General features: G+C 39.1%; 2 protein-coding genes and 1 long non-coding RNA gene across 3 annotated transcripts; 2 read left to right on the top strand and 1 right to left on the bottom strand.

Moving 5' to 3' along the window:
• The first annotated feature begins 4,394 nt into the window (after positions 1-4,394).
• Positions 4,395-8,173, top strand: LOC110929509. The gene is made up of 3 exons (XR_002587186.2): positions 4,395-4,622; positions 5,369-5,581; positions 7,789-8,173. It is a non-coding gene; the product is annotated as an uncharacterized LOC110929509 (long non-coding RNA).
• A 19,169-nt stretch (positions 8,174-27,342) lies between these two features.
• LOC110931938 lies at positions 27,343-28,296 on the top strand. The gene has a single exon (XM_022175308.1). It carries the CDS (start codon positions 27,343-27,345, stop codon positions 28,294-28,296), a length of 954 nt encoding a protein of 317 aa, XP_022031000.1.
• A 1,325-nt stretch (positions 28,297-29,621) lies between these two features.
• Positions 29,622-29,999, bottom strand: LOC110931937 (uncharacterized mitochondrial protein AtMg00810-like). Its single transcript, XM_022175307.1, has one exon. It carries the CDS (start codon positions 29,997-29,999, stop codon positions 29,622-29,624), a length of 378 nt encoding a protein of 125 aa, XP_022030999.1.
• Between the last annotated feature and the right edge of the window lie 42,090 nt (positions 30,000-72,089).

Genomic DNA, 72,089 nt, shown 5'->3' with positions numbered 1-72,089 from the left:
CTCTTTCTGTGGTAAAGCAATGGCTAACTTGTCAACCCACTCTTCCCGATCTTTTGTAATACTGAGCATTGACATGGATCGCACTAAGTGGCAGTATCGTTCGATCAGCTTTTTCGTATCTTCTCCCGGTAGACTACTGAACAGATCAAACTCTTTCTTGAGCAACGCCTTCTTGCTCTTAATCATGTTTTCACTACCCTCAAACGTAACCCGAAGAGCATCCCAGATTGACTTCGATGTCTTGTCATGCTGAAGTAGAATGAAGATGTCTTCTTTGATGGCTTGCTGAAGCAAACTTATCATCATCTTCTCAGCTTTATACATATTCCTTTCTTGATCACTGAATTCTGATAACTCTTTGATAACTTGCAAATCTGTTCGTGGAAACACATATTTCTTCAGAATACATTCCCAAGACCTTAGACGGTTTGCCTGAACCCAGTTTTCGAATATGTCTTTCCACCCATAGTATTCTTCAATAATCATCAGTTTCGGGGGCTTTTGTATAGTTCCTGTCTCATTTTCCAAATTCATGGCTTGAGCAATAACAGCCGGAGTCGAAGAAGTTGCAAACGCATTGTAGAACTCGTTATCCATTTTTCAATGCACGTATATCAAACACTGTCACTTTGGAGCGAAATTACAAGCACACACTTAGGAGCGAAATCAGAACTCTGTTATCTGGAGCGAAATTAACAAATTCAGATTGGAGCGAAATCAGGCTTGATGTCTCCCTGAAGCGAAATCAGATCAAATTTTGGAGCGAAATCAGGGTGTTTGTAGAAGCGGAATAAGGAACTTGTAACACTGGAGCGAAATTAGACTGTTTGCAGGAGCGAAATCACACCTTTTGGCAGCTAGGAGCGAAATCACGTCTGAATTACGAGCGAAATCAGACAAGACCAGTTCGAGCGAAATCAGCTCGGAGGTCATTTTGGTCCATTTTTAATCCGATTTTAGTTATGAAACTTTCTAGGATTTGTCTGTGTCCAATTTTGTACAATCTGTGAAAATTTTATCCGGTTTTGTCCGATAAAACTTCCTGAACTGATGAAAGAAGGTGTAGAAACAAGAATTTTCAATCAAATATGGCTGTAAACTGCAGAACTCCTCCAACTGGCTCTGATACCAGTTGTAGGATCGTTATGCTAACCCGAATGAGTCGTTCAGAGGAGTTTAACTTCGTTTCAGGTGCGGAAAACAAGAAACAAAGGTAGAAATAGCTAAATCTTTATTTAATTCACTGATTGTATTGATCTGACGTTGATTACATTCAAACTTCACACCGGCAGCACTTCGGTATGGAATACAAGGTAACAGATTACTGATTTCGCCCGAGATGACACAAGTCATCAGGAGCGAAATCATATCCACATGACTCTAGGAGCGAAATTAGCCTATATACAACCTAAACTCTTCTATTTTCTCGTGTAACGTGCCCTGATCTATACAATATAATCCAAGGCTTGATACAAGACGAAGTCGACAGATGCATGCACAAACAAAAACGAAAGTACACTGCTCTAAAGTCGAAAATTCAATTAATATAGCGAGGTGCTGCTACGATACCGGGTATGAACACGATCGCTGCTACGATTCAATGTCCGATCGATTGAAACTATCCGATGAATGTTTAAGTGCTGCTCAAATTAGGGTTTATACTTTGTCATTCGTCGTAAACTCGATGGATGTTTAAGTATTGCACTTTGTCATTCGTTGTGAGGGTTTAATCTCGTGAGTTATCGTAAATCTGTATTAGTTACTGACCTGGTTCGTGTGCATTGTTATTTATATTAGGTTAACAGGCTAATCAATAGGCTAAGCTCTGCCCGTATAAATCTGCAATGTGAGTCATTTTCTTTTTATCAACTGTTTTACAAACCTACAAATTATTTTCAAAGTTATAATTACAGGGATTAAGTCTTTGTAATCACCAAGTTACAGCCGGTATGTGGGGTTTTGTATACATTACTTGATAACCGTCACCATTGGACAACGGGTTAGCCAAGGGGTGATATGACCATAGTCACAGACACCTTTGGACAACCAGGTAGCCAATAGGTGGTCGAGTGACAAATACCGTGGGTATATGGTTGATAAATAGAAACATTGTAATCGCTCTTAATACTGTAAATTATAACAATGCATCGTTTTTAACAAAAAGAATGATTCACTCAGTATTTCCCCGCTGACAAAACCTTCTTCAAACATGTTTCAGGTGATCTGTTGTGATCCAGGAAAAGTGTCGTGAAGCACTACAAGCTTAAGGAAATGACTCAATATAAATAAAGAAACATGTTTTGTAAAATAAATATTTCCCGGTGAAATCACTATATTGTAAATTACGGGGTTTTATCCTGAAATTATGAAATAAACAAAAACGGGCAGTTCAAGTTTTAAAAAGATCCTGTTAAAATCTTCCGTTGTCGCATTAATTAAATAAATAAATACCACGGGGTTCCTGTCCCGCGGCTCCTGACTGGGTCAAACCGGGGCTGGGGCCGTGACAGGAAAAAGGTGGTATCAGAGCCACTGATTTAAGCCTTTTAAGTATTTGAGAAATACTTAAAATTTCTGATTGCCATTCTGTGATTATGTGTTTTATTAACTGACTATTTGTTAGTTACAGTATGGGTAAACAAAGACTTCCGGCCATCTATCTTAAATTAGAAACTTCACCTAAAGAGAATGGAACTTCCTCAAAATACCCAGCAGATAGGAGGAAGGAATATTTGTCCGTAAGGCACAATATGAGAATCCACTTACCCCAAAGAAAAGAAATTTGATTATTATGAAAAGCCAAGAGAAAATAAAGAAGCCACAACCAAAAGAAGTAATTCCTAAGGAAACACATGAAATAAGCAATAAACCACCTTGGGAAGATGAGTTAGATGAAAAATGGACAGATCTCTATATATTAGCTACTGTAGCAGTAAATGCTAACCTTTAATACTCCCAACACCCTGACCCAGTATTAGCACTCCTATCATCTACAATCCAGAAACCCTAAAGAAAATATTACCCAGTAAATAAATAAGTTTACAAAAACCCTAGTATGTTTTAAATTTCAGTTGTCCTTTGTATAAAATTTATCACACGGTATGCAATAATACTTGAATAGTTATCTATGAAATTTTATTATAAAATTTTAACTTAGCCTTTTGTACATTTTTGCATATATACTAAACAACATGAATGAGTTATCTGATGCCCTAGAGAATCTCAATCTTTATCCGGTGAAAGTACAAGTTTCCAACGACTTTACTGGTTACTTTGCCGATATAGAGGAACCTATGGAATTTCAAGCTCCACCTCCGGAGAAATCAAAGCCTAATAAAAGTAGAAGATTTGTAGGATGGAGACGTGTGCGCAGGAGGAAACCAGCGACTAGGAAAATTCCCAAAATAGAAAATCCCATGGATAAAGGAAAAGGGATCGAGATCGAGGAAAGTTCTAGGCAAGCAGGAAGAGAAATCGGGGAAAGTTCTAGGCAAGAAGGAATAGAAATTAGGGAGAGTTCTAAGCAAATTGAGGAATTACCATTAAAAGAAGAATTAGATCGCATACTGGAAAGTTGTGATGTCATTAGACCTATCAACAACAACCTCTACCCTTATCCTGCTGAAACCCATCTTCCTATAAATTTGGAACCAGCTATTCTAGAACCTTTAATCCACACCCAACCACTAGGAGAAATGGACAAGTGGTGGACTAACGATTGGCAATTCCAAAACCTACTAAATAGTCTTATACCTTTTTCCCTCAGTTCGACCCAAAACCTATACCAAACCCACCAATGAGCAATGAGAACCTAGCTGAACTCCGCCATTTTGGCGAGGAGCTGGTGAGTGCAGGGAATAGGATTCGTGAGGTGGGAGAACAAATCTCCTGAAAGTACAACGAGAGGGAACGTCACTTCTAAAAAGCCAGTTGACAAGAGATAGTGTGGTTGGGAGGCTGTAGTTGTATAATAATAAAAATATAACTCTGTAAAATAACTTAAAAAAAACTTCTGTAAAATAAACAGTGTGTAAGGAAATGGCTCAATACAAATAAAGAAACATGTTTAGTAAAATAAAGATTTCCCAGTGAAATCACTATATTTTAAATTACGGGGTTTTATCCTGAAATCTATTATATATAATAAATAAGAAAATTTGGGCTGATGTGGCATGATATTAGGGCTTCTTGGAATGATTTTGGCGGGAAAACGAGCTCGGTCTTTTCCTTCCACGCGGACCCTGTTTTGAGCAACCCGAACCCATGTATTCGGACCCTATATAATTATCTATTATCACAAGAAACCGTACGAGTCACATGTTTCCAATCCATCCTTCTTTCATCCCCATTATCAATTGCAAAAATTCTTCTTTGCATTATCAATAATACGAATTCGGTCCAGCGATTGATGCGAAGAATAACGAAAGAAGATCAAATTGATTCAGATTGAAACCCTAGCCTCCCTCTTTCTTTGGCTTGAAGCTTCTACCATACGCTTTCCTGAAACATTAAAGTATCATACGCTTCTTCTTCTTGTACCTGCATCTCATTCTCTCTGAATCGCTTGTGCTATTTCAAAACCCTCATCTCAGATTCCTTAATGACGGTCATTCCTTTAAGAGGTATTTTATTATTGCATTCATGAATGTATGATTATTATTATTATTGACATATGGAATGTAAGAACTATTAGGATTTCTTTAAAGATATTTTTGTTGTTTGTTTATTGAAGATGGGTTTGATTAGATAGATATTTGTTGTTTGTTATTTGTTATTTGTTATTTGAATATTTTGTTCATTAAAGGTTTCTTGTGCAACGGTGACGAAAAAAGTTGAAAGGGTGTAGGTTTTCATGACTACAGTTAAAATGTGATCAAAAGTTGGGATTTTTTGTTTTCCCAAAGAAAGATGCCCTCTGTTAAAGTGACATAAGGAATATTGAAATGATTTCAATTTGAAGCCACAAAACTATTCCGAAACATTTGTTCTTCTTCTTTTTTTTTTTTTGAAAATCACACAATTTGATCTACATGCTCTCACGTTTCTTTTTAGGATATATTCATTTTGTTTAGCTTTATAACATGGTTGCATAAAACTTTTTAATGATAATGTTTTTGTAAGATGGTTTTGCTTGCTATACACAATTAGACGAGGTTTATGAGCTAGATGACACTAATTAACTTTCTCTTCCAAAAGAAGCATATGCACGCAGTTTTTGTTCTGTGCTTATGGTTTAGTTTGGTTTCAGTTTTAATGAAAATTTTGGAGCAAATTGTTAACTACGGACGGCTTTTGGGAATGACACCAAACTAACGGTTTGGTTTAATCTAATTATTAGTAGACTTTTTCTCTTTGTTCTGGTTTGCAGTGAATCAGATAACTATTGTTGGCCAATTGACAATCATAATTTCAGAGCTCGAAATGGAATACTAAAGATACCTGATAATGGTTATGAAAATCTCAAAGAAAGGAGAATAATTCTTTTAGCACTTCCCTGTTATGAAGCAAAGAGAAGTTGTAAACAAATATTTAAAAGTGATTAAAACAACCGATTAAGCTGGCCTTCACATGCCTCACTATGGTAAGCTTCATTTTTATTTACTACTTTCATTCTTATTTTTTTTTAAATTCATATGTTGTTATCTTTAATTGTCAATATTCAGCATCTATTGGAGCAAGAAGAAGTAGACATTATACTATATATATGTGTGTGTGTTTATGTACGTGTTTTGATTTTCTTGATATACAATGAATACACAGATATTCAAGTTCTCAGCGCAAGACAAGTAATTTGTTAACTATGGTGATCTCCTTTTTTGCATAACTTTGTTTGTTTCTTTGGGCTGCTACTTAATTCATTGTTGTGTAATGTTTTTTTTTTCCAACATTTACAAGGTGTTTACATGGAACTTATACGATGTTATATTCCGTTGTCAAAAGTAATTGGTTCATACTATTTTGTCAAAAATGCACTAGGCGCGCGCCTAGGCGCAGAGGCGCGGCGCAGCTAGGCTAGAGCGCCTGGTGGTGACCTAGACACCAATCTGCGTCTTTTTTGTAAAAGCCATGGTCCGGTGCTCGCCTAGAGCTGGGCGCAAGCGAGGTAGAGGCGAGGGTTTATTGGATATGAGGCGATAAACAAGAAGACAACAAACCTAAACGATGCTATAATCACCACCTGATAGTGTTTTCTTGTACGCTGCATCTTTCTCTACTGGCACTATCTTTTCATTTTTACCGATACCCTAAGGGTTTTATTGTTGGGTTTTATTATTTCTTGGGCTTTCTTTTGATTTTTTATATATTTCTAGGGCTTTTTCTTTGCTATTGCGATATTTTTTTATCCAGTGGCCTTTTAATGTTTTAAAAATAAGTTTATTTATATAAACTATATTATGATATTTAATTTTCAAAGCATAATATGTTTTTATAAATTTTTCCTTTATATGCGCTTTTCTTAAAAAATACCTCACTTTTTTTTGCGCCTTGTGCCTAGGCACCGGGTGAGGCCTATGCGCCTTGCGTCTTTGACAACCTATGTGCCTAATTTCGCTTTTCTTAAGGTAGGTGGACACTATTTCATTATTTGTTTAACAAAGTTTTGAATACGATTGTTAAATTCTGTTTTTTTAATATTATTAATTTTCTTTTTGATATAGAGAGGGGGCAGTGATTGGTGGTTTGGGCGGGCTCAATCTGTTTTGGGTGATAGTTCTCAGTGCTATTTTGAAGTAATAGTTTTTTTTTTACATATACATCCATAATTATTTCTATTTACTTATTTAACCTCTTTTATATGATTATATATGCAAGACTATTAAAATTGTTGAACCAAGCCCTTTCGTTCTGTTTGTATATAGAATAGTACCTTATCCTCAGGTATGCACAAATGATTCAAGTTGGGTTACGTTATATTGTTAACGGGTCAAATGTGTGATTTCTTTTCCATTTTAATATTCACAGCTCTATGGTGTCTATTTTTTTTGCAATTCATTCAGCCTAATGGTTTCTTATTCATAACAAAACCAATGACCTATGTGAAAAGGTATGTCGCTATCATATTATTTGTGTTAGCAAATTGGGTTTTTAATAAAATTGAATTAGTGCCAATGTGGGGCTAGCTCACTTGGTAGAGCCTCTTGCCTCTTAATGAGAGGTCTTGGGTTCAATCCCAAGCAAATAGTAGATTTTGATTTATTTGGTGTAATTTTGAAGGAGTATGTAAGCGTTGCCATTAAAAAAAATTAAATTGAATATTGGACGAACCATGTGCTTATGAATTATATATTTAACAAATAATCGAAATTATTTAGTTTGGAATAAGTAAATTTATACTTCTTACTTATGTAGTTATGTACACATTGATTCAATTTTGTCCCGTTAATTTGGAAATCGGTCGGTTTAGGTTGTGTTTAAGTGATAACAGGCCACTGGACCAGCATGCCAAATTAAAAAGAAAAATTGATGGATATAAGATTTTTTGATCTAGAAGATATAATAACTATAATGAAAGAAAAGAAAAGACACTAAAATTTATGGCCCATGTGTTAACTAATGTGTGAATTATTATTATTATTTTTAGAGTATGCTAATATCTTGAGAAAAAAACATATGTATTAATTAGCAAATCTTCTTTCAATAATGTTTTATTGATTAATAGACTCTTATTGTTGAAAGTAATTTGGTTCCCTACTCCCCTATAACTTGATTAGCTGTTAAATTTTGTGTTTGAAGTTCCTTTATATTGCTTTTGACTTTTAGTTTTGAATTCCTCTTCCAATGATGCAGGAAACAAGTCAGAACAGTCTAGGAGGTGAACCAATTTCTAATGACTTAATCTACCTTCAGGTACGTGTAACACTGGTTTAGGTACGTGTAATAGTTGGTTGATGAATGTTATTTATCATAGATCTATAGTGGGGACTTTAGTACTTAATGTGCCGGGTTGATTTAGCCCTCAAAGTAGGCATCCTAGTAGAAAATAGTCAAAGAGGTCAAAGTTCTTGCATTCCTATGGATTAAAAATTGAGCAAGAATGAATGCACTTGGTTAGGAGGAATGGAAAACGCTCAAAGTGTAATGATACGTTTAGTGGAATGTAATATGTATGATGTAAATACCTTGGTGTTTGGGTTAAGCTTTCGGCTTTCCCTATATTAATAAAGATTTTGTTTGTCGCTAAAAAAAGATATATGCCAATATTTTATGTCTAAAAGTGAGTGTTTTGAATTCATTTTGTCTAATCAACATACTTTTGAATAAATTATGTCACTTTGTTTTGAATTTATTTGATTTATACACATACAATCAATTTGTTTGTATTATTTTGTTCATATGTAAGTAATTCATAATTAATGTAAATAATTTTCTCGAGCCCGGGAAGCAATCCCGGGTGAAAACCTAGTTATGAAATAAACAAAAACGGGCAGTTCAAGTTTTAAAAAGATCCTGTTAAAATCTTCCGTTGTCGCATTAATTACATAAATAAGTACCACGGGGTTCCTGTCCCGCGGCTCCTGACCGGGTCAAACCGGGGCTGGGGCCGTGACAGGTGCCAAACCTAATAGCGCTATCCACTAATAACGTCGTTGTCTCCCCGGCAACTGTCGGTAGATGTAAGGGGTCTTATATGATAGAAACTGAGTATAATAACAAACATCCCAATAAACTAGCGTTCCTCCCCGGAACATTACCCGATACCCTCCCCGGGATGCATGCTTGGAAAAAGAGTAGTGAACTCACCTTGGTTTGCTCGGTAAGATTAGTTACTCGTTTAACAAAAGTGGTCAATTAGTCCCTATTGTGATTACTAATAACAATCAGTTTCACATGCACATAATTCACACATCCCATGCATAATTAATTCACGTTCACATTGTTTATATATCACACATTTATTGTACTTGCAGCATGTAGTTCGAGTCATCCAGTCACTCTATCAACGCATCAGTAGGTGAATCAAATTAGCAAGCCTCTTAAGCTTTTGTGTGACCTAACCTATATTATATACTGAAGGAGTTGGCTGGCCTATCTGGCCCAGCCCACTCGGTTGCATTGCTCAGTTTCCCAAGTCGGTTTCGCGGCCCACTAGCTTATTAAGTCCGATTTGTTTGTGTTTGTAGGATGTGTTTTGTTTTAACGTACGGCCCAATCATTGTAGGTCCCTTTTTGTCGGAGGATGACGAACCTCAAACCTTGTTATACTAACCCACTAGCGAGTGCGGAATCCAAGCTAGCGAGCAAACCGGGATTAAGCAAGTACAAACACAACACACTCGGGTTCACCGATTAACACAACTTGTATTAATGCAAATGAAGGTTTCGGTTACAAGCACAATGTTTACAAATATAACTTACAAACTCTCAAATGGTGTGTGTGAGTTCTGGACAGAATGCTCTCAAGAAACTCTCTATCTCTCGGTATCTTTCTGTCTGTGCATCTATATCTAACTCAACACACTGCATGGGTATATATACCCATACACAGCAGGTCTTGTCCGAAGGATCCGATAGATGGTCCGAAGGATCATCTATCGATGACATGATGTTCGAATGATCAGCAATGACCTCGAAGGATGATCCTTCGAGGTCTAACAATCGAAGCATATCTTTCGAGTACCTCGAAGGATCAACAGTATCCTTCGAGGAGCTATCCTTCGAGACAGACAACTACTTTCTAACTGTTTTACCAAGTCAATCCGGAGGATGGTTGACTTGGTCAACTTACAGACTTAGAACATCGTTTATATACGGACCGAATACAGACAAAGTACAGACACAAGTGCACCAACAAACTCCCCCTTGGCTGTAGCTTTGTCTTTATCTTCTATAGTTGTAGACTCGTCTCGAACTTCGACGGTCTTTGGTCTTCGAGTTCCCAAAACTCTGATGTCCTTTCAAGTCTTCAATGTCGGAGGATCTTCAAAGTCTTCACATCTTGAACTGAGAGTGTATCAACAAACTACCCGTATCATGTAGGAAGTGTGTTGACAAACTCCCCCTTAACATAAGCTCCCCCTTGAGTTATGCTCTTGAAAAGACTTTATCTTTATGAAGTGAGATCCTTGTGGTGTTGATGATGGTCAGCGGCAACTCGATCATCTTCATCTTTTGAGCGCCTTCTCGTCGTGTCTTCATTCCGAAGCTTGTCATTGACCATGTTCTCCTAGCCTTTAGAATCTGCACATGCAAGAAATCTAAACGCGTAATGAGAACAACTGCTTGGAATATAGTTAAACATAAACAAATGACACACTGATGACCATGTCACTATCAAACACCGTCCGACAGTTTGAAAGTTTAATAAATTTGTCAATTTTAGTCTTTAACTTTCAAACATGCAAATTTTGACCGTTTATGAAGATTTAGTCAATTCGGTTTTCGTTCAGGTTTCAGGTAACGAAGACTCGAGCTCCAACATCGTACGATCGAAAATAAAGTAGAAATAAAATCTTTTTGGCTTTTATAAAGTTTATATTAAAACACGCCTAAAATCTTTTTGGTATTTTTGAAATTAAAAGAAAACAACAATTTAAAATCCTTTGAGTGTTATCAAACGACATCACCGCTAATGTCGTGCTGATATGCACCAAACGACGAAACTGTTTAAAAGAAAACAATAAAGGTTAAGCAGTAAATAAATAAATATATACAAACATTCTTTTTGCGAGTTTCGAGGGTAAGAGAATCATATCAGTGTACGGTCATGCCAAAACACTCTTGTTGTTCAGTTAGTTAACATTAAGATAAGCATCCTATAACAATCATCGGTATTGTTGTCCACTTAAGCTCAACTTATCAGATGTAATCATGGCGAGGGGATACGTTAAGGTATGATTTATACTTACCGACCGGTGTTCATCCACATCACGACACATTCCCGTATCAAGGTATGCACGAGAGTTCATCTTACCGGTGAGTATACCGATTATCATCTGTTTGACCGTATAAAATGTGAGATACTCACTTATTTTGATTTGAAAACAAGTCCTATGTGATATAATCACTTATTGATGAGGAACTTGATTTTCATATGCATGAGGGCACAGGTGCAAGTCCGTGAACAGGTCAGTACTTCCGTACAGCAGAGAGACGAACTTGACACCCGGATAAGTGTGATATTTTATCACTTATTTGAGTGGACATGTGATTGTTTATCACTTATTGAGGTCGAATGCAGTATGTAATATGTACACGTATGTATAGTATCATGGAAGATCTAGACTTGCGTCCCCGTTATTTTTCGGTAAAAGATACAACCATGATACCCAGATGATAAGCAGCATAAAGACCGAATATCTCAGAACCTCGGCAATCTATCAAACGAAATTTCGGTACTAAGACCATATGCCAATGAATGGTTCCCACCTGGTCTTCAGTCGATTTAAGTTTATATCACCCTGCACACTTTAAAATGATTGTGAGCCTACCGATACATCTTATATAGAGCTGCTTATCGTTTTTCATTTAAGGTTTAAAGAGGTTTGGATAAACCACTGATGTACTATCATTTTCTCTTTTGCTCGCCAGAAAACTCATTTTTGTTTTTCTATTGTTTTTGTGTTTTTGAAATTTTTCGATGTTTTTGGATTTTCTGATTTTTGGATTTACTCCCCCTAAAATCAATAAACTAAGATAAATATAAAACACAAAGATATTTACAAAAATGACTTTCCGATGTTGGTTTTACTCTTGCTTGACCTTAATGCCGTTTACCAATAATAAAAAGTCAAATCTTGATTTGTCAAATGCTTTGGTAAATAAGTCGGCACGTTGGTCATCGGTGTGGACCTTAACAACATCGATTAGCCTTTTCTCAAAGCAATCACGTATGAAGTGATATTTGATTTCGATGTGTTTGGTCTTTGAGTGCTGCACAGGATTTCTAGTGATATCTAAAGCAGCAGAATTATCAACGTAAATAGGAGTAGTTAGGAATTCAAAACCGTAGTCCCGCATTTGTTGTTGGATCCAAAGAACTTGGGAGCAACAACTTGAGGCAGCAATGTATTCAGCTTCGCATGTTGATGTAGCGACACACGTCTGCTTCTTGCACTGCCATGTGACTAGGCGATTTCCTAAGAACTGACATCCAGCCGTTGTGGATTTCCCGTCGATTTTGCATCCGCCAAAATCAGAATCACTGAAAGCTACCAATTCAAAGTTATTATCCCTAGGGTACCACAGACCGGTGTCAGGGTACGCCTTCAAATAACGAAAAATCCTTTTAACAGCTGCAAGATGAGAGGCCTTCGGGTTAACTTGATATCTGGCAAGCAGGCACGTTGGGTACATTATGTCTGGCCTTGATGCTGTGAGGTACATAAGAGATCCGATCATAGCGCGATAGTTTGAAGGGCTAACAGCTTCTCCCTTCAAGTCAGGAGTAATTCCGTGATTAGTTGGCAATGGGGTACCAATGGGCGTTGCATCAGACATCTGGAACCGGCTCAAGATGTCACCAACATATTTAGTCTGATGGATGAATATCCCAGACTCTGTTTGTTGTACTTGTAGGCCCAAGAAGAAGGTCATTTCCCCCATAGCACTCATCTCGAATTTATCCTGCATAATGCGCTCGAATTCCCTACACAACACATCATTAGTAGAACCAAAAATAATATCATCAACGTATACCTGTACCAGAAGAAGATCTCCATCTTGTTCTTTGATGAAAAGAGTACAGTCGATAAGACCTCTTCGAAAACCATTCTTCAGCAGATAGTGAGATAAGGTTGCATACCAAGCTCGCGGTGCTTGATGAAGACCATAAAGAGCTTTGTTGAGCAACCAAACCCGATCGGGATGGATAGGATCTTCAAAACCTGGAGGCTGTTCGACATATACCTCTTCTTCAACCACACCATGTAAGAATGCACTTTTCACGTCCATCTGATAAACCTTGAATCCTTTGAAAGACGCATAGGCTAGAAAGATTCGAATTGCTTCGAGACGTGCCACTGGTGCATATACTTCGTTGTAGTCGATCCCTTCAATCTGACGAAAACCTTGAACGACTAAACGAGCCTTGTTTCGGATAACAACTCCGCGGTCATCCTTTTTGCATTTGAAAACCCAACGGGTACCAATCTTCTTGTATCCAGCAGGTTTCTCTACGAGTTTCCAGACACCCAGCTTCTGGAATTGTTGCAGTTCTTCCTGCATTGCTTCAACCCAAGCGTTATCCTTCAAGGCTTCTTTCCACGTTCTTGGTTCTTCCTGTGAGACATAACACGCGAAAGACCAATCGTTTTGTTGCCCGGATTCTCTAATAGCTGCATACAAGCCTGCAGTGTTGTTGTTTCGCAACATGTTTCTTGTTTGAACGCCACTCTGCACATTTCCAATGATGTTTTGTTGAGGATGGGTATTATGAATCCTTGTTTCTGGATTATCTGGAACTGGAACGTTTATACCCAGGTTGTTCAAATTAAGATCAACAACCAATTCAAGGCCCGGAATTGACGAAGAGGATGATGCAGTAGCCTCAGCTGTTCTATGGGCATCTACTGGAGGAGTACCCTCTGAAGTACCATGAACTGCTGTTGTTGGGGCTTCCTGATCTGCATCTAGAAATTCATCATCCTCTGAAGATTCGTTCAATTCGTTTGCATCATGAAAATCCTCATTGTTGAGAGTATTATTGTTCACCGAAGAAGATGGTTCTTGATTAACAAGAATTGGACGAACCACCGGTGAAACTGTTGCATTGTCACTCTCGAAAAACATCCTAGCCGCAGCATTTTCTTCAATGGCTTCAACATTGATCGAATTGAAGAAGTCATCGTACTCAAACATCCAAGGTTGACCCGGATTTTTGACTGGCAAAGTGTGCCTTTGTACTCTGACCTCAGACCATTCCTCGATCCTTTTAGTCTCTAGATTCCAGACTCGTAGGTTAGGGGTGGCATACCCAAGAAAGTATCCATCAATTGCTTTTGCCCCAAACTTTCCATTAGGATCGATGATTGTGCATGGAGCTCCAAAAGGTTCTAGATAAGACAAATCTGGTTTCCGTTTTTGAAGAAGCTCAAAGCAGGTCTTATTGTGCCTTTTGACTGTAAGGACTCTGTTCAATGTGTAACATGCAGAGGCCACAGCTTCAGTCCAGAATGGAATGGGCAACTGCGACTCTACCAACATTGTCCTAGCAGTCTCGATCAATGTGCGGTTCTTACGTTCAGCGACACCATTTTGTTGAGGAGTATAAGCTGCACTAAACTCATGAAGAATACCCTTTGAAGTGCAGAACTCCGTCATGGAATGATTTTTAAATTCAGTACCATTGTCGCTACGTATCCGCCTAACCTTCAACTTATACAAATTCTCAATCTGAATGATCAAGTTTTTGATAATACCAAAGGTTTCACTCTTGTGTGCCATGAACGCAACCCAAGAAAATCTTGAATAATCATCAGTAACCACGAGGCAGTATTGATCACCCCGAATACTCTTGTGCTTGACAGGACCGAACAAATCCATGTGCAAGCGTTCAAGAGGAACTGCCACCGTGTTGATCTTCTTTGTAAGGTGCTTCTTTTTTGTTTGCTTTCCTTTCTGGCACGAAACACAGACGTCTTGAAGACGGAAATTTTTGAGGGGAACACCATTCACCAATTCATTTGAAACCAAATGATTCATTTTGCGTAAGTGAATGTGACCCATTCGTCTGTGCCAAGAGATAGTGTCTTTTTCTGTGGCTTTGGAAACGAAACAAGTTGCTTGTGCAGACGTAGTAATAGCTTGGCTCATGTCAAGGACGTACAAGTCATTTATCCTTGGAGCCGACAAGAGAATCCATTCTTTTGGAATTTTGAAGCCGGGTTTCAGCACATAACATCCATTAGCATCAAAGTGTACTGAGAACTGCTTGTCACAGATTTGAGAAACACTAAGAAGATTGTGATCAAGTTGTTGCACAAAATTGATCTTGTCAAAACTGACAATCCCGTTAGATATCATTCCTTCACCCGTTATATATCCACCTTTATCTCCAGCAAAAGCAACATAACCTCCTCTAATAGATTTAACGTCGTAGAGAAGCTTCATGTCGCCTGTCATGTGCCTGGATGCCCCACTATCAACAATCCAATGACTACTGATAGTTCCTCCTGAAGCACCCTGCACATGAACTCAAATGAATTAGTTGGAGATGGGGACCCAAGCCATTGTGGTCTTGGGTCTTCCATTTTCATCAATGACAATAACTTCTTGTCTTTGATGGTTGGTGAATTGTGATGGTCCCCCTGATTCAGTAACCGATTTAGGTTTCCATGTCTGTTTTGTTTTACCAGTGTCTTTCTTTAAAGCTTTAACTTCTTGATTGTTTGAAGTTGTAGAATTGTCTGGTTTTACAGCAACAGATTGTTTTTGAACCACATCGATTTTAATTGCTTTTTCAATCTTCTTGACCTGTTGCCGTTTCTGTTTCTTTTCCCTTTCTTTTACAAGTCGGGGATCTTGTTTTGTGGAAACAGTTGGCTTACGGTCAGTTTTGCCACGGGGATCATCAACCTTTCCTTTTTGTTTATGAAGATATGGACAATTACGAATAATATGTCCAATGGTTCCACATTCAAAACATGATCTTCGTTCTACAAACCCCGAAGTATCATGTGATCGCTTAGCCGATGATGTTGAACTTTGTGAACCCGAGGTACTAGGCTTTGAACTGCTTGGTTCATTTCTTTTCTCGACAATAGTTTTCTTGACAAAATCTAAGTTAGATTGATTTTCAAACTTTTCAATTTTGTCTGTACCCGTCGATTTCACAAAGTTAACATTTTTCTTCTTCTTTTGGTTCGGCTTCTTTTGAACTTGAGCCGGTGATTTTCCTTTGGTCTTGGTGTGATTTTGCTGTTTTGGCACTGTTGGTAATTTCTTGTTGCCAAATTGTTTTCGAATTTCAGCCTTTGGAATAGGAGGACACTGTGTAACTGTAACACGTGGTCCTGTCTTTCCCAAAAACTTACTTGTCGAATTTTCAAAGACTTTGCAGATTAAGGATTGATTAACATTCTTAATGGGAAAATCTTTGTCTGAGTAAATTTTATCATCACCAACTAGAGTGTACAGCAAATTCACACTCTCCGACTCTTCTACTGATGAGGACTCAGTTGCAACAGTCTTAGCGGGCTGTACAGGGGGATCACATAGAATGTGATTCTCAAGAGGTATGTCCTCATTTTTGACTACCGCATCAGACTTTGCTGGGACCGTATCATCAGATTCATCATCAGACGAATCAGCATCCTCAATCACCACTGGAGGATCTTGATTCTGTTCAGCACTTACAAATGTATCTGCTGACACATCTGAATCTGAGGATACTTCCTTTTGGTATCCGAGTCCTGCAGCAAACTCCTTAACATCTAGAGGCACAGAAGGTTCAAAGAATACCCTGTCCTCTTCATCAGGCATGGCATCATAATTATGTCTCACTGGTGGTGGACACTTCTTGTAGCCTATGCATGTGACATCTCTCTTTTCCTTCTGAACATCAATGATGTGATCTAACACATAGCTAGAGCTCAAATAACTGTCTAGCTTGAGTTGGATCGCATCACTTTCGGTTTTCACACAAGCCATCTCTTTTTGCATAATCTCAAGGCGAGATATATACAAATTAATATCAGTTTGTTTTCTTGAAACCATTTTAGTCAGTTCAGTTTTATCTTTCTTTAATGTTTCAATTACTGACTTAAATTCTTTTTCATGGTTTTCATAAAACATATTGGCTTCTGTGCATTTTGAAAGATCCACAGTCAACTTCTGATTGTGGATGAATGTCACATCATATTTTTCTTGCAAAGCCTCGTGTTTGCTTTGCAATGCACACCACTCAGCATTCAAGGAACCATGTTTGTCTTGCAAGTCAAACAAACTAGCTTGTAAAGCATCATGTTTGGCTTGCAACTCAGACATGCTTGCCTCAAACTCAGCACATTTAGCCTGCAAGCTATCACAGTTATCACAGTTTACAGCAATGGGTTCATCGACACATACCTGACTTGATGAACCGTCGACATTAGCCATAAAGGCTGAATGGAGAGAAGACGAAGTATAAGCAGCTTGATCCACCAGAATAGATCTTCTTTGAGTTTCTGCTGCAGCTTCCTCCAAAAGTTCATCAAAGTCAACATCATCCGAAACATTAGATGTCTCACCCACATGATCATCACCAGAATTGGATGATTCTTCATCAACACTTCTACTGTATCCAGACGAATCTTCATCTTCAGATGATTCACCACCACTGGCAGAAGATTCTCCACCACTGGTGTGAACTAACTCCTTCACAACCTGAGCAAAACATGCTGTTCCATCGGGAGCATCACCACCCAACTGGATTGACCAGTCACAACCCTCATCCACCTGAACTGCAAGTGCCCAGTTGGTTTGATTGTTGACAGGCACCAATGTACGCTCATTGTTTCTGTTCTGCTGGTTGCCTTGATTTCTGAAGGGGTTTTGATTCCCGTGTTGAGCTGGCTTTGTGCACTCCCTTTTAAAGTGACCCCGTTCACCACAGTTGAAGCACTTAACAGCTTGTTTATCGAACCCATACTTGGTGTCTCTCTTGCTTTCCAAGCTGGTTCTTCCAGTACTTTCCATCCAATCCTTTGCTCTTCTCACAGCACTCGCAAAGGCCCACTTGATGTCCATCAAGTCCATCTCCTCTTTATCAATCTGCCGGTAATCTTCTTGTGTCAGATTAATGTTGCCAATCTGACCTTCTATCAACCCACAGTACGCGCTCACTACAGTGTTAAGCAGCTCCATGTGTTCCTTAGCTACTTCTACACTGATTTTAGAGAAACTTGACGTGTCGAGCTGTACGGTACTAGACTTTGATTGTTGACCTGCAGATGATGTTCCTCCATAACATGCACGTTGTGTTTGAGCAGGAGGAGGAGGAGGTGGTGGTTGTATTGGATTTCCATACATATCCGTGGTAGGAGGTGGCTTTACAGGAACTTGCACCGGATTGCCATACATATCCGTGCTAGTGACAAACGCTGTTTGCAAAGGAGCATGTGGACCTGTTCTTGCAGACGAAGTATTGGAAGTTCCACAATACATTTCAGGATTTTGTGGCAATGGAACTCTCTTCGCCTTTAATGTTTCCTCCTGATCCTTGTTTTCCAGAAGCTGCACGAAGTCGTTGATATTTGTAGTTTTCAACACTCCGTTATACTTCAGGATTTCCAAGAAGCTACTCCATTGGGGAGGCAAAGCATCAGCAAACTTTTTCACCACTTCTGCTTGAGTTGTCGTCACACCAAAATTATTCAACTCAGTAAGCAAATGATAAAACCGACTTGTCATGTCTCCCAATGACTCCTTATCTAAGCACGTGAAACAGTCGAATTCTTTCTTGAGCAGATCATGACGCAATTGACGTGTTGCTTCATTTCCTACTCCCCTGGTTTTCAAACCGTCCCACAGCTTCTTTGTAGTCTTGAAGCTGACAAATTGATGATAGATGTCTTTGCTTAGCGCCTGAGTGAGAATGGCGTAGGCTTTCTTTTCCAGATCATAGATTTTCTTCTGATCCTCTGGAAGATCGGCAAAACTAGCAGTTGTTGAAGCGGCGACTTCGATAGCTTGATCAAAATCTGTGGTGAAACGTATCCATAGCTCTGTATTTTGACCTAGAACATATGTACGGAATCTGTCAGCCCAACCCGGATACTCATTTAAATGCATCAGCTTCGGAGGTCGATTCAAACTTCCTGTTTCGCTTTCGCTCAGTAAGATACTTTGGATACTAGGAGTTTGATTCGAGACTAACGCCCACTGATTTCCCTGAGAAGATGTCGAAACCGGAGACTCGGCCCATGAAGGCGATAGACTTGTAGACGTGTATTTTCCACTGTCTGGCGCCGGTGTACCCCACCATGAGGGAGTGACACCTGAACTTGTATATTTACCACTATCTGGTGCTGGATTCCACCAACTCGGATTCATGATTGATAAGCAAAATAAATGCTAAGTGAATAATCCGAAAGATAACACAGCCGAAGGATCCTGTTCCGAAAGATCTGAAATCACAGAAACTTGTTAGCAATAAACTGACCACAATCGAAAGATCAACTATTGTTCGAAGGATCAACAGTACTAGAAAGATTACTGTTGAATCTCGAACAATAATTTCGAAAGATTCAAGAACTCGAAGGATTCCCTTTTGAAAGATCCTTATCTTTCGAGTTAAATCCCTATCTTTCGGACACTGTCTTTCGAATAGATTCCTTTATCGAAGGATATGTTTCAGACTTCGAAGGATGGGTCGAAGGATGACAGTCTTTCGAGCCTTCTTTGATCGAAAGATGGTCGAAAGATGATCTTTCGATGTCGAAAGATATCTTTCGAGAGAGTCTGACACACTGACACAGATGTGAAAGGTTGGTGAAAAAGGTGATGGGTTGGTAAGTCAACTTTCGGCAAAAGGGTATGGCAGGCTGACAACTTTCCCACCAACTAAGATTTTGACAGATAATTTACCCAAAAAGGAAAACCTTATCTTCAAACCAGTCACCGGAATATTGACCGGAATATGGCCGGAAATTACCAACACACTCAAAAACAAGTTTTTTAAGTTACCCAACCCAACCTTGAACACTCCCGAAGGTTTAGAACACGTTTTCCAGTTTAAAGGTATAGAAAAATCAACAAAAACGGGTGTTAAACCAAGTGTTCAAACACACACCAAGAACTTGAATAACCCGATTTTAAACAAGGTAAAGAGCCAAGCTCTGATACCACTTGTAGGTCCCTTTTTGTCGGAGGATGACGAACCTCAAACCTTGTTATACTAACCCACTAGCGAGTGCGGAATCCAAGCTAGCGAGCAAACCGGGATTAAGCAAGTACAAACACAACACACTCGGGTTCACCGATTAACACAACTTGTATTAATGCAAATGAAGGTTTCGGTTACAAGCACAATGTTTACAAATATAACTTGCAAACTCTCAAATGGTGTGTGTGAGTTCTGGACAGAATGCTCTCAAGAAACTCTCTATCTCTCGGTATCTTTCTGTCTGTGCATCTATATCTAACTCAACACACTGCATGGGTATATATACCCATACACAGCAGGTCTTGTCCGAAGGATCCGATAGATGGTCCGAAGGATCATCTATCGATGACATGATGTTCGAATGATCAGCAATGACCTCGAAGGATGATCCTTCGAGGTCTAACAATCGAAGCATATCTTTCGAGTACCTCGAAGGATCAACAGTATCCTTCGAGGAGCTATCCTTCGAGACAGACAACTACTTTCTAACTGTTTTACCAAGTCAATCCGGAGGATGGTTGACTTGGTCAACTTACAGACTTAGAACATCGTTTATATACAGACCGAATACAGACAAAGTACAGACACAAGTGCACCAACAATCATAAATTATAAATCCATCTTAATGCTAGTGTTAGCCTACACATTAGGATTATAACATAACAGTCACTCAAGCTCCGGCCCAGTAATGTTTAGCCCACAAAACAGAATATAACACATTGTTCACTATTCGGAAGTGAAGCCCATATCGATAGTAATCCTACTTGTCAATTCACAATGCAAATCAATCCATATATGAACATCATAATCGTCCATCATTCAATGTCAGATAATATTAATATCCCTGACAACACTATTAATATGTTCACATGGTATGATTTATGATTTGATAAAAGCTACAATGCACATGGGCCGCCACTTTCTAATCTACGTTATCAACCACCTATCTCAAATTCTATTGGGCCGTTGCCTACTGTTACATCAAGAGTTATTAGGAGTCCTTTATTTGTTGCATGCACAAGTTAATAACAAACACACCTAATTATCCAAGCATTGATAATTCGGTCCATATACATAACAGCCAAGATGATGATAACACTTTCAATATCATATAGCACTTTCAATATCATATAGCACTTTTGCTAATTAAAATCACATAACGACAATCAAATAAAGATTAACGTGAATATAGATAACTAACCGAAGAAACAAGATGCTAAGACTAATCCAAACGGCGTATAATGCTTGGCACGAAGAACATGAAGGGGGGGGGGGGGTCTCCTACGTCCGTCACAAATCAGGGAAGAGATAGAATTTATGAGTTTGTTGTTTTCTTTTGATATTGAGAGGAATACAAGGGGATTACGTACACTTAATGTTTAGCCGGTTACCTAAAACAAGTGGGCCGATCCACCAGATTTCTCTATTACCTCCTTGGGCCATAAATTGCTTTTAAATCACACAACAGGTCTATTGGGCAGTGGGTGATACCTATGCGCCAGTGATCACTCACTTGGACCGAAATCAGTATTAACATGCACAAAATGTGTATTGGGCCGAGATCAAATTAAAACAAGTGTGTAGCGGGCTCGGATGGCCCATGCTGTGAGCTGATACATCGTCGGGTTCTAACGTGTGAAGATGCGGCCCAGTTGATGTGCGGCCCAAATGTCAAAACATTACTTAATAAGTTATTGTACCAATCAGTTTAACAAAGTTATACGAAAGTTATACGAACAGAACGTTTCAACATATTAGAGAAAGATAACGAGAAGTAAAGATCAAAAGATGGAACGTTACCGACCTTGGAAGTTCGGGTTGTCACATCATCCCCAACTTGAAAGAAATTTCGTCCCGAAATTTGACAAGTAAGCACAGAGGAATGAAGTGATAACTCAAGATTGTTGCAGATTTTCCTCAGGTGCCACATCATCCACAACTTGAAGATGAATTTCGTCCTGAAATTCACCAGTTTTACCAGAATTAGATTGGTCATCAGGAAAAAGTTGAGGATACTTGAGTTTAATCTGATCCTCGCGCTCCCACGTGAACTCCGGTCCACGTCTTGAGTTCCAACAAACTCTCACAATCGACATATGACTTATGCTAATGAATCTTGACCTCTTGGCCCATGTTTTCGATAGATTCCCTAATAAATACAACTGATTCGATAACCTCAGACTCCGGTAAAGGTATCACAAGTGCTTCATCGGACAACCACTGCCTTATTTCGAGGTATAATTATCATCGTGAACGTTATTCCATTTCGTCAGTTAACTCAAGTTTGTGAGCCATGTTACCGATTCGTTCCAGAGATCCGGATGTCCCAATGCATAGTAAACTAAGCTTGCCACGTTGTCTATAGCGTATCGCACCCTCCCAGGATGGGACTTTCAATTATGACACGCTCGCCTGCAGTGAACTCCTAGTGTTTCCTAAGCTTATCAGCTTTCGTGACAGTCTCGCGTTGCCGTCAAACAATTTCCGATCCCAACAATCTTTAAGAGTTTTGAGTATAAGTCCTGGATCTGTGATTAGGTTGTCACCCACTCTAGTCCAACAAGGAGATCGGCATTATCGTCCATACAATGCCTCAAACAGAGCTGTCTGATTACTAGAATGGTAACTGTTGTGGTAGAACTTAACCAAATGTAAGTATCCTTCCAATTCTTACTAAAGTCGATCACACACATGCTCGCATCATTCTGAGTTAAAGCCATATTTGCCCCCCTTGCATTTAGAAAGATCAGTTACCAACCCTTGATTGTGACTATTAACTATTTCAAGCTGATGTTTTAAATCTGCACAATCATTGCATATACTAGGGGTGTCGGTTTGTACCTGACTTGTGGAAGCCGCAACATTTGCCATAAAGGCAGTTTGAACAGATTTCTGGCTTTTCAGCTCCTCAGCTTCTTTCAGCAAACTGCCAACCTCAGCATCAATTCCTTCCTTTATATCTGAATCCGAACCATAATCATCCGCACTTTAGATTTCCTCATTAGAAGTACGGCTATACCCAGAACTATCATCATCTTCGGAAAATTCCTCTCTGTGGACATGTTTTATGTGATTGATGATCATAGCATAACAAGCAGTTCCTCCATTTCCCATTTCCCAGTTGAGAGGCTGGTTGAGAAGCTTGTTGTTAGGTTTGTTGTGGAACAGCTTGTGGAAAAGGAAGATAGGCTTTCGGATCGAATGGTCGCCCATAAGGGTCTGTAAGAGGACCAAAAGATTGATCTGGCTTGGGTAATGGCAGATAGGCTTTTGGGTCAAATGGTTGTCCATAAGGGTTTGTATTTGACACAAACACGGTTTGAAGCTTCGGTTACTGATTGGTATTAACTCCGGTGTTAATACCTCCAAAGTATATCTCGGGGGTTTGGGGTACTGGAATTCGTTTTGCCTTTCGAATTTCTTCTTTATCCCTGTTCTTAAGCTTTTGAACGAATTCATAAATACTAAGTGTATCTAAAACTCCGGTATGCTTTAGCAAGTCAATGAATTGACCCCACTTAGTTGGTAAAGCATTAGCAAAACGCATAACCATCTCTTGTAGTTTAGCATTAACCCTGTATGAGTGCATCTCACTAAGCAAATGATAGAACCGAGTAGCCATGTTGTTTAGTGTTTCATTTTCCATGAATAAAAATCCTTCAAACTCCTTCTTTAAAAGATCATGACAGATCTTCCTTGTTGCAGCATTTTCTTCTCCTCTAGCTTCCAAGACGTCCGACAAACTCTTTGTAGTGGTACAATATGCAAATTGATGATAAATATCCCTATGAAGTGCTTGCGTAAGAATAACAAAGGCTTTCTTCTCAAGATCATAAGCCTTCATATCATTATCACTCATTCCCGCCAAAGTAAGTGGATTGGAACCTTCTTCTTCGAGAGCTACACTGTACGGTGTAGTAAAGCACGTCCACAATTTGGTATTTTGCCCTAGGACGTACGTATGAAAACAACCTTTCCATGTTGGATAATCGTTCATGTGAATTAGCTTGGGTGGACGATTGTTGCTTCCCGTTTCACTATCGCTTAAGAGAAGATTTTGAATGCTATGATTTTGATTTGTGACACGTGCCCATTGATTTGCGGTAATTTCTTGTTCGGGCATTAATACTTTGACCCATTGTGAAGGATCTTGTGGTGTACTTGAGTTCTCACTCCAATCCCAAGGATTTGAGCTCATTTTGAATGGTTGTTTTAAAATAGGTACTTAAAAATTTGAAATAGTTAACAATGAGAGAAATAAAAGGATAAATTACACTTTTCGTCCTTTATGTTTGTAACCGGTTGCAATGGATAGCCTTTAACTTCAATAATTACAGTCACAATCCTTTATTTAGAAAACACATTACACCTTTCGTCCTTTAGTACTAACCAAGTTAAGATTTCCAGTTATGTCTATCAACTTAAGGGTATTCTGGTCTTTTCACTCTTTTATTTAAAATGTTCATTATTAAATAACACCAAAAATATTACATACATCATCATCCCCAACCTAATCCTAAAATCTCTCAGCATCACTCCCTCCCTCTTTCTCTTTCTCTCTCTCCCTCCAATCTGCTTTGTGTGTGCATTCTCTGCTTTGTGTGTGTGGAGAAGGTGTTTCACATCTGAGCAACAACTTAATTATTAATCACTATCATCAAATTTTAAATTTTCAACATTTCTCATCAAACTCATCTTCCTCGTATAATCCCCAATTTCTCTCACACTCTCTGATATCATCCAAATCAAATCTTCCAACAATCCACAACCACACACTGTCACAAACCACGACTAACACATGGCCGATGAAGCCGAAGCCAAAGCCAAATCCGCCGGAAACTTCACAGACGCCATCAAACACTTCATTGACACCGGAAACTTAACGGATCTGTAACCTTCATCTTGATTCAGATCTGTAACCGATTTATCTAGTTAAACTGAACGGAACTCATTCGGATCTGTAACCGTCATCGATCTATGATTCATCACAGCGGCGGTTGTGTTTTTATTGTTGATTGATTGTGACCCACGTCGGAGACGACATCCATGCCGGAGAAATTGGCACCGTCTGCGGTGGTGAATTAAAAAAATTTTACTTGTTGAACTGTATGTTGTTGTTGAACTGTATGTGGTTACTGGGTTTTGATTTCTATTGACATGAGCTAGGGTTTGGGAAGATGATGTATGTAATATTTTTGGTGTTATTTAATAATAAACATTTTAAATAAAAGAATGAAATGACCAGAATACCCTTAAGTGGATAGACATAACTGAAAATTTTAACTTGGTTAGTGCTAAAGGACGAAAGGTGTAATGCGTTTTCCAAATAAAGGATTTTGAGTGTAATTATTGAAGTTAAAGGCTATCCGTTGCAACCCACTACAAACATAAAGGACGAAAAGTGTATTTACCCGAAATAAAAACCTTCTGTGAAAATTTTCCAACACTTGAAATAACGAAGAACCGATTCACACAAAGAACCTATTCACGAAGAATAGAGTCACGAAGAACCTATTTCAACGAAATTCTTCGTTGACACAGGTTTTTCGCAGGAGATGGTTTTTCGTGAGAAGTTAATATACGAAGAATGGGTTCATCATTGTAGAAAAACTCACGAAGAACTGGTTCTTCGCCAATGGGTTTTTCGTCGATGAGATTTTCCAGAAAAGGGTTCTTCGTAAAATGGTAGGTGAGATGTTACTTAAAAAGGCAGAATCTTATCCTGCACTTTGGAAAGGTGTTTGGTGAAAGACTGAAACTGGTAAATCAGACCAACATTCGATAATTCAATTTTTGAAAAAGTACAGGAATATCCTTCAGCAAAAGGAATATTCCGGTGACATCTCCGGTCACAACCCTTGCAGGAAAAGTTGTCGAGCCAAAGTTTTGCAAGAAATTTCAAGAAAAACCGTATTTTAGCATGTTACCATGTATTTAACAAGGTTTTTGTAAAAATTTTCAGCAAAACACCAAGATTTCTTAAGTTTTCAGGCCATTTTCTAACAAAAACTTCAAAAATCTTGTTTCAAGCTCAAGAACAGTTCCAAGATGCTTCACAACTTGTTCAAACACACTACTATGCTTGGTATTCAACAAGATAGAGAGCCAAAGAGAGAGCCAAAGCTCTGATACCACTTGTAGGTCCCGATACGGATCGTCGGATTACGATGACTTCTTGTTTTGGATGCCGTAATGAGTGCAGAATCCCCGTTACGACACAAACCGAGCGAGAGAGTAAAATACAATACAAAGATTCAACGATTAAAAGCTCAAATGTATTGATTCGGTAGAGTTTGTTATAAGAGTAATACAAGACAAATAGCTCTAACTCTACTGTGAACTCTCTTATATTATCTTCTATGTTACAAGCGTCCTTTTATTGCCAAAGAAGCTGCAACCTACGAAGCATGTATCTGGGCCCATAAGATAAGCCCACGAAAGACCTAAACCCACGAAGTATGTGGGGTTCTTCGTGGATGCCATTTCAGCGAATAAACACTGACGAATAATGTTCTTCGTAAATCTTTATCTGCATGGTTCTTCGTCACTGACTTTATGGCCACACACTATTCTTCGTTGACTACCATACTTCGTGATCTTCAACAGCAACAATGACAATTCTTTATACTTTAGTAACATGCATGTACTTAGTATCAATGTATTTCATGTACATGCACTAACAGTCGTGGCTTTGTCTTTTGTGAGAACATATGTCTTTGTGACATCATGAAATGTCATCATGACATCATCATCCTTCCAACGGATCCCTTGCGGCTCTTCGTGCTTCGTGTATCGTTCTGGGGCGCACGACAGAGCCGAACCGAACCGAACCGAGCCACATCCACACAAAACTATATCAACACTGTTAATTCAGGTAATTTATGTATTTTTTAGGCAATGTCAATTTGATGTGAGTCCCATGCCCATGCCTGGTAATGTACTAATGTTGGAGAGGATTTCTATGCTAAAACGTTTTATTTTGATGAGGAGCCTTAATAAGCATATTATTCATGGTAGAAAACATAGTTAAAAAGATTGAGCAGACACATCGAAGAATAAAAAGGGAAAAAAAGTTATTAACCATTGTAATACAACAAATAAATTAATTAGAGGTGTACCTATCTTCCATATGTATCATCACCCACCAACAATCCTTTGGTTATATCGCATAGTTGGTCTTCATTCAGTTTCATTGACCTTAACATACGCTATTAACTAACAGCCAATATTATATCACAAATTATTATTAGACAGTTTCCTACGACTTTACCAATTACAATATATAATTGCAGGGTAACCCCGTAGCCGGCATGTATTCATGTCAATCCAAAAAAGGTCACTTTCTTTTTCAACGATGAAAATAGACTAAGGATAAACCTTAAAAGTTTTGTAAGCATATATCTTGAAATTACCAACCCTTTGGTATTAATATACTTAGAATGAAAACCAGCTGAAAATGACATGATTAATTACCAAGCCAAAGTACACTATATAACTGACACTACAATGATGTTTAATCAACATAACTAGAAACATAAAGAATGGAGAGCACAATCATCCCACAGCCCCAGTCTTCTTTAGGGTTCTTTGGAATAATCAGGGAGTCTTTCAAGACCACAAGCCGAAATGGGAAGATTCTTGTTACAATCCTGCTCTTTGTGTTTCTTTCATTCTCCCAGTTAGATTTTGCTCAGGAGTATATACTTGCACCTGTTATTAATGATGTTGTGTTGCAGTTAGCGAAACACCCGAACATGGTTCATGATCTCACTAATAGATTCGATCAAACTACTTATGTTGGTGCATTCAACGACCTTCGTGAGATTCTCCTTGTCAAACTCTTGAGCATGGCTGTCTCTTCACTTATCATGCTGTTTTTCTTGATTGCCACCGTTTCTTCTTCATCTGAAGCTTACACTGCCAAAGTATTAGGCCCAAAAGACATTTTCTTGAAAATTAAAAAGAGTTGGAAAAAACCAATAGTAACTAGCTTTTACATGATTTTGCTCACTTTGGGCATTGCCTTGTTTTACACACTTTCAATTGGTATAACCTCCATTTTGGTCGTTAATTCATGGGCAGTTTGGTTCATAGGGGCTATCACTCTTTCAATCCCAGCTTGCTACTTTTACGTCGCGACCCTTTGGTTGGTAAGTTTGATTGTTTCAGTTTTGGAAGATGGTTCTACTGGTCTTGAAGCAATTGGGAGGGCTTCAGAGCTAATGAAAGGCAAAAGGCTACAAGCATCATTGATGATGGTTCTTTTTGCTATTGCCTATGGTCTTATTGTTATGATGGCTAATTTCCTTACAATCTCTAATCGGAGCATGACCGCAGAGCTGGCTATAACTATTCCTTTCAGAAACGGATTCTATTCCTTGTTAAAACTCTTTATGTTTGTGGTGTATACCGTTTCCTATCATGAATGGAAAACAAGCCATGAGGAGAAGGAAGGGAAAGGATTTTACCTTCCGGTTGCTACTGGTGATGTTTAGTGCCATCACGGTTTCTGCCTTCGCCTATATAGTACTAAATAAAGGCTCTGATCAAATCTTTATGTATCAAATTGTTGTTAAAAGTATCATGATCTCTACAGATAAACATCTACTAATAAATGTACTCTGAAGTGACTTAATTTTACCAAAATAATCTACTCTTGTTAAATGGCTAGAGCCTTTATGTAGCCTCGAACAAATACAACCGGAAGCCAAAAATAATGAATCAGTGCAAGATAACAATCAGCATGCTAAATGCACTCACAAACGCATTAAAAACCCTTATTTTTTACATTTATTTTAATAATCAAATTATGTTTATAATAAGTCCATTTTTTGTTATCTTATTTTTAAATATATGGTTTATTACCCTGCTATGCCTATATTGCAAGTTTGGTGATTAAGTTTAAAAAATTACATGTGTGGTCCCTATGGTTGCATTTTGTAACAAATCTAGTCTTTGCGTAGACGGTCGTTAAACTTTTATGTTGTGTGTCGGACCTACCAAGCCCTTACCTATATCCATCTCTCTCTCTCTCTCTCTCTCAGCAACACAATATCAAGAACAAAAGTATATAGATGAACACCAATTCTGCCGAAAACAGATTCAAAAGTACAGCCAAATAAAAGTCTGTATAATCTGCCTAAACACAGCAGATTAATAGTCCGTATAAACTGCAATTCTGCCGTAAACAATAGATTAGACACAGCAGATCATCAACTAGATGATCTACGTCTAGCGATAATCGAACACAATCACTAAGAAACTCTCGAACAGAAACTCTGTATGTTCTAGAGAGAGAGAAGTAACAGTGCGGATTATTGAGCAGAGATGTCAAAAAGATGTGCAATCTTTTGGTACAGAACAGCAGCAATCGTCCTCTTTCTGGAGCCCTTATGCAGCGCTTCAATAAAAAAGATCCATAACCTTATGCAGCCAAAGAACTTCTTAGACTTGGGCCCAAAGGAAAAGAACCGACCTTGGACAAAAGAACAAAAAATATGAATATGAGACAAATTAAAATAAAATATAAATATTGAATTGAAAGAATGCCATATTTGCCATATTTATATTTTAACACCCCCCCTTCAATTCAATATTTGAAGCAATCAAATATGTAAAGAAGTTGACAAATCTTTTCATTAGAACCAGGAGACAGACCTTTTGTAAAGACATCAGCAGCTTGATCCTTTGACTTGACACCAAAGGTCTGAATAACTCCCTTAGCAATTTTTTCTCTTAAGAAAAAAAGATCAACCTCAAAATGTTTGGTACGCTCATGAAATCCAGGGTTGACAGCTATGGAAATGGCAGCCGTATATAGCTAAACTGGAAGCTTAACATCCACTTTCAACTCCTTTAAAAGATTCAAAATCCAAATAATCTCACACGTAGCAACACACATTGATCGGTATTCTGCCTCAGCTGAAGACCATGAGACGGTGGTCTGCTTTTTACTTTTCCATGATACAAGATTATTTCCTAAAAACACACAAAAACCAGTAACAGACTTTCGAGAACCTAGGCATTTAGCACAGTCCGAATCAGAAAAAGCTTTTATATCTAAAGTATCTTCCTTTTTAAACAAAATTACTTTTCCAGGAGCACCATTTAAATATCTTAAGAGTCTTAACGCAATTTTGAAATGAGCTTGAGTAGGCGAACGCATAAACTGGCTAAGATAATGAACAGAATATGCCATATCTGGCCGAGATTGAGAAAGTTAAATCAACTTTCCAACAAGTTTTTGATATACAGTTATATTTATTAAAGGTTGGTTATCTTTTTCACAAAGATGAGACAAAACATGATTTTCCCCAATAGGACAACTGACCGGTTTACAACTAGTTATACCAAATTCAGCAAGTAAATCTAAGCAATATTTCCTTTGAGTCAAACATAAACCAATTGTATTTCTTACAACTTCAATACCCAAAAAGTATTGCAACTTTCCCAAATCTTTTATTAAAAACTTTGATTTGAGTAAAAGTTTGATTTCATTAACTTGTTGATGCATTTTTTTGTGTGTCTGTTACTAGTCTTGTAATTATGTGTATTTTGTACGGTCTTTATCAGTTATCGAGTCTGTATTCGTAGTCGACAAAGTTGGATATCCTCCTATCCGCTTGTGTCCGACGTGTTTTGTCTCTCTTTATATGTATTTGTCGTAAAACAATGCATGTCGCATCTAAGGGTATTTCTGTCATTTATATTTGTGATGTTTGTGCCTTGTCTGTTTGCTGTCTGTTTACAGCAAACAGATAACATTTTGCAGGCCTTGACGAAACAGGTCTGTTTCGTCAAAGAGATGTCGACGAAACAGACTTGTTGACTTTGTTTTTGTTTCGTCAAGGTAGTCAACGAATCAAATGTGATTCATTGACTGTTGGGCTTGTTACTGGGCTAACTTCTGTTTCGTCGGCCCATGTTCAGTTTCGTCAAGGAGATAAGCCCATCTGCTATATATAGGCACAGGATGTTCACAGTTTGGCTAGAGATGAGAGTTTACCCTTGAAGCTTGTAAGAACTGTGTTTGTATCAGTTACCAGATCTCATCCAGTTAATCAAACGATTGTGTTTCTTTGGTTAACCCTGTGTTTGTCTTGTTCTATGTTTGATTGGCTAAGTTAAGTGGATTCCGCACACTTAACTTTGTTTGCTATAAACAAGGATTCGGTAGTGAAAATCGATCCTCCGATTTAGGGACCTACAAGTGGTATCAGAGCCTTGGCTCTTATCCTTGTTTAAAATCAAACATAGTTCGGGTTGTTGAACAAGTTGTAGTGTTTTTATAAGATTTCTGTTCTTGAAACTTCATATTTTTCTGAAAAAGTTATCATAAACTGTTGACTTACTTGGGATTTTGCTAAAATTTTAGTGAAAACCTTGCTTGTTTGTGTGTTTTTCATACTTACAAGTTGGTTTTTGTTGAAATTATTAGTTAAAATTGGTTTTTGTAAACTGTCAGTTCATCCGGTTGTCTAGTGTTCTTCACATCTTCATAATATATTCAAGTGTTCTTATTAAAAGTGAACTTTTAATCTAAAAGATAAGGTGTGAGTATTTGAAAAGTGTTTGACCAACCTCTTTATCCACCATACTTCTAAGTTGGTGAAAAGGAAGGTTGAAAGTCGTATGAGGTTGACAGGCTGGGTATAAACTTTTCACCAACTTTTACCAACCTCTGACAATCTCTTTTTGACGAAACAGAATTCAACGAAACACAAAGTCAACGAAACAGGAAGCATCTCGCCAAAGGTCTCTTTGACGAAACTGAAAAGTGTTTCGCCAAAGATCCCTTCGACGAATCACATCTAATTCGCCAAAAGTCCCTTCGACAAATCAAAGTCTGTTTCGCCAAAGGTCCTTTTGACGAATCACATATCTGTTTCCTCAAACCTCTTTGAAGAAACAGGATCTGTCTCGTCGACTGCTGTTTCGTCAAAAGGCATTTCAGTTTCGTCAAGAAAGTTGAAAGTTTTCAACAGAAGGTTTGCAAGTTCATCATAACAGTGTATTTTCAAGTGTTTGTTCAGGTTTCTTATTAGTAATTCATCACAATGAGTTGTACAAGTCCTTGGGACTGGAGTATGGATCCACAACCCGGTCAAGATCAAACTTCCGCATCAGCATGGGCGAAAAGTATGTTTCCACAACCAGCAATCAGTGCCAGTCAATGGGCATTGGTATCCAATCAAAGTCAGAGTATTCAAAATCTTCTGATTAGTGAAAGTGAAACTGGCAGCAACAATCGTCCACCAAAGTTGAACCATATGAATGATTTTCCATCATGGAAAAGCCGCTTTCACACATATGTGCAAGGGCAAAGTACCGAGCTTTGGACGTGTTTCATCAATGCATTTAACACCAATCTTGAAGTTGCAGCATCCACTTCAGCGGGTTATGCTAACATGCTCGAAGATGACAAGAAAGCTTATGATTTGGAGAAAAAGGCTTTTGCTACACTTACACAAGCACTCAACAAAGATATTTATCATCAATTCTCATACTGTAAAGATACGAAAACATTGTGGGATGCCTTGGTTGCGAGAGGAGAAGGCAATGCAGCCACTCGAAAGTCTCGTCATGATCTGTTGAAGAAAAAATTTGAATCTTTTCAGTTTTTGGAAAATGAAACCCTTAATGATATGACTACACGTTTTTATCATTTGATTAGTGAAATGTGTGCTTATGGGGTTTTGGCTACTCAACAGGATATGGTGAACAGGTTTGCTGATGCTTTACCTCCAAAATGGAGTTCTTTTATTAAGTTGTTGAAGCATACGGGTACTCTAGACACAGTTAACATCTATGAGTTCATCCAGAAGCTGGAACATAAAAATGATGAAGAGATCAGGAAAGCTAAGCGAGTTCCAGCACCTCAGAATACAGAAATGTATCTTCCAGGCTTCGATGCCTTGGCCAGGTCTAATGCAGCTCAGCAACCAAAACTGCAAACTGCATTTGTGTCCAACACAAGTTCCTTTCCGTTTCCTCAATCAACTACTGCTCCGGCTTTCGATCCAAGGGCTTATATTCCAACACCTCAACCTCCACCTCAAGTCAATCCGGCACAACCACAATTTGACCCAAGGTCTTACATTCCGGTTCCATCACAACCACAGTCACAACCACAACAACAAGCTCATTATGCCAACAATCCCCCACCCCACAACCCTAACACGATCAGAGTCAATACTTCAAACCTCTCACAATTTAGCATTGAAGTAGCAAAGGAGCATATGGAAATCATTAATACAATGGTCAGTGCTTATTGTGGGTTGGTGGCAGGTCAAATTGGAAACATCAATATGACCAATGAAGATTATCAACAGATCGACAAGGAAGAAATGGAGTTGATGGATATCAAGTGGGCTTTTGCTAGTGCGGTTAGAAGAGCGAAAGACTTCATGGCTCGAACTGGAAGAACTTCGTTGGAAGGTAAAAGGGATACGAAGTACGGGTTTGATATAAACGCTGTAACATGCTTCAATTGTGGCAAGAAAGGGCACTTCAAACGTGAGTGCACTCGACCGACAAAACAAGGCAATCATAACCCTTTCAGAAACCAGACGAGTACTTCGAGTGTGAATGCACAGCAAGAAAACCGTGACAGGAGGATTGTGGCAGTCAACAACAATCAGAGCCAGTCTGGACCATCAAATCCCAATCGGGCTTTGACTGTTCAAGCTGATGAAGGATGTGACTGGTCTGTACAGTTTGGAGAAGGTGATCAAGGAGGTGGAACAGCTTGCTATGCAAAGATCATCAATCACATCAAGCATGTTCATAAAGAAGAGTTTTCTGAAAGTGATGACAGTTCTGGTTATTCTGGAAGTTCTGATGAAGAAGGCTCTATTTCTGGGGATAATCAGTCTGAGCCTGATGTGAAAGAAGAAGGAGGTGCTGATGTTGAAGATCTATTGAATGAAGCTGAAGAGCTCATATGTCAGAAATCAATTCTGATCAAGAAGGCTGCTACTGCATCTAAGGAAATGGAGAAGTTCTTTTCGGAAGATGGAGCTTTTTCTTTTCAAATGCCTTTATGGCAAATGTCTCAGCCTCTTCAAGTCAGGTTAATTCTGAACCTCCTGCTCCTAGTGTTTGTAAATCATGTGCTGATATGAAGCTTGAATTAGAAAAGCTTCATAGTCATAATCAAAATTTGGTCATTGAACTTTCAAAATGCAAAGAGGCAAATATGGCTTTAACTCGGAACGAAAAAGAATTTAAATCTGTAATCGAAACATTAAAGAAAAGGGTGTCCGAAGTAAACAAAGTGGTTTACCATAAACAAGTAAGTATAAATGAGTACATTAACATTGTGGAGGAAACCAAGAAGCAACTAGCCATTGCCCAATGCGAGTATGATGCGATCAAACAAAAATTGGAAAGTTATTCTAACTCCCGATTTGTGCTTGATCACATCATCGATGTTCAACAACTGAAGGGAAATCAGAAAGGCATACGATATACGAAATGTCCGCCCCCTTTGAGGCATAACTATACCAAGATGCCTGATGAGGAAGATATGCCACGGTATGAACCCAGTGTGCCTCTGAATTTTGAGGAATTTTCTACTGGCCTAGGGTTCAAACCGGACAATTCTTCAAACACATCCTCTAAGCAACAAGAAACTTCAGCATCCATGAAGCAAAGTCCTCCAATTATCGAGGACTATGAGACATCGGATGATGAATCAGAATTGGATGTAAGTGATCAGGATAAATCACTTAACAAGATGAAAGGAGTAGTTATTCCACGTGAGAATCACATTCTTTGTGATCCTGATACTCCTGATGTTCCATATGTTAAGAAACAAGTGATTGATTCTGTCAAAGTTGATGAGACATCTGTGTCTAGTGTTAAAAGCAGTAATGTGTTGTATACATTGGTTGGAGGTGATAAAATCTACTCAGATCATGATTTCCCAATTAAAAATGTAAATCAATCTTTGATTGATAAAGTCTTTGAAGACAACACAAACAAATTTTTGGGAAAAACACTTCCGGGAATTGTTGTAACACAATGTCATCCAATTCCTAAGGCTGAGATTAGAAAACAGTTTGGTAATCAAAAATCACCAACCACTCAACAACCTAGTGCTTCTAATGGTAAACAATCAGTCAAGAGAGTTCAAAAGCCTAATGTCTCTAAAATGAAATCTGAAACAAAAGGAGCTTCGTTCCAAAAGAAAGCAAAAGATGTCAAATTCGTGTCTTCTAAGGGTACTGATAAGATTGAGACTTTTGAGAACAAATCAAACACCGATTTTGTGCAACAAGTCACGATCTTGAAACGTAACAATGATAACAATTACACTCAACATACAAATGGGTGTGATGAAAAGGCTAGTACCTCAGGTTCCACGAGTTCGACATCTCATTGTCAATCAAATTCTCCTAAATTCGTTGAAAGGAGAACATGCTTTAAATGTGGAGAATTTGGGCATATCATCAAAAATTGCCCAAACGCTCCAAAAGAAAAATTTGTTGAGAAAGCACCACCTGAAAAGATTCATCCTCAACGTCGGTCAGTTTCACCAAAACATGATAAACAAACAATTAAGGAACAAGAAACAAAACTACGACGTAAAAACATAAAAACTGTTGAGAAAGCTTTGAAATCTGAAGTTAAAACAGTTAAAATGGAACCAAGTGTGTCACAACCAATAAAACCAGAATCTTCAAAAACAGTTTACAACACTCAATCTGGTAGGCAAAAAGAAACTTGGAAACCTAAAGCGGGTGATAGTTCAGGGGGAGCAAATGTTTTTGAGAATCATCAACAAATCGAGATCACGTTTCGTGATGCTCAGGGACGACCCAAGACCACTAAGGCTTGGGTCCCCATCCTCAACTGATTTTTAAACGACATGTGCAGGGTGTTCCAGGAGGAACTATTAATAGTCATTGGATTGTTGATAGTGGAGCATCCAGGCACATGACTGGCGACTTACGGCTTCTGTATGACGTGAGAAATATTAGAGGAGGCTATGTCGCATTTGCGGGAGACAAAGGCGGATACATCACTGGAGAGGGAAGTATCTCCAATGGTATTGTGTGCTTCGATAAGATCAATTATGTTCGTCAAATTGATCATAATCTTCTCAGTGTGTCGCAAATCTGCGATAAAAAGTTCACCGTGCATTTTGATGATGCCGGTCGTTATGTGCTTAAACCTGGGTTCAAAATTCCACAAGAATGGATTCTCCTATCGGCTCCGAGAGTTAATGATCTTTATATTCTCGACATGAGCCAAGCGATTACAACATCTGCACAAGTCACTTGCTTTGTCTCAAAAGCCACAGAAAAGGAGTCTATATCTTAGCACAGAAGAATGGGGCACATTCACTTGAGGAAAATGAACCATTTGGTGAAAAACAATCTTGTGAATGGTGTGCCTGTGAGAAGTTTTCATTTACAAGATATCTGTGTCTCGTGCCAAAAAGGGAAGCAAACAAAGAAGTCTCACCCTTTGAAGAAAATTAACACTGTCAGCATACCTCTCGAACGTCTTCATATGGACCTTTTTGGACCTATGAAGCACAAGACAACATTCGGAGATGCTTATTGTTTAGTGGTTACAGATGATTATTCTAGATTTTCTTGGGTATCCTTCATGGCACACAAGAGTGAAACTCCTGGCATCCTCAAGGATCTTCTTACAATGTTGGAGAATCTCTATTCATTGAAAGTGAAAAGGATCCGAAGCGACAATGGAACCGAATTCAAGAATCAAGTTATGGATGAGTTCTGTACTTCTAAAGGCATTCTTCATGAATACAGTTCTCGTTATACTCCACAACAAAATGGTGTCGTGGAGAGGAAGAATCGGACGATAATCGAAACTGCAAGAACGATGTTAGTAGAGTCGGAACTCCCTGTTCAATTCTGGGGGGAGGCTGTATCGACTGTGTGCTATACATTAAACCGAGTTCTTATAGTAAAGAGACATGGCAAAACTTGCTTCGAACTCCTTCAGAAAAGGAAACCGGATCTTTCTTACCTAGAACCGTTTGGTGCTCCATGTACTATGATTGAGCCGAATGGAAAGTTTGGAGCGAAAGCTATCGAGGGTTTCTTCCTTTGATATGCTACTCCGAATTTTCGTGTTTGGAATCTGGCTACCAAAAAGATTGAGCTATGGAGTGAGGTGAGGGTTCAAAGGTACACGAGTCCTGTTAGGGCTCCGGGTGATCCGTGGATGTTCGATTATGATGGACTATTTGACTCCTTCAATCTGCCAACCTTTGACGAAGAATCAACAGCTGCTAGCATGTTGTTTGAAAGTGACAATGCTACTGTCTCGCCATTGGTTAGACCTGTTCTTGTTGACCCACAAGATTCTTCATCGGTTAACAATACGGTTCAAAATGAGGTATTTGAAGATGCTGCTGATTACAATGAGTCTTCGGAAGATGATGAATATCTTGATGCAGCAGAAGGATCTTCAGCTCCAGTTGCTCCTGTTCAAGGTGCCTCTATTGATACACCTCATGTGCAGAATGTAGACACTGCTGAAGGGAATGCATCCACCTCTACGCACATTCCTGGTGTGGAGTTGGTTGTTGATCTTAATCTTAACAATTTGGGTATCAATTCAGGTGTTTCTGAAAATCCTGAAATGAGGATTCACGATATCCATCCACAGCAGAACATTATAGGAGATGTCCAACGCGGTGTGCAGACGCGTAATCAGCTGAGAAACAACCAGAATGCTGGTTTGTATTCAGCCATTAGAGAATCTGGTCTTCAGAATGATTGGTCCTTCGCGTGTTACGTGTCACAAGAAGAACCAAAATCGTGGAAAGAAGCTTTAAAAGATAATGCTTGGGTTGAAGCCATGCAGGAGGAACTGCAGCAATTTCAAAAGCTTGGTGTTTGGAAGCTTGTTGAAAGACCAGAAAACTACAAGAAAATTGGCACTCGATGGGTTTTCAAATGCAAGAAGGACGACCGTGGAGTGGTTATTCGTAACAAGGCAAGATTGGTCGTTCAGGGATTTCGACAAATCTAGGGGATTGACTACAATGAAGTCTATGCACCAGTTGCTCATCTGGAAGCTATTCGGATCTTTCTTGCTTATGCATCATTCAAAGGATTCAAGGTCTACCAGATGGATGTGAAAAGTGCTTTTCTTCATGGGATAGTTCAAGAAGAGGTGTATGTCAAACAACCTCCAGGTTTCGAAGATCCTGTTCATCCCGATCGGGTTTGGTTGCTCAACAAAGCTCTTTATGGTTTACATCAAGCACCTAGAGCTTGGTACGCAACCCTATCCAACTATCTTCTGGAGAATGGTTTTCGACGAGGTCTTATTGATTGCACCCTCTTCGTCAAGGAACAAAATGGAGATCTTCTGTTGGTGCAGGTATACGTTGATGATATCATTTTTGGTTCTACTAATGAATCTTTGTGCAGGGAATTCGAGCATATTATGCAGGAAAAGTTCGAGATGAGCGCTATGGGGGAGATGAATTTCTTTTTGGGCCTACAAGTTCAGCAAACCGAGTCTGGGATATTCATCCATCAGACTAAATATGTTGGTGACATCTTGAGCCGGTTCCAGATGTCAGATGCAACGCCCATTGGTACCCCACTTCCGCAGAATCACGGGATTACTCCGGATTTAAAGGGTGAAAGCGTCAACTCCTCCTATTATCGTGCTATGATCGGATCTCTCATGTATCTTACTGCTTCGAGGCCTGACATAATGTATCCAACGTGCCTGCTTGCAAGATATCAAGCTAATCCGAAGGCCTCCCATTGGTCAGCTGCAAAAAGGATTTTTCGCTATTTGAAGGGATGTCCAGACACCGGTCTTTGGTACCCTTGGGATGATAGCTTTGATTTGACCGCATACAGTGATTCTGATTTCGGCGGTTGCAAAATTGACGGCAAATCAACAACAGCAGGATGTCAGTTCTTAGGAAGTCGCCTGGTGACGTGGCAGTGCAAAAAGCAGACATGCGTTGCTACATCAACCTGTGAAGCAGAATACATTGCTGCCTCCAGTTGTTGCTCCCAAGTCTTGTGGATACAACAACAAATGCGCGACTACGGTTTTGAATTCCTATCTACTCCTATTTTTGTTGATAACAATGCTGCCTTACAGATCACTAGAAATCCTGTGCAGCATTCCAAGACCAAACACATCGAAATCAAATATCACTTCATACGTGATTGTTTTGATAAAAGATTAATCGATGTTATTCATATACCCACCGAACACCAACGTGCCGACCTGTTTACAAAAGCATTCGATAAATCACGGTTCGATTATCTACTTTTGGTCAACGGCATAAAGGTGATACCTGAGTAAACCGCTTTGGCTAATCGTTTTTGTAAATATTTTCTTTCAAAATTCAAAAAATACAAAAAGATTTTCACTTTCTTAATCTTTTAGCTTTTTAAGGGGAGAAAATTTCAAGAAAATACAAAAACATTAGAAAATCTAAAAAAATCCAAAAAGATGTCTTTATGATTCTGTCTTTTCTTTTGAAAAATTCAAAAATAAAAAAAATAGAAAACCCAAAAATGAGTTTCTTGGAAAATGGAAGGTGATGATATTCACTGGTGTGGTCGGTCAACATGGTTAAAATCGTTAAACAAATGATAAGTATCTCTTCTAACGATGTATCGGTAGGCTCACAATCAAACTAAAATGTGCAGGATGATACAAACCTAACAGACTTCAAGTCAGGTGGGAACCATTCATTGGCATATGATCTTGGTACCGAAATTTCGTTTGATAGATTGCCGAGGTTCTGAGATATTCGGTCTTTATGCTGCTTATCATCTGGGTATCATGGTTGTATGTTTTACCGAAAAAATAACGGGGACGCAAGTCTAGATCTTCCATGATACCATACATACGTGTACATATTGCATCCGACCTCAATAAGTGATCAACAATCACATGTCCAAACAAAATAAGTGATAATATATCACATTTATCCGGGAGTAAAGTTCGTTTCTCTGCTGTACGAAAGTACTGACCTGTTCACGGACTTGCTCCTGTGCCCTCATGCATCGAAAATCAAGTTCCTCATCAATAAGTGATTCTATCACATAGGGCTTGTTTTCAAATCAAAATAAGTGAGTATCTCACATCTTATACGGTCAAACAGATGATAATCGGTATACTCACTGGTAAGATGAATTCTCGCGCATACCTTGATACGGGAATGTGTCGTGAGGTGGATTCACATCGACTTGTAAGTATAATTCTTACCGTAAAGCGTATCTCCTAAGTGTGATTACGTTTGATAAGCATGAGTTTATGTGGACAACAATATCGATAATCGAGGTAGTATTCTTATCAAGAACTTTAAACAGAAATCAAATCATGTTGACTAAGACCGTAAGCTGGTATGATTCCTTATCCTTGAAACTCGCAAAAGTTGCATCTGTACAGTTGTTTAACTTGTGAATTTTAATTGCATTTAGTTAGTTTTCAGCATTTTAAGAATTGTCTGTAGTGTAGTGTTTAAGTTTGTTTTTGATTATGCCAAAGATGTTGCTTGGTGTTTATGACCGGAAGCCTGAAACCTACTTCATAAATCGTTCTTGTTTTTGAAAACTCAAACGAATGTCAAAATGGTAAATTGCTAAAACCCTGTGTGCAGTATGCAAAATGTTTCATGCCTTGGTGATTTTGGAATAGAAGTCGACGAATCAAAACTTGGTTAACGAATCAAACTGATGTTGACGAAACAGAACTGGTCAAAGTCAGCCTTAGGTCAATCTGTTTCATGTTGACGAAACAGGGAGCCCAAGTCTGTTTCGCCATGGGCTAATTTCACAAGCCCAAGCTCAGGCCCATTTCCTGTTTCGTCAAAACCCAATCCTTATTCGTGAAACCTCAGTTTCGCCAAAAAGGTGGGTCCGTGTACCAAAAGTCTTTATGTCAGAAGTTTTTGGTTCACTTTTTCAAAAACACTCAAGTTCAGTTTCTTCATCTTCTCTCCAAACACCAAAACCCCATATCTTCGGTTACACCATATCTCTTTCAAGTCATCAGTGTCTTCATCAAAATCTCTTATAAATCAAAGGTGCAAACTTGTTTATGTCATGATTTTCGTATTGTGTACCGACGGTTTTCACCGGAAACCGTTCGGAGACCCTTTGTGACCGGTGTTTACATTTGATATTAAATGTGGTGATTTTAAACTTGTTTGGTTTGCCTATTGACTGTAAAATCTAAGTGTTTCAATGGTTGTTTTGCCTATGTTTAGGTTTGAGTTTTGGGATGAAAAACAGAGTATTGTTTTGCCATATGAATGTTAGGGTTTCTAAATGATTATGACTGAAAACAGAGAATTTATCAATTTTAGGATAGATTTATATCTTGTTGTTGGTTATTCACTGTTGTTTGTGATAGTCTACACTTGCTGTAACTGCTATTTGGCGAAACACCCAAATCTCAAACCAACTCCGGCGAATCTGATGTCGGCGAATCAGATTTGGGGAAACAGACAGTCGGTGAATCACATTGCTGACGAATCAGATAGTCAACGAATCAGATTCGTTGACGAATCACAATAATCTTCTGTTTCGTCAAAGCCTTGTTTGGCGAATCAAAATGGTCAACGAATCAGAACTGGTCAACAACCAATTCTGTTTCGTCAAGTGCATTTCTGTTTCGTCAAAGAATCTTTTGACGAATCAAAATGGGTCAACAAAACAGATCTGGTCAACAGTCAGGCTCTGTTTTGTCAAACCATTCTCTGTTTCGTCATATTATGTCTGTTTCGCCAACCATGCCTTAGTAAATTTTACAGTTTGCAGTTTGTTCACAGTGGACATGATTTGACAGTCTGTATGTCAAATGGATACATGAACTTGTATCCATACATGTCCATATCTATATGTAAGTGATTATTATTTATTGTGGACGTTTTAAACTTGCAGATGGCACCTAAAGAAGGTAAACGGAAGCCGGCGACAAAGAAAGAAAATAAGACGGAGGAGGAAATCATGTCTGAAAAACGCCACAACCAGGTTGCATATTTGGATCCTGAGGAGAAACTTGTTGAGCTTAAAGACATTACTAGATGGATTCGGGAATCACATATCAACTATGCTGTTACATTCTCAAGGCCTGTATACAAGTCCCTCATCAAAGCATTCTGGGATTCGGCGAATGTTGGTCAAGTGGATGGCAAGGAAGTTATCAGTGGACGGGTAGAGAATGTGGATGTGATTTTGTCACCGGATATTCTCAATGAAGTCCTACAGTTACAGGATAGTCCGGACGCGCCAGATTCTGTCCCGATTAGGTGTACGCGAGGATGTTTATTACGGATGAAATGCACCGGAGATATCTTTAGTATGCAAATTAACAAGGGTGATCTGCCGCTAAGATACAAGTTTCTGCTACACATTCTGATCCAGTGTTTGAGCAACAAACGGGCCGGTTACGACATGGCTAGCAACGAACTCGTGGGTCTTATGGTGGCCTTAGTGCTAAACAAACCGTTTAGCATTTCAAGGTTCATCTTTGAGAACATGAAAGAAAATTTAACAAGGACTGGAAAGAACAGGACCATTGGAAGCAAGTATTGGATATATCCACGGTATCTGCAGATGATAATGAATGTTCAACATCCAAGTCTTCCAAAAGCAGACAACGATGTGCTAAAGATGGAAGCTATGAACTTCCACTCATTACGACTCATCAAAAACTTAGCTCATAAAAGATACAAGGAGAGCGTTCCTCCAAGAAAATTATTTGGTGCTCTTCATAAGACAACGTACGTTGCTCCTGCAGACAACAAGTGGCGTCATGAAGAAAGCCAATCTGATGATGAAGAGCCTGAGTTAAAAAGAATGATGAGTGAGAAGTTCGGTCCTGAACCAGTTGTGTCTGATGAATCGGACAGTGATCATGATGGTGATGAAGGTGGTGATGGTGGTGATGCTGGTGCATCAAGTGTAGGAACCACTGGTGGCACATCAGCTGGTGGTACTTCAGCTGGTGGTACCTCAGCAGGGGGAGTGTCAGCTGGTGACACATCAGCAGGTGGTGATGATGAGGCTGATTCAGATTCTGATGATGATCTCTTGCTTGAACCTGGATACGAGATGTATCTGGATGAACACGGAGTACGAAGATACAGAAAGATCAGACAGGAAAATGATCCGGTATATGTTCCTTCTGATCCTGAAATGGAACGTGCAAGAAAAAGGAAAGCCGGAAAATCAGCAGAGCATCAGAAGAGAAAGAAAGCTTGGAAATACTTGAGTACCTCCTCCCGAGGTTCTGTGCCATAAGCTCCTATTCCAGAACCACCTGTAGTCTCTTCTCCTCCTACAGCTCAAATCGTTTCTCCACAACCTACTCCACAACGATCCATGGCTGCTGCAATCAGAGCAACCACTTCTCAACAACCGAGTAGTGAACATCAAAGGATCTACTCGGAGATGACTCAAGAAAAAAAGAATGATTTTCTGTTCCGTCAATATGAGGCTGCAGCAGACCACATTCAAAGACAGAGTGATTTTATTCGTATCACTAAGAATGATCAAATCCATCATCAGGTAGAGATTGATAGGTTGAAAGCTACTGTTGGTGAACAGCAAGCTACTATCCAACGCCAACAAGCAGAGATCGATCTTCTTAAAGCTGAAAATGAATGGATGAAAGCTTCCGAAGCTAAAAGGGATAGAAGGAGTTCAGTTCTCCAAAAATTGGCTGAAGACCTGAGAAATAGATGCGATGTGATGAAAGAGTGGTATGACTCGCGGAATACCACAATACTTGAAGGGGCTAGGAAGATGAGTGCTAACTTCGATTTTCTCTGCAAACGAGTTGCTACTTTGTGGGAGGATAGGTGTAAGCAGCAAGAGATTCTGCAGAAAAGGGATGAAGATCCTGAGGATCAAGGGAATCCTGATTCAGCTGCTACACCACAATAGCCCCCAGCTGGTACATCATCTGCTGTAGTCGTTTATCAGCCGTCAGTGATAGGGTCATCTGAAGGGGCATCCAGTGGTACTGTTGGTGAAGAACAACTACTTGAAGCTTTAGCTGGTACACCCTCTGTCCCTAGCTCAGCTGACTTAGCATTGCAGGTTGTGCATCCAATTACTGGAGAATCTCTTGAAGAGGGTGAGATTGTTGATGATCTCATGCCTCAACAATTGATCACTTTGAAAGCAACGCGAGACGTTTATGATGAGGAAATTGAGAAGATGCCGAGTGAGCCGGAATCTGCGAATGTTGAAAATGTTGATGAGATTGTCTTTGAAGGTGATGTGAAGAAATCATCATATGTGAGACAAGATGGTACCGAATTTGCTCCGTTTAATGAGAACTGGTTGAAAAACAACGTTGAAGATATTGATGAACACCTGAAAAACCGTGATACTTCAGAGAATGCCACAGATGCGTTCGCTACGTGGCGTCAACAGTTTTTGTCAAAGGTTTCAAAGCCAGTTCCAGAGGCTACACAAGTTGATTTCTTACAGCTAGAAAAGGCTAAGCCAAGTGGGCGAATACTGTGTTGGATGTTTGTTAAGGAAATTCACTGTGTTGCGATCAAGAGGGAGTTCGGGATCCAGTATTTTAGGTCGCTGCTGAGCATTTTATCTTTGCCATTTTATGATGTGGCTGCCTTGACAAAGATAGATCTCATTAATCGCTCAGGATTTGATGGTGCGACGCTATTTGAACGTTTGATTCGAATGAACAAGAAATCGGGGTGGAAAGACAAGTCTTACAAGCCTCAGTTCCCCAGACATCAACAGATAAAGTTCACGCTTGATCCAGAAACCAACACCGGGAGATACAGGCTTGTGTACGAGCCGGTGAGAGTGGTTGAGAAGATTCCGTTAATGCCGATGCAGCAAGATTTTCTTGGTGACATGCGTTTGTGGTGCTACGATTCAGATACGCATGAGGTAGTGATTGTGTTCAACGATGATAAGAACTTCAGGATACTAGATCCGATGTGGCTGGTGAATATGTCTGCATCCGACATCGCCAAACTGTACCGACACGACATCTTTTACAAAGACAAGGATGCTCACCAAGCATTGAAGTTTCAACGTGTTGCTTGCTACTGCTATTACTGGGGGATACATTCGGGCAGTTCCTGGTCCGAACATCACTGAAGAAGAAAGATATGAAGACCGAAGACAAGCAACAGACAAGGGGGAGTTTGTTGATGCATTTTTTTGTGTGTCTGTTACTAGTCTTGTAATTATGTGTATTTTGTACGGTCTTTATCAGTTATCGAGTCTGTATTCGTAGTCGACAAAGTCGGATATCCTCCTATCCGCTTGTGTCCGACGTGTTTTGTCTCTCTTTATATGTATTTGTCGTAAAACAATGCATGTCGCATCTAAGGGTATTTCTGTCATTTATATTTGTGATGTTTGTGCCTTGTCTGTTTGCTGTCTGTTTACAGCAAACAGATAACATTTTGCAGGCCTTGACAAAACAGGCCTGTTTCGTCAAAGAGATGTCGACGAAACAGACTTGTTGACTTTGTTTTTGTTTCGTCAAGGTAGTCAACGAATCAAATGTGATTCGTTGACTGTTGGGCTTGTTACTGGGCTAACTTCTGTTTCGTCGGCCCATGTTCAGTTTCGTCAAGGAGATAAGCCCATCTGGTATATATAGGCACAGGATGTTCACAGTTTGGCTAGAGATGAGAGTTTACCCTTGAAGCTTGTAAGAACTGTGTTTGTATCAGTTGCCAGATCTCATCCAGTTAATCAAACGATTGTGTTTCTTTGGTTAACCCTGTGTTTGTCTTGTTCTATGTTTGATTGGCTAAGTTAAGTGGATTCCGCACACTTAACTTTGTTTGCTATAAACAAGGATTCAGTAGTGAAAATCGATCCTCCGATTTAGGGACCTACAGATAATATCATCCACATAGACAAGAAAAACAATAAAAACGGAGTCCTTTCTCATAGCAAACAAGGAATGGTCACCCTTACTTTGTTTAAAACCAAGATCAACAAGAGCAAGAACTGACACAAGTTTCTCATTCCACATCCTAGGAGCTTGTTTCAATCCATACAAATATTTTTTTAGTTTACAAACTTTAGATCCATAAGAAGAATTATAACCATCAGGCAAACACATGTAAACTTCTTCATTAAGGCCTCCATATAAGAAAGCATTGTTAATGTCAAGTTGATATAGTGAACAGCCATAGACAACACACATCTAACTGTAACCATTTTAACAACAGGAGAAAATGTATAAAAAATCAATACCTTCCTTTTGATTAAACCTCTTAGCAACAAGCCTAGCCTTATACATCTCTATCTTACATCCAATAGCTTTTCTATTAGGTGGTAAGTTTACAATTTCCCAAGTTTTATTTCTATGTAAAGCTTCAAGCTCCAAATTCATAGCATCAACCCAATTAATATCATTCTTAGCTTCAAAATAATTCTTAGGTTGACAACTTTTATTTAACACAGAAGCAAAACAAAAACTTTCAGGAGACAAATTAGCATAGTTTAAAACTTTTTCTAAACCACATTTAACTTTCCCATCAACCACATAATCATCAAGTCAGGAAATCTAGTGTTTCTAGAAGATCTCCTTAAAACCGTGCTAGTTTGTTCTACAATATCTCCCTCAGAATTATTATTGTCTTCATGTTCAGTGTCATGCTCAGCCCTGTCTAAATCTGATTCTACATTGCTAGGTTGCTGATTACCAGCCATACCTAATGCAATTTCTGAATCAGTTCCAGACTGCTCATACCCATGACCTGTTGAAGTACTTGTTTGTGTATTGTCATCATCGGGAGTTGGGTCCACTTGAGGATTTTGAGTAAAGTTTAAATCAGATAAATCAAAAAAATTTAAGGTGTTAATTTCAGAAGGAGTATCAAGATCAGAAGATGTTTTCTTTTTCTTTAAAAGGAAATACAGTTTCGTAAAACCTAACATCCCTAGAAAAAAACATCATTCTTTGATCTAAACTCCAAAGTTTGTACCCTTTTTATCATTTGAATATCCAACTAAAACACATTTTCAGCAAGTGTGGTAAACTTATCAGAGTTGTTTAACACTGTGCTGAAACAAAGACACCCTACAACCCTAAGTTGACCCAAAACAGGAGTAAAACTAAACACTAGCTCATATGGAGATTTCCCACTCAAAACAGATGAAGGCACCCTGTTAGTTAAATAAGTAGCAGTTAGAATACACTCAGGCCAAAAATTAAGTGGAAAACCACCTTGAAAGAGTAAAGGCCTAGCTACATTCTGCAAATGCCTATGTTTTCTCTCAACTACCCCATTTTGCTGTGGAGTATGAACACATGAGGTCTAATGTATAATCCCATTTTCATAACAAAAACCACTCAATTTTTTATTTATAAATTCAGTATCATTGTCACTTCTAAAAATCATAACTGATTTACTAAACTAAGTTTTAAGCATGTTATAAAAACCTTTAATATTGTAAAACACTTCATACTTTGACTTCATTAGATATACCCACACAGCTTTAGTATAATCATCAACAACAGTAAGAAAATACCTAAAACCATCCCTACTTTGAATTCTTTACGGACCCAAACATCAAGATGAATAAGATCTCCTAACACCTTAGATTTATGATCACTTAAGGGAAAAGGTTCCCTATGCTGCTTAGCTCTATGACTTGTTTCACAAGGCTCTAATTTAACACCAGTTTTAATGTTAAAATGATTTTTAAGAACATGCAAAACAGGTTCAGCATGATGATCTAACCTAGCATGCCAAAGATTAATATCACAACTAGAGTTACAAACCTTATTTGAAACAGAAGAACAACCACAGAAGTATAGACCATCAAACTGACTACCAGTCACCTGGACTTTCTTTGTTTGAGAATCCTGAATATAGCGATTATGTTCATCAAAGGAAACAATCAGCTTACAATCTCTAGCAAGTTTATGAACAGAAATCAAATTTACACAATAAGCAGGCACGACAAACACATCATATAGAATGAGCTTGTCACTTAATTTGATATCGCCAATTTTAGTTACCAAGGCACTAGTGGCATTAGGATGTTTAACCTTAATATTAAATTCAGTTACATCCTTTTGATTAATCAGACACTCATCAGTCATTACCATGTCTTGATTTACACCAGAATCAAATATCCACCCTACTTTTTTCTCATTGTAGGTCCATTTTTTTTTCAGAGGATCTATTACGAGACCTATTCCCTGTTTTTCACGAACACGGTCATGAGTGCGGAATCCACGTGACGGTGCAAATCAAAATAAAGCAATGCACGCAACACAACAGATAACCAAAGATTCACTTTAGATTAAAAGGACGAGAACAACATCAAACATATGCACACAATGCTTGAACGATAAACTCTCAGTAGTAGTCTCTCTATGCTCTCATGCCTTATGTTAAACTCACTAAGCTATATATACTGTCCAGGGACGAACCTTGATAGACGAAGGTTAATGGGTGACGAAGATAGAACCTTCGTCACACACAAACAATGACGAAGATCAAATTAGGATGTTTAACCTTAATATTAAATTCATTTACATCCTTTTGATTAATCAGACACTCATCAGTCATTACCATGTCTTGATTTGCACCAGAATCAAATATCCACCCTACTTTTTTCTCATTGTAGGTCCATTTTTTTTTTTCAGAGGATCTATTACGAGACCTATTCCCTGTTTTTCACGAACACGGTCATGAGTGCGGAATCCACGTGACGGTGCAAATCAAAATAAAGCAATGCACGCAACACAACAGATAACCAAAGATTCACTTTAGATTAAAAGGACGAGAACAACATCAAACATATGCACACAATGCTTGAACGATAAACTCTCAGTAGTAGTCTCTCTATGCTCTCATGCCTTATGTTAAACTCACTAAGCTATATATACTGTCCAGGGACGAACCTTGATAGACGAAGGTTAATGGGTGACGAAGATAGAACCTTCGTCACACACAAACAATGACGAAGATCAAAGTTTCGCCAGGCAGGGGTTCGACGAAGAGAGAACCTTCGTCAAACACTAAACGTGGACAGTAGATATGACTAAGTTAACAGAAGACATAAGAAACCACTAACTATAGTTAAACACTATGCACACAAGCATGTGTTTAACAAACCTTACAAATACAGAGACAAAATGTCATACTAAGTAGGATAGGAGGATATCCGACTATGTAGACTTGACGGAACTTACAGACTCGGTAACAAAAGACTAAATAACATACAATGTAAACAAGACAAAGTTACAGACACATAAATGCACCAACAAACTCCCCTTTGTCTGTTACTTGGTCTTCGATCTTTGAGTCTTCAGTGTTTTACCGTCCAGGTGCTTCCGGTGTGTATCCCTCGATAAAAACAGAAACAAGCGATGCGTTGAAATTGTAACGCTTGAGGTGCGTCCTTGTCTTCATAAAAGATATCATGTCGAAATAACTTGTTGATGTCGGCCGCAGACATATTCACCATCCACCTCGTATCTAGCATGCGGAAATTCTCTTGATCGTCTTTGAACACAATGACAGCCTCGTGCGTATCAGAGTCGTAACACCACAACGCCATGTGTTCCAAGAAATTCTGCTTCATCGGCATCAGAGGGATTTTGTCCATAACCCTCGCCGGCTGATAAACAAGCTTGTATCTTGCAGTGTTGGTCGACGGATCCAAAGTATACTTGATCTGCTGATACATCGGAAACTGTGGCTTGTATAACTCGTCTTTCCACCATATCCTCCGATTCATCTTTATCTTACGAGCAAACATAATTGATCCTTCATATTTTGAACGACTGATCAGCTCTGACATTAATAAAGCTGCCACATCGTAGAACGGAAGAGATAGAATACTCAACAACGAGTTGAAATACTGGATTCCGTGTTCACGCTTGATTACCACACAGTGAATTTCTTTCACGAAACTCCAGCTCAGTATCTTCCCATGAGGCTTAACCTTTTCAAACCTCATATAATCAACTTGTGCTTCAGGAGGTGTAGGCTTTGCAACCTTGGAAAGGAACAGTTTTCTCCATTCTTTGAATGAGTCGGTTGCATCATCTGTTGAATAACGATCTTTTAGCATTTCGTCAATATCATCCAAATGATCTTTCAACCAGTCTTCATCAAACGGGTTGAATTCTGTTCCATCTTCACGTACACAAGTTGACTTCCTTGTTTCGCCTTCAAAAACGATTTCATCAAGATTTTCTATGTCTACATTTTCAGGTTCACTTGGAATATTATCAATAGCAGCAGCATCATCGATTGCTTTCATTTCATTCAACGCTAGCAACTACTCATGCGAGAGTTCAGAAACCAAATCTCCTTCTTCCAAAACTTCTCCAGTTACAGGATGTACAACCTGTAAAGCAATGTCAGCAGAGCTAAGAACAGAGGATGTACCAGTCAAGGAGCTTTCAACGTAAGAGTTGCTCTCTAGCTGTTGTATTTCTTCTATAGCTCCATCAGAGGTTCCTTTAGTAGATTCAATCTGTTGAGGGTCGAAAGGAACAATCTTTCTAGATGCAGTGGCTGGCGGTTGCTCAGATGTTTTCAGAAGTGTCTAGGCTACCCGGATCTTCAGAATCATGATCACGTTTCTTCAAGACTTTCTGTTGTTTGCATCGGTCACTCCATAAAATGTTAACGCGCTTTCTAACAGCCTCAAAACCATCAATGATTCTCTTGACCCCATCTGTTATCTTGGTATTACGAATGTGATACCATTCTTTCATATCATCATGCTTTTCTTTAAGAGATTCGGCCAACCTTTGAACAGCAGAGCTAATTTCTTTCAAACGATTCATCTCAATACCACGATTGTTATCAACAGTTCGCATCTGCTGTAATTGACGTTCCCTTTCTACATCAGCAGCTTTCAGGCGTTCATTCTCAGCTTTAAGTTGATCAATTTCAGCTTGTTGGCGTGTAATCTCAGCTTGTTGTCTTTGAACATTGGACTTCAACGTGTTTATCTCCAACTATTGCTTGATTACGTCACTCTTTGTAATGTTCATGAATGTTGATTGCCTATCGATCTGACCTGCAGCAGCTTGCAATTGAGAGAATAAGAAATCTACCTTTTCGTCTGGCTGCATTTCAGAAAATCTTCTGTGTCTGCGTTCTGAAGTATGTTGAGATGTAGTTGCTCGAATGGTGGATACCATTTTGTACGCAGGTTCGGCTTGTGGAGTGGCAGTTGGCATTTCACTAGCTGAAGAAACCACAGTAGGTGGTTCAGTTGATCGCGGAGGAGAAGATATCATAGCTGAAGCTTCTTCGGCTGTGAGACCAAGATTTGGATCCATTTCTGCTTCGTGTACAGTTTCTTGTTGTGACACGGTTGGCCAGGTGACGTACCAATATATTTCCTGCTTTTTCTCTTTCTTCGAGCAACAGTTTGCTTTCTCTTTAAAAGTTCAGCCTCAGTATCAGACGGTACATAATCAGCATCCTCCTCCTGTCTAATCTTTCTTACTTTCCTTACACCACGATCATCAAGATAGAACTCATATCCGGGCTTTGGTTGATTATCGTCAGAATCCAGACTTTCTGTATTACCTCCAGCTGAACTAGCACACGTTGTACCCACAGCAGATGCACTAGTAGTACCAGGTGCACTAGCTGCTGTAGCACCAGCATCTCCACCATCATCACCTTCATTATCACCGTTACTATCGCTTTCAGAAGGATCCAGCTTCTTGTGTCTAAACTTCTCTTCCATCATCTTTTTCAACTTTGGCTCTTCGTCGTCCAATTGGCTGTCGTTATGACGCCATTTATCATTTGCAGGAGCGACAAACTCTTTGTCGTATAAGGCTCCAAACATCTTCCTAAGAGGATCAGATTATGTGTATCTCTTTGCAGAAAAACCCTTGAATATTCGTAAGGATTCTTCGAACATAGCATCAATTTTGAGACTATCATTATCTGCCTTCGGAAGCCCTGGATGTTGAACATTCATAATCATCTGCATGAATCTGGGATACATCCAGAATTTGTTGCCGGAGGTACGAGAACCTGTTCTTCTTAAATTTTCTTTCGTGTTTGCGAGGATGAACTTTGAAATGCTAAACAGCTTGTTTAAAACTAAAGCGACCATCAAACCAACAAGACCATTTCCAGCAATATCATATCCAGCACGGCTTTTTCTTAAACATTGAACAAGTACATGAAGTAAGAAGTTTGTAACACAGGGGCAAACAAGCTTTGTTGATCTGACTAGTGATGATATCACCAGTGCATGTCATTCTAAGTAGACAGCCACGTGTCTACATGATCGGAATAGAATCTGGAGCACTTTCATTATCTTGAATTTCCAATACCGAGATCAGAATCTCTGGTGACACATCGACGTTTAATTGGTTAACCTGCCCTCGAATCAGTTCCTTTCCGTCAACCTCTATGATATTAGCAGTATCCCAGAATCCCTTAATCAATGACTTGTACACCAGTGTTGAGAATGTAACGGCTTTGTTTATCCTTGATTCCCATAGCCATTGAGTAATTTCCTTGTAATCATCAAGCTTTCCTTCAGGATCTAAGAATGCTACCATATTGTGTCGAGGTTCGGACATGATTTCTTCTTCCGTTTTGTTAGTTTTCTTGGTTGCCGGCTTTCGTTTTTGTTCTTTCGGAGCCATTGACGATTGGTCTGTTTGACGAAGGTTGATTCCTTAATGACGAAGAGTTATTGGTCAGCAAAAGTGAATTATGGTCAACTGTTATGACGAAGGTTGAAACTTCATCATTTTTAAGTTCGTCATTTTAGGGTTCGCCAATTTAGGGTTCTCCATTCCAAAATTCAATTTGGGGGTTTCGTCATACGGGATCCTTCGCCGAAACAGGTTGAACTCCAGTTGATTCAACATCAATCAACATCCAAATACCCAACATAAGGACCCCAGAAACCAGGATTTTAACCAAAGATTTTGCAATCAACATCAATGTCCATCACCCCCAAAATATAAGCAAAAACAATGATAATCACAAATACCCTTGTTTTAGATCATTTAAATATTTCAAAGAAAATCACAAGTGTACTCGAACTATTATCGATCAACATCACAACATCAAAGAAACCAACATATCCACATAAAAACAAACAAGTAAACGCAATACCAAACACCCTATTAAACCAGTTTCCAAACAAGATCTATGAAATAACACCCTACATATAATATCAGTTACATTCAATCATCTTATGATAAACAATCAAAATAAACAGATTTATATCATGTATTATCAACAATCACAGACATGAACGGAGTCCCAGATGTTAAACAGACATGAACAGAGGTCTTAAAAAGATTTCGATCATGTTTATTATCGATTATGATACCTTGGTTTGGGAGAACAAGAAGAGAAATCAAAGGTATTTTTTATGTCGGTTAAAAGTGGTTTTTGCGAAGAAGGAAGATGAACAGTTATGGGTTTTTGAAAAAGTGAAGCCAAAAGTCCACATGGTCCTTCTTTTATATCTGGACCCCTTGACGAAGTTAAACAATGACGAAGGTTGAGTTGGGCCTGGCGAAGATTGCGGTTGGGCCTAAGTGAATTAGCCCATCCCTGATCTTGTCGAAACTTGAAATTGGGCCAAAGTGTTTTGAATTGAAACATTTTGAAACATGATTTTTCCTTGTGTTAGATTTAACAAATGCAAAAGGACATTTTTATGAAGTAGTGAAAACACCAACACGTCGGTTTTTGGGCTTTTCGGTAGAAAACTTCGAGTTTCACTTCGGCTAATCAAAAATCAACTTTACAATTTAAACTAAGACATAATTTAAAAATGCGATAAATTAACTAAAAGCAATAAGATACTATACAGAAACAATCTTTTTGCGACTTCCAAGGTAAGAGAATCATTACCAGCTTACGGTCTTTGTCAACACGGTTTATGATTTCTGTTTAAAGTTGTAGATAAGTATCCTACCACAATTATCGGTATTGTTATCCACATAAGCTCAACTTATCAGATGTAATCATAATTAGGATATATGATTTACGGTAGAATTATACTTACTTGTCGGTGTTCATCCACTCATGACACATTCCTGTATCAAGGTATGCACGAGAGTTCATCTTACCGGTGAGTATACCGCTTATCTTCCGTTTGACCGTATAAAAGATGTGAGAAACTCACTTGTTTTGATTGAAAACAAGCCCTATGTGATAGAGTCACTTATTGATGAAAAACTTGATTTTCAGATGCATGAGGGCACAGGAGCAAGTCCGTGAAAAGGTCAGTACTAACGTACAGCAAAGAGACGAACTTGACTCCCGCAAAGAATCTGTGATGTATTATCACTTATTTTGTATGGACATGTGATTGGTGATCACTTATTGAGGTCGTATGCAATATGTACACGTATGTATAGTATCATGGAAGATCTAGACTTCGTCTCCGTTATTTTTTGGTAAAAGATACAACCATGATACCTGGATGATAGGACAGCATAAAGACCGCATATCTCAGAACCTCGGCAATCTCTCAAACGAAATTTTGGTACTAAGACCATATGTCAATGAATGGTTCCCACCTAACTTGAAGTCTGTTAGGTTTATATCATCCTGCACATTTTAGTCTGATTTGAGCCTACTGATACATCGTTAGTACATCTACTTATCATTTTTCAATTTTTCTTTTTAACCAAATTGATAGACCACACCAGTGATTATCATCACTTTCCCTTCTTTTATCCAAGAAACTCATTTTTGATTTTCTATTGTTTTTGTATTTTTCAAAATTTTCAAACTTAAAACAGAAAGTAAAGACATTTTTGGATTTTTGAATTTTTCACATTTGATTTTTTCACATGTTTTTGTATTTTCTGAAATTTCTCCCCCTAAAATGCGAAAAGATATATAAACTGAAAATCTTTTTGTATTTTTGAGTTTTTAAAGAAAATATTTACAAAAATGATCCGCCGAAAGAAGTTTTACTCTTGTTTCACCTTAATGACGTTAACCAACAAAAGGTAGTCAAAACGAGATTTGTCAAAGGCTTTTGTAAAAAGGTCTGCTCGTTGTTCATCGGTGTGGACCTTAACAACATCGATAAGTCTTTTGTCAAAACAATCACGTATGAACTGATACTTAATTTCAATGTGTTTGGTCTTGGAGTGTTGCACAGGATTTCTAGTAATCTGTAAAGCAGCATTATTATCAACAAAAATAGAAGTAGATAGGAATTCAAAACCGTAGTCAAACATTTGTTGTTGAATCCACAGAACTTGAGAGCAACAGCTTGAGGCAGCAATGTATTCAGCCTCATAAGTTGATGTAGCTACACAAGTTTGCTTCTTGCATTGCCATGTGACCAGGCAATTTCCTAAGAACTGACAACCAGCAGTTGTTGATTTGCCATCGATTTTACAGCCACCAAAATCAGAATCGCTGAATGTAACCAAGTCAAAGCTATCATCCCTAGGGTACCAGAGACCGAAGTCCGGGCAACCCTTCAAATAGCAAAAAAATCCTTTTAACAGCAGCCATATGAGATGCCTTCGGGTTGGCTTGATATCTTGCGAGCAGGCACGTTGGATACATTATATCAGGCCTCGAAGCAGTGAGATACATTAAAGATCCAATCATAGCGCGATAGTAAGAAGAGTTGACACTTTCACCCTTCAAATCTAGTGTAATCTCGTGATTAGTCGGAAGTGGGGTACCAATGGGCGTCGCTTCTGACATCTGGAACCGGCTCAAGATATCACCGACATACTTAGTCTGATGGATGAATATCCCAGACTTAGTTTGTTGAACTTGTAGGCCCAAAAAGAAATTCATCTCCCCCATTGCGCTCATTTCGAATTTTTCTTGCATAACACGCTCGAATTGCCTGCACAAAGCATCGTTAGTTGAACCAAAAATGATATCATCAACGTATACCTGTACCAGCAAAAGATCTCTATCTGTTTCCTTGATGAAAAGAGTACAGTCGATAAGACTTCGTCGAAAACCCTTTTCCAGCAGATAAGTAGATAAGGTCGCGTACCAAGCCCTCGGTGCTTGATGTAAGAGAGCTTTATTGAGCAACCAAACTCGATCGGGATGGATAGGATCTTCAAAACCAGGAGGTTGTTCGACATACACCTCTCTTCAACGATACCATGAAGGAATGCACTTTTGACGTCCATCTGATAGACTTTGAATCCTTTGAAAGAAGCATAATCTAGAAAGATCCGAATAGCCTCCAGACATGCAACAGGTGCATAAACCTCGTTGTAATCAATTCCTTCAATTTGTCGAAAGCCTTGAACAACTAATCTCGCCTTGTTGTGAATGACCACTCCATAATCATCCTTTTTGCATTTGTATACCCAACGAGTACCGATTTTCTTGTAATCGTTGGGGTTTTCAACAAGTCTCCGGACACACCCAGTTTCTGGAATTGCTGAAGTTCTTCCTACATCGCTTCCACCCAAGAATTTTCCTTTAAGGTTTCTTTCCAAGATTTTGGTTCTTCTTGTGAAACATAACACGCGAAGGACCAATCATTTTGTTGTCCAGATTCTCTCTGATAGCTGAATACAAACCAAGATCCTGGTTGTTTCTCAGCTCATTACGCGTATGCACTCCAGTTTGGACATCTCCTATAATGTTCTGCTGCGGGTGAGTATCATGAATTCTCGTTTAAGGATTATCAGGAACACGACTATCAATACCCAACTTGTTAAGATTAAGATCAACAACCAATTCCACGCCTGGTATAGACGTAGATGTGGAAGCATTTCCTTCAGCAGTGTCTTCATTCTGCGCATGAGAAGTTGCTTCAGAAGTACCTTGAACAGGAACAACTGCAGCCGAAGGGCCTTCAGTCGTATCATTTACATCATCTTCCGACGACACATTGTAATCAGCGGCACCTTCAACTTCCTCATTTTGAGCAATGTTGTTAACCAAAGTAGAAGCTTGAGGGTTAACAACAATTGGTCGAACCAAAGATGGGTCAACTGCATTATCACTTTCTAATAACATTTGAGTAGCTGCAGTTGCTTCATCAAAGGTTGGCAGATTAAATGAGTTAAATAGTCCATCATAATCGAACATCCAAGGATCACCCAGAGCTCTCACAGAATTAGTATACCTTTGAACCCTTACTTCACCCCATAATTCAATCTTTTTGGTTGTCAAATTCCACACACGAAAATTTGGAGTAGCATATCCAAGGAAGAATCCCTCGATAGCCTTTGTGCCAAACTTACCATCTGGATCAATCATAGTACATGGGCCTCCAAAAGGTTTTAAGTGAGAAATGTCCTGTTTCCTTTCGTGTAGTAGTTCGAAACATGTTTTGTCATGCCTTTTGACCATAAGAACACTGTTTAATGTATAGCATGTAGTAGCCACAGCCTCCCCCAGAACTGAATGGGAAGCTCCGACTCTACCAACATCGTTCTTGCAGTTTCTATTATCGTCCGATTCTTCCTCTCCGCGACACCGTTTTGTTGAGGAGTGTAACGAGAGCTGTACTCATGAAGAATACCCTTTGTACTACAGAACTCATCCATTATACGGTTTTTGAACTCGGTGCCATTGTCGCTGCGGATCCTCTTCACTTTCAAAGTATACAGATTTTCAAGAAGAGTAAGAAGATTCTTGAGGATTTCAGGAGTTTCACTCTTGTGTGCCATAAACGATACCCAAGAAAATCTGGAATAGTCATCAGTAACTACCAGACAATAAGCATCCACAAAGTTTATCTTGTGTTTCATAGGTCCAAAGAGGTCCATATGAAGACGTTCCAAAGGCATGCTGACAGTGTTGACTTTCTTGATCGGGTGGGATTTCTTCGTTTGCTTTCCCTTCTGGCACGAAACACAGATATCTTGTAGATGAAAATTCTTCATAGGCACACCATTCACAAGATTGTTTTTCACCAGATGGTTCATTTTTCTCAAGTGAATGTGCCCCATTCGTCTATGCCAAGATATTGACTCCTTCTCTGTGGCTTTTGAGACAAAAAAAAGTGACTTGTGTAGAAGTTGTAATCGCCTGGCTCATATCAAGAATATAAAGATCATTAATCGTTGGAGCCTTCAAGAGAATCCATTCTTTTGGAATTTTAAATCCGGGCTTCAACACATAACAACCGGCATCATCAAGAGAATCCATTCTTTTGCAAAACACTCAGAAGATTGTGATCAATTTGTCGAACATAATTGATCTTATCGATACTCACAACACCATTGAAGATCACTCCTTCTCCAGTGATGTAACCGCCCTTGTCTCCAGCAAACGTGACATAACCTCCTCTAATGTTTTTCACATCATACAGAAGTCGTAAGTCGCCAGTCATGTGCCTAGATGCTCCACTATCAACAATCTAATGATTATTAATAGTTCCTCCTGGAACACCCTGCACAATGCATTCAGGGATTAGTTGGAGAATCAAGAAATGAAATTTCAATTTGTTGATAGTTCTGAAATTGCAAGCCTCCCTCTGAAACCTCACCTGTCTTAGGTTTCCAAGTTTCCCATTTACCAGATTGTGTAATATTAACAGTTTTTGAAATTTCTGGTTTGATTGGTTGTGATGAACTTGGTTTCCATTTAACAGATTTAACATATGGTTTCAAAGACCTTTTGATCACCTTTATATTTTTGCGTCGTTGTTTTGTTTCCTGTTCTATAATAGTTCATTTATCTTGTTTTGGGGAAACTGAACAACGTTGAGGGTGATCATTTTCAGGAGGGGCTCTCTCAACAAATTTTTCTTTGGGCGAGTTTGAACAATTTTTGATGATATGTCCAAACTCCCCACATTTGAAACATGATCTCCTTTCAACAAACTTAGGAGATCCATCTTGACGACTCGATGTCGAACTTGTAGAATCAGAGGTTCTTGTGCCTTCATCACACCCGTTTGTGTGTTGGGTGTAATTATTTTGATTATTACGTTTCAAAATTCTAACCTTTTGAATAAAGTCGGTGTTTGATTTATTTTCAAAAGTTTCCAGCTTGTCAGTACCCTTCGATGCTACAAATTTGACATCACTGTCCTTCTTTTTGAAACGAGCTCCTTTTGGTTCTACCTTTGGTTGTGAGACCTTAGGTTTTGAAGCTCGCTGTTCCTTCTGTTTGCCTTTAAAAGGGATAGGTTGTTGCTTTGTCGGGAATTGTTTGTTTCCAAATTGTTTCCTAATTTCAGCTTTTGGAATAGGATCGCACTGAGTTACAGTAACTCTCGGGATTGCTTTTCCCAAAAACTTACAGGTAGTATCTTCAAACACTTTATCAATCAGAGATTGTTTGACGTTTTTAATTGGAAAATATTTGTTGAATATATTTTACTATCCCCGACCAAAGTATACAATATGTTATCACTCTTAACAGCAGACACTGTCTCCGTGATAGGATCCATCTCTTGCTTGACAGTAGAGTGCACAACAGGAGTAGGAGGATCACACGGAATGTGATTCTCAATTGGAACATCTACTACTTTCTTATCATCAACAGATGTATCCTGATCACTCACATTCGATTCATCATCCGACGATTCATAGTCCTCAACAGTTGGAGCACTTTGTTCCGTGGATGTTGAATTTTCCTTTGTTTCAGATGAGCCCTCTGAGGAACTGTCCGATTTGAACCCTTATCCAGTTGTAAACTCCTCATAATTAAGAGGTACAGTTGGTTCAAACCGAGGCATTTCCTCCTCATCGGGCATCTTGGTATAGTTGTGTCTCAAAGAAGGTGGACACGACTTATACCCAACGCCTTTCACGTTTCCTTTTAGTTGTTGAACTTCAATGATGTGATCAAGCACATATCGGGAGTTAGAATAACTATCCAATTTGAGCTTGATCAATTCATGCTCACATTTAGCCATTGCTAGCTCTTTCTATGTTTCCTCAAAAATATTAATGTAGTTATTAATACCAATTTGTTCGCCAAGAACAGTTTTACACACTTTGGAAACACTTTTCTTTAAAGTTTCAATGATATATTTGAAATCCTTTTCGTTGCGAGCCAAGGCCATGTTTGCCTCTTTACATTTTGACAGTTCAATAACTAAACTCTGGTTGTGACCATGAACCGTTTCAGATTCAAGTTTCAATTTAGAGCATTCATTTTTAAGATCTGCACAATTACTACATATGCTAGAAGTAGAAGTATCAGAATTTACCTGAGTTGAAGAGGTTGCGACATTAACCATAAAGGCAGTCTGATAAGAGAAAGATCCGTCTTCAGAAAAGAACTTTTCCATCTCCTTTGATGCAACATCAGCCTTCTTGATCAGAACAGATTTTTGACACTTTAACTCCTTAGCTTTCATCAACAAACTATCAATATCAGAATCATTTCCCTCCTTTACATCCGATTCTGAACAATAATCTCCAATGTTCGAGCTTTCCTCATCTGAACTGCCAGTATAATCCGAGCTATCATCGCTTTCTGAGAATTATTCCTTATGCACATGCTTGATATGATTGATTATCATAGCATAGCATGCGGTTCCTCCTTGATCGCCACCTCCAAACTGTACGGAGCAATCACAATTTTTATCAGCTTGAACAACTAATGCACGGTTGGTGTTAGAAGGACCCGATTGGTTTGCGTTGGTGGTGTTAGTCTGGTTGTTGACAACTATTATCCTTCTTTCCAGATTAGGTTTAGGTTGATTCTGATTGGAAGTACTTGTTTGATTCTTGAAGGGATTTTGACTTGTTTGTCTGCTCGGACGAGTGCACTCACGTTTGAAGTGACCCTTTTCTCCGCAGTTAAAACAAGTGACAGCATCTTTTCGAAACCGTACTTTGTATCCCTTTTGCTTTCCAAAGTAGTCTTCCCAGTTCTACTCATGAAGTCTTTAGCTCGTCTAACCGCGCTTGAAAAAGCCCACTTGATATCCATTAACTCCATTTCATCCCTATCAATCTGTTGATAAAATCTTCATTCGTCAGATTTATGTTTCCAATCTGACCAGCAACCAACCCACAATAGGCATTGACCATTGTGCTAAGAAGTTCCATGTGTTCCTTAGCAACTTCTACATTGACTTTGGGAAGGTTTGAAGTATCAAGTCTGGTTGTATTGGAATTTTGCGGTTGAGTGAAATCGTTACCATAGAATGCTTGTTGAGGTTGAGGTGAAGGGGTAACAACTTGTGGTTTTGGGAACCAAGCGCTAGAGTCAAATGGAGGTTGAGTAACTTGAGTTTATGGTGGAGGGAACCAAGCACTAGTATCGAAATGAGGTTTAGGTTGAGGTGGCTCTGGTACAAATCCAAAAGGATTTACATTAGTCACTTGGGAATTTGACATGAACGCCGTTTGAAGTTTTGGCTGCTGACTTGAGCTTGCTGTAGGGTTTATCCCTCCAAAGTACATTTCTGGATTCTGAGGGATTGAGATTTGTTTCGCCTTTCGGATTTCTTCTTTTTTTTTATTTTCCAGCTTTTGAAAGAAATCATAGATGCTGAGAGTATCTAATGCACCTGTACGCTTTAATAGCTCAATAAAAGGGCTCCACTTCGGTGGTAGAGCATTAGAAAACTTTGACACCATTTCTTGTGGAGTTGCAGTAACCCCGTAAGCAAACAGTTCACTTATCAAATGATAATAACGAGTTTCCATTTCAGTTAAAGTTTCATTTTCTATAAACAAAAATGCGTCAAACTCCTTTTTCAACAAGTCGTGTCGAGTCTTCCTTGTCACCGCATTCCCTTCTCCTCTTGTAACTAGGATGTCCCACAATGCTTTTGTTGTCTTACAATAAGAGAATTGATGATATAATTCTTTGTGGAGAGCTTGTGTCAAGATAGCAAACGCCTTCTTTTCAAGGTCGTACGCTTTCTTATCTGTTTCAGACATAGTCATCAATGTGGCTGCATTTGAACCTGCTTCTTCAAGAGCTGTATTGTATGGTGTAGTGAAACATAACCATAGCTCGGTATTTTGCCCTAGAACGTAAGTATGAAAACGGCCTCTCCAAGATGGATATTCATCATATGATTCAGCTTTGGCGGTACATTGTTGCTACCCGTTTCACTTTCGCTTTGTAGCAAATTTTGAATGCTTTGATTTTGATTTGCTACGCATGCCCACTGACTTGCAGAAATTGCTTGTGGTTGTGGCATCATATTCTTGACCCACGCCTCTATGGAGGTCGGATCTAGACCAGTACTTGAGCTACTACTCGAATCCCAGGGATTAGTACTCATGATTGATGTATGTATGAGTGTACCTGATCAAACACTTGAAAAGAAACGGTTTAGACAGTTTTGCAAAGCCTCTGTTAACAAATGACAGTTAAAATGACGAAGTATAAAATGACGAAGTATGAAATGAACGACGAAGTCTTGTAACGAAGAAGTTCTGAATCTTCGTCTAACACACTCTTTTGATGAAGGATGGAGAGTGTTTGTATCTTCGTCCGAAACAATTTTGACGAAACAATTTTGACGAAACAATTTTGACGAAACTTTGATGGTTCGTCCAACACAATCTTCGCTGACACAGGATAAGATATTTTTGTAAAACAATTAATTCTTGCAGACAAGTAGGTGACGAATTTTCAAAGCTAAGCAATTTGCTGTGACACCCCTTTCAAACTTTAAACCAGTTGCTGTGACAGAAGTTAATATGATTTACCTAACCATCATTACATGAACACAATTATCAAACAATAATATTATAAGCAACAAACACTCCAATCTAAAATTCAATTCAGATCAAACTCAGATCTTATTTTAAGAACAGTTTGAAGATGGTCAAGAACACTTTGAAGATCACTTTAAATATCAACAAAAACTTGAAGATTCTGAAAACACAAATTTTGCTTAAACTTCAAGAAAACCCATTTTTATCATGTAGACATGCAATGTAGCAAGGTTTTTGATAAAACATATAGCAAATAACAAGATTTGAACACTTCTTCATAAAATATGAATATCAAATATGAACAGTTTCTGAAAAAACACATAAACAACTTGATAAAACACAACAATGTTTGGTTTTAAACAAGGATAAGAGCAATAGCTCTGATACCACTTGTAGGTCCATTTTTCTCAGAGGATCTATTATGAGACCTGATCCCTGTTTATCACGAACACAGTCACGAGTGCGGAATCCACGTGACGGTGCAAACCAAAACAAAGCAATGCAAGCAACACAACAGATAACCAAAGATTCACTTTAGATTAAAAGGATGAGAACAACATCAAACATATACACACAATGCTTGAACGATAAACTCTCAGTAGTAGTCTCTCTATGCTCTCATGCCTTAACTGTTAAACTCACTAAGCTATATATACTGTCCAGGGACGAACCTTGATAGACGAAGGTTAATGGGTGATGAAGATAGAACCTTCATCACACACAAACAATGACGAAGATCAAAGGTTCGCCAGGCAGGGGTTCGACGAAGATAGAACCTTCGTCAAACACTAAACGTGGACAGTAGATATGACTAAGTTAACAGAAGACATAAGAAACCACTAACTATAGTTAAACACTATGCACACAAGCATGTGTTTTACAAACCTTACAAATACAGAGACAAAATGTCATACTAAGTAGGATAGGAGGATATCCGACTATGCAGACTTGACGGAACTTACAGACTCGATAACAAAAGACTAAATAACATACAATGTAAACAAGACAAAGTTACAGACACATAAATGCACCAACACTCATTATTAATAAAGTTTGAAAAAGAGTAAACAGGTTTAAAATCACAAGTAGGTTTGGATGACAAATCCACAAAACTATTCAGATAAACATAGTTAGTGCACATACCAGCAAAACCACTACTCTAAGGATCACCCTTAGATTTATCATTCAAGAGACTAAGCAGTTGGGCTATCTGATCATTGGTCAAAGAACTCACAGCAGAAGATATATCAGTAGTATCAGCAGTAACATTATTACTAACCCTGTTACCCTTGTTCCCACCAGGTTTTGACTTCATCCAAGAAGGAAAGCAAACAAGTTCAAAACACTTCTCAATAGTATGACCAGTCTTATTACAATGAGAACATTTGAAATTAGGATTAGGAATTCAAACACCCTTGTTCTTTGATTCGTTAATTTTTTTTTTAAAGAAGAGCAATTTCATTCCAATCATCAGGGAAAATTACATAAGGATAGCAGGTAGACGAGCAACAAACTGCGCCGCCATCCCTTTTTCAATAGAAAACCCTAATCTACTAAAAACAAAGCCTCGCCCCTGAGGGGTCGAAAAGTTGCTATGGACCACACGCTGAACTCTAGACAAGAACCGAACTACCTCCGGAGCCAAGGAGCCGAACGTGTCAAACGCCAGGGGGACAAAGGCATGTTGATTATCCTCACAAGCTTTCGCGTGCTTTTCCACCTTCTTTGACTCTGCTTTCAGTACCGCTTGCCCCGCCACAAATCCATTTTCCCGGAACCCGGCTAGTGGGGATACACCTGTGAGATCGACACAAGCATGTTTCCCGCCCTCCCAACCAAAAACTAGCACGTCAGCTGGGCGTACGGTGGATCTCCCCTCCGACGGGTCTGTAAGAAAATTAACCGGTGCCTCTTTCTTCACCGAGATCCCTGCTCGTCTGAGAATATCCATTAACGCGTCTCGCACAAAGTCATCGCGATACTTAAACCCCGGCAACTCTCTACAGTGTAACGCATGCTCCCCGTATTTATCTAGGCATGCTTTACGGCAGACTGGGCAAGTTTCATCATTCGGGAACATGGGGATCATCAAACGGTACTTAAGGATTGACTGGTACTCCACCGCTGACATTCGTTGACCCAAACCTTCAAAAGGAATAACAGTTAAGAAATCCTGAGCGTGAGGCCTCTGTAGGCATTCAATGACGGCTTTCTGGCGGGGTGACAAATGGAAATCTTCTCCCAAACTTTGTGCGATTCGACAACAAGGGGCATTCGCCAAAGTTTTCTGTGGCTTTTTGGGGGCGGTGTCCTTGTTAGAGAAACCGCCGAGATCAAAGTCAGGTAGAGATTCATGCAAGCGTTCCAAGGCGCTGGCATAATCCGGATCAGTGTTAGCAACCCCACTGTTACGTAAGATATGGTCCTGCAACTCCCAAGATTGAGACCTGGAAGCCACAAAGGCATAGGCCGCCACATCCCGGGCCGAGAGAAGGCCCAACCCACCAAGCCTCATTGGCAAGGTTACGATTCGCCACTGTAGATCACCAAAAAAAGGACCCCCACATACGACAATGTCTTCTATTGCCTCCCGAAGACCTTTATCAAAACATGAAACAGCATCATCCACAAAGGGGGGCTGGCAAGTCCGCAAACCAAATAGCAACTTTGCAACCCCCATACAAGATCTAAGCAAGAGGAGTTCGCTTTGAGGATCCCGTAACAAGGGAAGGTGTCCCATAATGTCAACAGCACGCGTTGCCCTCTTAGACGCTAGACCACTAATAAAACTGGCATCACGGCTGACTGCCCCTCCTAGCAGTTTGACACCTTTCTCCGGCCTCCCAATCTCACTGGGGAAAAGCCCTGGCCGGACCTTCACCCCGTTGCATGTCGGCCAAAATACTTCAGTTTTTCTAATATTAAGTCGTAGCCCCAAGGCTGGACCCTCCGAACCGATGATGTCGAGAGCTTTAGCAACCTGAACAGCGTCCCCGATAATTGTCCCGTCATCCAAGTACCAAGCATGGAAGGGGAGTTTACAGCTTTCCTGCACCTGATGCACTAAGGGGTGTAAGGCTAGGGCAAAAAGCAAAGGTCCCAATGGATCCCCTTGTTGCACACCCGTGAATGCCCCGATGCGGTCATTCCCCACGTATAGCCTAGCAGGCTGACCATATAGAAATTGAACCCATGGGAATATGGAGGGGCAATGGCGATGGACCTCTCGAAGCAAAACTGAACGGTCAACTAAGTTGAAAGCGTTGGAAAAATCAACCGTAAGCATAGGCCAGCGAACCATCCGAATGAAAAGAATTAAGAAACCTGTTAGCGTTGTGCAGCACCGCCTCCGCCCCATTGGGGACCCCCACCCCAAATTGATAGTCCCCCAAGTACTTAACAGCTTCTTTCCCAACTTTCTTCATTGCTACTTTGGAGACTAATCTTCTCCAAATTGCCCCCACAGCAATGGGGCGAATCCCATTATCAGGCTTCAATAAAGGGGTTAGGGGCGCCGAAGCAACAAAATCCGCGAGCACCTTAGGACATAAGCCCCCTAGACAAAGGTTTACCACTTCAGTGATGGCAGTAAGCAGTCCCGAGGCCGTGGCCGACCCCTCGCCGCTAAGAGCGTCCAACAGGTGTTGGGCCCGCAGGCCATCTCGCCCACAAGATGTCCCTTTCGGGAAAGATTTCACACACCTGTGCACGCAGTCTTCATCCATGGATAACGCAGGTTATGAAAGAGGAGTTGAAGGGAGATTCGGGGGCGGTGCGAAGGGATGTTTGTCGATAAGGGCTTGCATGGTAGATTCCCCCCAGGGAGCAACCCCACTGGAACACAACACTTTAACTGCAGCAGTGAAGTGACTATCACTCACTTTCCTGAGACATTGCTTGATGTTAGGGCTAACCTCCTCAGCTATCTCCCGTTGTGCCTCCCCCCCACGCACGACCCCTTCTCCAGTATCGGAAAGGAGGGAATTGACCAAAACCTCAAAACCAGAGCCCTCCTTCCACATAGCTAACGCCTGCAAAATACTATCACATTGCAAGGATTTTCGATTACCCGACCTTCGCTCTTGCCTGGAAGACGGCTTAACCACCTTAAGGGTACAACGGGGTAAGAGCAAGAGTTTGACCCAACTTTCGACAGTCCCAGGGGAAGCTACTACTTTGTGGATGGCACCTGTCAAAGCTTGTGCAAATGCCAAACGACAGCTTGGGGGGATGCTCTTAACAGTTCGAACCGGAAGGGAGAAAACACGTTCAAGGAGATCGACATCTCCCATCACTCCCTGCGGGGGCCTAAGCTCAACAACCATCACAGGATCTTGGGGCCTTGGGATCCCCACGACAAAATCCTCATCAGACCCGGATTTTCTAGAGAACGTGAAAACACCATCAGGATGATGACACCCCCTACTACGTGCGTGTGTCTTCATGCACCTCCCACACAACCAATATCCCAAAACTCGCAGGGTTTCCCCAACATTCGAAAACAATTCTAAATCCTTAGAAAGCGCACCTTGAAGGGATTCTTTACGATCATCTTTAAAATGGAATTGCTGAAAATGCGCGATCAATCTATTATACCCAGAAGACCCAGGCTTGCCGTCTTTACACTCGTGGAAGTTCCTGAAGGGGCATAGCCACACTCCATTGGATAAGGTGGAGCCAACATCCCCTTCAGTGGCAACGGATACCATGTTCCTACCCTTGGCAGAGCCCATTGGGAACAATCAAAACCGAGACGTGAAAACGAGTCCTCCTTCTCGAGGTGAGGAGGAGGCCAGGTATCAACCCACCAAGAAACGAAGGAGAGGAAAGCAACCTACAGTTGCTCACCCTCCCAAAGACCTCACCAAGAAAGAGCTACGTCATGAAAAAGCTTATTGGACCGATTAACTTTTGTACACACAATTAATGACAGTCCAACAAGTGATATTCAAACAAAATAGCCAACACAACTCTTTTAAATTTCACCTCACTTGACCGACACCTACTGTTGACCCACTGTTAGATGACCGACATGCAACTTGTAGTGGATCTTTATATTCAAGTGGCCGACATCCTTTAACAATATTCAAATTCAAAGAAGCAAAAGATGCTGATTGGGCCAACAAAAATTAATGGGTCGGTGCAATATATGCCAAAAAATTAACCAGCCAACAACGATGACACAAAAGCGAACCACTATCGAACAATATGAGCGGACCTGAATAATGTCCTATGAGCGAACCTTACAAGCTATGACATTATGAGCGAACCAATTATGTAACAATAAGCGGACCACCGATTAAAGCACAATGAGCGAACCTAACTGTTTACCTATAAGCGAACCATCACAAATAACTAACATTGGATTTCATCGGAAACAATGGCGAATTCCGGTAACACACCGTCCACCGGAGGCGGTGTTGGCCTCACTTCGAAGACATCTATACTAGGGCAAAAGCTCTACGTCATCATCATCGTCACGGTAATAATCGTGACGGTGGTGCTCTTACTGATTCTGTTCTGTATCCGACGAAATTTGAATGCTAAACGACGTCGTAGGATGCACGTGAAGCACAGCTCCGGACTGCTGCCGTTGGTCTCCGAACCGATCAACGAAGAATTAATTTGATTAGTTTTAGCAGTAAAACCAACAACATTGTTTAGAGTTTTATCAGAAATATTTTTTTAATGAGAACATGACTCTTCTCTAGAGATGACTAAAAAAGCATCCTTCACAGAAGGGAGAGTTTCTCTGGTTAACAAATTAGTTCTCATAGACTGGTACGAACTATCAGGACCCATTAAGAACTGCATAAGCTTAATAAGATGATTAAAATCATTAAACTGTTTAGATGCATCACAAGAACAAGCAGGTAAAGCAAGTAACTAGTCTAATTGTTTCCACATACAATTCAAAGGAGTTAATCTTTTGATACAGATTAAACACCACAGATCCATCTATCTTATCATAAGTTTCCTTTAAATTTTTCCACACATCAGAGGCACGTCTAGAATAAACAAGACCAAGATATAATTCTTTAGATACAGAGTTAAGAATTCATGTAAGCACAATAGAGTTGCACCTATTCCATTGTCTACCCAAAACTTCATCTGATGTAGATCTAAGACAAGTACCATCAACAAACCCTATTTTATTTTTCACCTAGAGTGCAAGATACATAGCATTTAACCAAATTCTATTATATTCTAACCCTTTAAGTTTAACACTAACAATTGACAAATTAGCAGAATCACTAGGATGCAGAAACAATGGATCACCAGCATCAATCTTACTAACCAAAGTAGCACTAGTAGACGTCATATTTTCAGTAGTAATCACAGAATTATCACCAGGCATAGCAAACCAGCAGTCAAGATAACAAGATTTTGCAAACAAGACAAAACAGTTAAGACAGGTAGCACAAAACAGAAAAAACCAACAGAACAGAAGACACGGTGAATGCAATAAAAATAACACCAAAGGAAGAGAGATAAAACAATCTCACAGTAACTCTAGTAACCAGACTCGTAACCTTCACTTAGGGTTACAAGTCTGATTTATAAGCTAAGAATGCCCAAAAATACGGTTTGTTTGCTTGGTCACACGATTTTGAGGAAAAAAATTCCCCAAACGCAGCTACATATAGTCCGAGGATACCACGAGGATAATCTGGAAGCGGCACAGCGGAACGATAACGACACAGAGAGCCTCTTTATGGCTCTGATACCATGTCGGTGACACAATATTAAGAACAAAAGTATCTAGATGAACACCAATTTTGCCGAAAACATATTCAAAAGTATAGCCAAATAAAGGTCTGTATAATCTGCCTAAACACAACAGATTAATAATCCGTATAAATTACAATTGTGCCGTAAACAATAGATTAGACACAACAGATCATCAACTAGATGATCTGCGTCTAGCGATAATCGAACACAATCACTAAGAAACTCCCGAACAACAACTCTGTATGTTCTAGGGAGAGAGAAGTAGCAGCGCCGATTATTGAGCAGAGATGTCAAAAAGATGTGCAATCTTTTGTTACAGAACAGCAGTAATCGTCCTCTTTCTGTCCTCTTTCTGGAGCCCTTATGCAGCGCTTAAATAAAAAAGATCCATAACCTTATGCAGCCTAAAGGACTTCTTAGACTTGGGCCCAAAACCACCACAAGTGGCCTAGTGGTGGAGTGACTTGGGTTCTCCAATGGAGACCCAAGTTCAATTCCCATTAGTGCCACTTTGGTGGCCACCGACACCCACTTTAAAGCCGGACCGAGGACACTCGAGGTCTCGGGTTCGAAACGTGTTTCTTACCCCTCTTTGATGGCTATGGGTATCTGCCGCCAGGGATCCTTGTCGGGTGGTGAACTGGGAAGGGAGATCCCTTCTGCGGTCAGGGGTACCGTGCAACTACCCCTTTTTTTTAGACTTGGGCCCAAAGGAAAAGAACATACCTCGGAAAAAAGAACGGAAAATATGAATATGAGACAAAAAAAATATAAATATTGAATTGAAAGAATGCCATATTTGCCATATTTATATTTTAACACTCTGTCTCCCCCCCTCTCTCTCTCTCAAACAAGCACCCACATTCCCTTTCTCCCTCTTCGGTTTTCAGGTTCGTTGTATCCACGTATCCAGCAACACCGGCACCCCACCACCCCAAATCGCCTCGTTGAGATGAACTGAACTGTTTCCATTATATTTGGATAACATTCTTTACATATGTATGATGAACTGAATTATATTCATTGAAAATTTAGTTAGTCTACATTGCTATTTAGACTTCAATAAAAACGTTTAGTCTCCAAACGTGAATGTAGGACCAGATATCGATCTTGAATAATGATGATTTCTTGTTATGAATGCATTAACAAGTGCGAAATCCAATTTATAGCACCAAACCAAGCATTAAACAATCAATAAACACAATGATATACTCAATAAACATTCATTTATTGATTTAACAGAGTTTGGTTACAGATTACACACTCAAAGCTCCCAATACTCTGTCTTTGTCCACATCTTTTCTAAATGACAACTACTATGTATTTATAGTAAACAACATCAGCTTCAAATGACATGTTCAAGGTCCAAACAACAAGCAGTGTCGTTTGGACTCAAGACCAAGCGACATCCAATGTCGTTTGGTAATTATCAAACGACACACCTATTCCAAACAACAACCTATTTTGTTTGGAAACACACATCTCGTTTGAACGACCATGATCAAGTCAAACGACAGGAGGATGTCGTTTGACTTTGGTCAACTTATACAAATTAAAAAAAACAAACTTAAATGTTTAAGCGAAGACCGAAAAATATACACTATGAATAACCACTAGCTATATACAAAAAGTGCATCAACATTGAAGCACGGGTATAATCCACTAGAACAATTAACATAATGAAAGAGTGGTTCACTTCATATGAATTTCATAAGGTGGCAGAACTAGTGAAGGGATGGAGTTTGTTGAACTTCCTACCAAATAAAATTTCTTGGATTACAGTACCACTCCCAACTCCGTCAAAAAGACAAATTATATCGAGACATTGATTTAAATAGGCACGCTCCAACAATAAACTTCGGATTTTTATAAAACAATGTATCTTAAAACTAATAAACAAACAAAATAAACCCAAAATTTACTGTAATAATAAAAATAAAATAGTTATTTAAACATAAACGTAGAAAAATAAAAAATTCATCGAAATTAAAATATTGACATTCCTATTTAAGCGTTGGGGTTTTGTTACTATATAATATGCACTCAAACAGTGACAAATGTCAAAAAGATGTTCAATTTGTCACAAAGATATTCATTTCTTAGTATAAGTAGATTATTTAAATAATATTTTTTGCTTTATACATGTTAATAAGATAATAAAAAGGCAAATTGGAAATAAATAATCCCAGCTAACTCAATTTGGCCGATAATAACTCCAAGTCAGTTATTGACCGATAATAAATCGAACTGCCAGTTTTTTTTTGTAAAATAGGCCGCCATTAAAATAGCTTAACAGAGTTATGTTTTTTCGGAATTACAAACCGATGTTTTAGGCCTTTGATTAGAACGAGAATACGAGTCAGGTGTTTAAAATACTGCCCTAACCCACGAAAACGATGCTTCAATTCAGGTGTTTAAACTTCCAATTAACAAAAATCAAGCCATTTCGAGGTAAGTTTTACATCAATCGACTCGTATCCTCGTTCTGATCAAAAGCCATAAAACACGAGTTTGTAATTCAGAAAAAAAAACTTAACTACGTTAAGCTATTTTAACGGTGGACTATTTTACAAAAAAAAAAAAAAAATTGACCAGTTCGGATTATTATCTGCCAATAACTGACTTGGGATTGTTATCGGACAAACTGAGTTAGGTGAGATTATTAATTTCCAATTCGCTTAATAAAAAATAACGTGAGAAAAAAATCAACAATTTGCTTTAGAATACCAACATATAAATATAAAACATGTTATTTGGACTTGAACAATAATGTTAACAAAGTATCAGAAACATGTATTAGTACTTTTAATTTTATTAATAGTAGAACTCACAACATTAAAATTACAGATAGGTTAATCAAAGATTAAATTATAAAAATCGTCCTTTATGTTGGGACTATATTGTAAAGTGTGTCATTTATCTTTAAAGTTTACAAAAATACGTACTCGATGTTTGTAAA

Source organism: Helianthus annuus, chromosome 3, assembly GCF_002127325.2.
Source record: "Helianthus annuus cultivar XRQ/B chromosome 3, HanXRQr2.0-SUNRISE, whole genome shotgun sequence".
Lineage (NCBI taxonomy): Eukaryota > Viridiplantae > Streptophyta > Magnoliopsida > Asterales > Asteraceae > Helianthus > Helianthus annuus.
Note: the sequence above shows the minus strand (reverse complement) of the source record. Positions and strands in the feature narration are given on the sequence as shown.

Bases quoted from the DNA above. Each gene is read 5' to 3' on its own strand.
- LOC110931938 (XM_022175308.1), top strand. From the start codon at position 27,343: ATGGAGAGCACAATCATCCCACAGCCCCAGTCTTCTTTAGGGTTCTTT.
- LOC110931937 (XM_022175307.1), bottom strand. From the start codon at position 29,999: ATGGCATATTCTGTTCATTATCTTAGCCAGTTTATGCGTTCGCCTACT.